This window comes from Meleagris gallopavo, chromosome 14, assembly GCF_905368555.1.
Source record: "Meleagris gallopavo chromosome 14, MGAL_WU_HG_1.1, whole genome shotgun sequence".
Taxonomy (NCBI): Eukaryota; Metazoa; Chordata; class Aves; order Galliformes; family Phasianidae; genus Meleagris; species Meleagris gallopavo.
Genome location: NC_139417.1, coordinates 16,262,526 through 16,327,771, shown reverse-complemented (window position 1 = coordinate 16,327,771; position 65,246 = coordinate 16,262,526). Strand labels below are relative to the sequence as shown.

At 48.3% G+C, this 65,246-nt stretch overlaps 1 protein-coding gene across 1 annotated transcript; it reads left to right on the top strand.

Annotated features, from left to right (window-relative positions):
- The first annotated feature begins 28,093 nt into the window (after positions 1–28,093).
- On the top strand, positions 28,094–62,119 carry RYBP (RING1 and YY1 binding protein). Its single transcript, XM_085235781.1, has 6 exons — positions 28,094–28,112; positions 28,216–28,267; positions 29,109–29,234; positions 54,632–54,808; positions 54,925–55,023; positions 58,215–62,119. The coding sequence occupies exons 2-6, from the start codon at positions 28,236–28,238 to the stop codon at positions 58,465–58,467; spliced, it is 687 nt and encodes a 228-aa protein (XP_085091907.1). The 5' UTR covers positions 28,094–28,112; positions 28,216–28,235; the 3' UTR covers positions 58,468–62,119.
- The last annotated feature ends 3,127 nt before the right edge of the window (positions 62,120–65,246 follow it).

Here is a 65,246-nt window from a genome sequence, read left to right as displayed (position 1 = left end):
TTAAAATGCTTTCTGATTTTTACGCCCTCCACCCTGCCCTAGTTCACCCAAGCTCATTTACAGCGCAGTACTTTTTAAGGCATTTGTTGCTCATCGTTGTAATCAGGCCTAAGGGAGCAGAACTACAGAGTCTGGACAAGACTTTTCCTGCTGAAAGCAAGGTTGGTTATGAGCTAAATCTGAGTGGAAGAACTATGGGATTTTGCTGGAGAAAGGGAGATTGTGTGTATGAAGCACTTTAGGGAGTAGAGAAATGGAGCTGGGAATGTAACTTGTTTCTTTTTTTGTTATTAAGCAGTTAACTTTATTATAGATATAGGCAGAGAGAGGGAGCTCCCCACGTCCAGGAGCTATCTGAAGCAATGAAGATGCTCTTGTGTTAGATGAGATCTTGATACTGCAGTGCTTCAAGAAAAAGGTTACCTTTCTGTGTTAAAGCAGCAAGTGGATATCAGAAATGATCAGGTAACTTTTCTCCTTTTGTGCTTTTCTTCAGTGGAGATAATATCACCCACAGGACATTGCTACCTCTTCATTTCATTTCTGAAAGGAAAAAAAAAAAAAGAGGGCCAAATGGATCTGTTTTCATTCCAGCCAGCTCTCGAAGTTTGTAGAGACTTTCTTCTTTGTCACAAGAGGAAAGCATCGATTAGACCTGGTTTACTACAGTAAGTGATAAATTTGGCATGGAAATGAATTCACAGCATTGGAGTGAACAGGTTGGGCAGCACTCTGCCACTGGCACAGTGCACTATCAGAGCTGAGCTGCTTGTCTCAAGGCTGGAGAAAACAAACAGGGAAACACATGTCAAAGAGATAAATAGCTCTACTGCTCAGAGCTCTCTGTGGAGGCCATTCGTCTCCAAGATAAGGAAGAATGCACTCCAAAGCTGGAAAGATAAGGTGAGAGAACAAAACGAACGTGCAGTTGCTGTGGTCATCCCTGATGGAGATCCAAACATGCATGCTCCTCCTAGGGTTGTGCAGTGACAGTTGTGAACAGCCAATGTGAACTTGCACAATTCTGTTAAATATTTCAGCAGTAGAAGACATTTGTACCTTTACCACATGCAAGCAAATGGAATTCATGTCAGTTGTTTGCACAAGACTTGAATATTTCCTATGTCTGTTGTGGATCTATTTATTTCCTTTTTTGTGGTAAATGGGCTGCAGCCTGTGGTTTTGCAGGCACATTTGGGTGTGATTCCAAAATGGCAAACTTGTAAATTTGAGTTTGTAGTATTGGGAGACCTATACATCATATTTCTGTACTTCCAGGTTTTAGAGAAGTGAGTATACTATTTCCACAAATACTGCATTTGGAGACCTGACTTAGGTCACGTTTTAAATGAGTCCTGTGATGTTGGTTTGCATTTTATTAAATGCTTTCTCGTATTCAAAAGCCACAACATGATTCAGCACTGCCTTTGGAGGACGCTCGAGGACAAGAACCAAGCTGTGCACCTCTGGTGAGAAGCATGAGGTCGATGCAGGGAGCCAGCATGTACCTTAACAAGAGATGCAGGCAGGTGAATGCTGAGCAAGCAGCTTGCTCGGAGGTGGCAGCTCCTCACAGCATGAATTTTGTAGCCTTCAGCTGTGCTGCTCAGTCTGCGGTCAGCAGCGAGGTGAGTGGCAGCAGCCAGCGTCCTGCCTGCTATGGATGTGGGATGGGCTGGGCAGTGCAGCACATAATGAGATGTCATGGCATAAATCAGCTGTTTATCAGGGTGAGAATGAACTGCTGTGCCCCGAACCCTCCAGGCAGCGACCCGGCTGTGGCACCTTCCCACTGGGGCTGTTGCCTCGTTTTGTTTTGTATCTGCGCTTTTTGGCAATTACGCAGAAGCATCTCGTTTCCTACAGCGAATAAATTGGGATTCATGTTTTGCCTGGATGTAACTCCTCCTCCTCCAATACGCTGCATTGTCCATTGATTTGCCTAATTGCGCGTATTGCTGCAGCGTAAGGCGCCGCGTAGCAGCAGGAGGAGATGGCTCCATCTGTTCCACGAACTGGTGAGAGGCTCAGAGCAGAGGGGAGGAATTTCCATCCAGTGCAGGTGCTCTGGAAGGAGAATCCCACAGCCAGGTGCTGACAGCAGCTCTGTGCAGCTCCTCGTGTGCTTAATTACCCTGCAGTGAGGCTTCCCTGTTAAATTAGAGCAGGCAATTGAAGTCTTGAAACAGAGTGGGGAGAGTAACTGCGCTGAATCTATTTCCCTACCGAGATCTGCATTTCTCATTCAGCGAGATTCATGCCCCATTCAGCAGAATTTAAAAGCACTTACCTGGAATTAGATGATTAATTTGAAAATCGGAATGGAGAAGTGTAAAAGCAGACAAGGTCAGAACCTCAAAGTCTGGGAAACCACTCTGGTGATGTTCCACACAACAGATGCAGCGCTGCCCTGCGGATTTAAGAGGATGCTGCCTGAACGCAGGCTGAGCTCTCCTTGCTGTCTGTTTGCTGCTCTGGACATGCAGATTAACACCTCTGTGGCTGCTTTCCCTTCTCACCCTCGGGACCACAGGTGGATCAATGGCAGCAGTAGGATAGTGGCACCTGCTGACTGCTGCCAACAGCTGGAAATTCATTGCATCCTCTGGGTCAGCCTGGCTGGGGGTACTGAGTACCAAGAGACACGTGGTGCACTGAGGAATGATGCTCAGGGAATGACGTGGTGGGAACGATGTGCTTGGAAGGGCATGGCTGCCAAGGGTCAAGTCCTGGTGTGGGTCCTTCCCTGCCTCAATGCTGCTGCACTCAGAGCAGTGCTGTGCAGCTCTGCGTGCTTCATGCAGGCTGCCTTGCATCCACGTGGTGCATTCTAACTTGGCTGTAACAGGGAGATTGCTCTGGAGGATTTAGCCCTGTAATTAATTTAGGAATTAAGTTGTCTGAAATAGTCATGTAACAGAGCACAAGGCAGTGTGGGCTTGGGGCCCATCCTTCTGTCACTGCTGTCCCTTGCCTGGCTGACTGCTCTGCCTGCAGCTGTGGCATAGGAGTGGGCAGAAAGTGATGGAGATCTGTCAGTCACAGCCACTGAGGGTCAGGAGGTGGGCTGAGGGTGAGTGGAACAGTGTTGTCTGGCAGCTGAGTGAAGTCTTTATTTCAGAAGACAGCAGTGCTAATGTGGTTATGCCATAAGGCTATGCTCCTTTGGGATTTGAGTTGTGAATAATTACCCTGATACGTGTTTCTTGAAGTTGTTTTATATTGCCAAAATCAGCTTGTGGAGCCTTAATGCCATGCTCTTAATGACACTAATGAAAAGTCCTGGATTGAGCTTTTCCCACTAACTGTAAAGCTGGTTGGGCACCAGCGGACATATGAACTGTGCAGGTTGCAGAGGGAGCATGCATGAGCGAATCAATTTGTTTTCCAAGCAGCTAAAAACAAAAGGCTGAGGAGCTCCTGCTGCAAGGTGATAACCCTGGGCACTGCTCAGCTCATGGCCACGCTGACTGCTGTGTGCTGCTCACCCCTCACAGGGGAGCACTGTGCTTGGAGCTGAGGTGAGCTGCCATGGCACAACCCAACCCACCTTTAGCAGGGGCTCCTGGCCAGTGAACTCAGCCAGTGGGAGCACTTGGGCAGTTGACTGTTAATAATTGGGGTTGGGTGCATTCTTTCTATTCCCTTTGCCTTGTTAACACTCCAACTTGCACCTTAAATCCAAGGAAGCAGACCAAGTTCCGAACCAGTCCTTTAAATGAGTTGGGATTTCACAGTGTTGAGAGGATACCTTTGCTGATATGGTGAAGCCTGTTTGCATGCCTATGTTGTAAGGATGGGAACACCAGAGGTGCTGCAGTGCAGGTGCAGTAGTGATGCTGTGGGTACCTCTGCTGTCATCACCATGATATAAACGTTTGGATATTTTATAGATCAGGGAGAGCAAGCTGAGTGACTGACAGCCATGGGAAGACAGAAGTACCTGCTGACATTCAATGCTGGAAATGTGGTTTGAGTGCTGAACTGACCGCTGCAATTACAAGCCATGTGGTGAGCAGACGTGAACTCAGGGGAGATGTTACACTGCTGTAATGTGTGAGGCAAGGCAGAAGCAGGTGCACAGAACACAGGGGATGTGTTTAATCCACCCTGAAAACACAACAGGCACGCGCTGTTGTGCTGAGTGGTGGCTGTTGTGTGCTTGGCTCCAGGCCCTGCAGCGCAGAGGATGCTTTTTGGTGCTGTGAGCTGGGGGAGAGCTGCCTGCAGGGATGTGGGCACTGTGCTTGGGGTGGCTGTGTGGGCTGCTGGTATCACAGTTTTGACAGAGCAAGAAACTGAGGACACCGTGAAGGTGGGAGTGGTTCTCCTGTTCACATCATTTGCTGTTGGGGTTGCGTATTGCTTCAGAGAGAACGTAATAAATAAAATACAAAACTGCCTACGTGCAGTGCTCAATGAGGAGCTCATGGAAGCATTTTGCAGCTCACCAGCCTGCTCCTGCACTCCACCCTAATCCCTAGCAGCCCTGGCAGTTTGCTGCCTGTGATGGGTGTGTGGGTGTCCCTGGCTGAAAGGTGAACTGGAAAACAGAGTTTCAGTCTGTTTAAACCTGGTGGTGCTCGCTGCGAGTTCTGGTTCTCTTTTTCTGTTGCGTTTCCCCATTGCTACAACAATTAATTAAGAACGGTTCTGCTGAAGCCTGTTGATTAATTTGGCACTTGGAAGCTTAATGAGGTGTAAACCCTCAGCCTGCTGCTGACGTGGTGATTTATATCAATTGGTGTGATTAGCACTGGTCCTCCATCATCGCTGCGTTCCTCCCTGCGATCCGTCACAGCCCCAATGGGGAACCTCGACGCCGCGTTTCTGTTCTGTGGTGCTGCTGACACGGAAAGTACAACTGGTGGCGTGCCTCGAGAACAGCAACGCCCAAATTGCTCCAGAGATGAGTGAGAGGCGGCCCTGCTGGGTGTGCAGCCACCTGGCTGGGCACTGGGAGGGTTTCTTTCGAGAGACAGCAAGCACCTGGCTGGCTCCCGTTGCTGCAGACTGTTGGCAGCCCGTGATGCGTGGCTGTGAAATCCCTGTGGGTTGCTGTGCTTGCTGTGTTGTGATGGTTCGTTAGCAATGTCTGTTGCTGCAACACCAACCCAGGGGTGCACGAGCTGCCTGTGGTCTCTTCTCCCTTCTATCATAGAATGGTTTGGGTTGGAAGGGACCTTTAAGGTCATCTAGTTCCAGCTCCATGCTATAAGCAGGGATGCCTCCCACTAGATCTGGTTGCTCAGGGCTCTGTCCAGCCTGGCTTTGAATGCTTCCAGGGAGGAGGGGAACATCCTCAGCCTCCCTGGGCAACCTGTTCCTTTGTCTCACTACCTTCACAGTAAAGAATTCCTTCTGACAATCTTGTGCAGGGGTTGAGTGAGGGCAGTGAGTTCTCTGCTCCCTGGTGATGCTGTTGGTGATGCCGGCATCCTGCTATAACTCCATGTTCTAAGAGAAATGATTCAGAGCTTTGGAGCACCTTTGCTGAGGTACTGTGTGAAATAGAGGTGCTCTCACTGGTGTGAAGCATAAACCCACAGCTCCATCTCTGCTGCTCAGATATGGTGGTGTTATTGGATAGATGTTCGTATGCACGATGCTGGTGCACAGCCCCAGTTGTGCCCTGGCTGTAGCTGGAGCAGCACGAGGGTGACAGGCATGCCTGCATCAATCCCATTCATGTGGTTCAAATCAGCTTGAGTTCATACAGCATAGAATGGTACCACTGCATTTTTGGGGGCCTGATTGCTGCGGGAGGGGAAAAAAACAAACCTGAAACCAGAAACATCAGAAATTAACCTATACCAAAGTAAACTGACCTTAAAGTGGAATAAACAGGTCAAATGGATAAACGAATAAATCTAAAAGCCAGGTACAGACCTTTCCTATATTCACAGAACCAGAAGGCAGCTTTGCAGTTGATTCTTACAGCAAAGAACACGTGTGCTATGTTCTCTTATTCAGTGTTACGCTTTTAAGTTGAGCAGTGAGGCATGGACAGCCCCATTTCTGCACCGTGACAGTTGTGTAAACCGATTGTAACAGCCTTTCTACTTCCAGAGCAAAGAGTCCTTCGAGTAAATGAGTGTTTGACCCGTAGCCACTGGGAGCAGCATTCTCTCTGGGGCCCATCAAAGCCCTCTGTGGAGAAATATAATTTATTTTAATGATATTTAAACTAATGAGCTTGGCTAATAGATATTTTTGAAGCCCTTTATGGGGGTTCAGCAATGGGACAACATGCCACTGGGCACAAATGCTCATTTACCCAGCGTGATACCAGAGAGCGGCTGGCCTATTAGTAAAGTATTTGGTTTGAGTTTTGTTTTTTTTTTAAAGAATCCATTTCCATAAATTACCAGTAAGAAATAAATCAAGCAGCTGCATGTGGGGATGCTTGGAGTGCACAAAGCTGGGGTGCCCCCAGACCTGTGCTGCTGCTCTGCCCCCCATCTGGCTGTGTGCTGCACTGCAGAGCTGCTGCCCACATGCTCTGTGTGTCTGTTGGTGCAAGTGCTGGGCAGGGCAGGAGTTTTTGGCACCAGTGCATTCATGGCCAGCTCAAACTGTTCATATTCCCAGTGCTTGCAGGGCCGGGGAGGGGAAACTCTTGTAATAACATCATTGCACTGAGGAACAGGGAAGGAGGCAGAGCTTAGAAAAGCCATTTGCCTGCCCGTAGGCAGGATTATCCACATCAAACATCACCAGCAGCTGCTTGTTTTGCCCATCCTCGTGTGCTGCCACTGCTGCAGATCCCACAGCATCTCATTGCCATGAGTTTCATTATTGCATGGACGTGTCAACACACACTTGGCAGCAAGTATGGCCAGATCTCTTCTCCCCTTCAGCAGCAGTGAGGTGAGGCTCCTTTACACTGCAGCACACGGGGCTGCTCTGCGGGCACAGCCTGCTGGTACCAGCAGCCCAGCTGCACAGTGAGCAGATGAAGGATTATGGTGATCAATTTGGTGAGAAAGGAGATTTTTCTCTGTCTGTCCACCCTCAAGGCTCTATTTCCTCATAAACCATTCCCAGAGACATCAAGAAAATTGAAGCTGTTCAGAAATGGAAAAGATAGTTAGCCCAAAATGAATGAATATCCAATACACCAGCTGACTTTCATGAAACATAATGGGAGCAGCCAGCTGAACCGATGGCTTTCCTGCAGCATGCTGATTTTTTTTTTAAAGCAGAGAAATGCTTTTGTAGCATGGTGCTTGTAGCAGCGATGCTCAGCCCCACACTGCACTGCCCAGTGAAGGTCCAGATGATGTGCTGGATGTGGGCTGGCATCCAGCACTGAGCCTTGGCCCTGCTGCGTGTCCTGGCCCTGCTGTTTGTGCTCGTTAGCAGAGCCTGCGGGTGGAGGACTGGTGCTGGCCAGCCTTGGCTGCTGCAATTGCCTAATGCAGCATCCAGGCTCCCAAGCCCTGGGGCTTTCAGTTCATTTAGTAACCTAATGTAATGCATTTTGATTTTATTTTTTTTTTTTAATTTAAGGGAACAGCAAAAGATGAAGAGAAGACATTTTAAAGGGTGTCTCTGAAGCTGTCACACCCCATGTTCACATGTCCTTGGGTCCATCAGTACTGCAGCTGGACTTCTGTTGGAGCTGCAGGGCAGCCCTCAGCTCTTCCTCACCCAGTGCAGCCAGGGATGCTCCAGAGCCCTGGGATAAAGGGCTGAATTTGTTTTGGTTTTGCCTAAAGGTGCCTTTCTACCAGAAGAGCTTCCCCTGACCTGTGTCCACTGGAGTCCAGGCTGTGATGGGGAGGACAGAAAGCTGCACCCCAAACTAATTGGAGTCCTCACAGGTAGAGCCTGGCCCAGGCACACTGCAGTTTGAGCCCAGCACTCCTCCTGCCAGCTGTCCTAGAAGGTACCACTTAGTGTCACACAGGTCTCAGAACTTCTTGCTGTTGTTGTTTCCTCTAGTTTGATTCAAGAATGTTGCTGGGTGTGAGAAAACAGGAAGCAGTGCCAATAGCAGCATTTTTTTCCTTTGAACTCCCTTTATTCTGCCTCTCCTCCTGTTACATTTACACATCCTATAAAGAACCTCCTGATGTTTCCAAATGCTTTTGCTAAAAAAAAAAAAAAGTGTTTTCTTATTTTTTCAAGTCCAGTCTAATTTTCTTCATTATCCTGTAGACAGCCTTCAGAATAATGATTAGGTTTCAACCAGCATCACTGCATGCGCTAATCAACCAGGAGAGCAGAGCACAAAGCCAGCAGGAGCTGGGAGGGTGATGACCACTGCCCTGCATCCCCCCCATCAGACTAAGGATGCTGGATCTGAGGTTGTGGCTTAAAGAACTGCTTGGAAAAAGTTTGACTCCAGGGGACACAGCAAAACCACTGAAAAACCACCCAGCGAGTGCCATTAGCACAGCACTTAATGATGGCAGATGAGGCTTTCTGGAAGCTTAATGAACCAGGAGGTGAGACCACTCCCACCAGCCTTGCAGCCTAACGAAGGATTTATCTCTGCCTCTTCTTATCTCACTGAATGATGAAAGCTGTGTTCACCGCCATCTATCTTCAGCTTTCTGTAGCCAGGCACTGACTGCAGCCCCAGCAGGGGAGGGGGGGTCGGGGCTGGGGTTGTCTTTCTGGATGTCACTGCTGCAGCTTCTGCTGAGGTGTGGTGCCAACCTGTCCACTGGCACCAGTGTGCCTGATACTCTGCTTTGGCAACGCACCTGATTTTTAGTGGAAGTTGGAGGTTTGGTGCTAGGATATTCCTTACCAAACATCTGAGCTGCTTGCCACCTCTGCTCACCCACCTTGGCACAGGTGTAAGACATCGGTTTCTGGATATAGCTAAAGATTTTGGGGAAAGTGACACCAACTAAACCCCCTGCTTCTGGGATAGCTATAAATACATTGTTGTGTTATTGGGGATGGTGCATTTTGCAGGAGCTGAGCAAAGGAGGAATTTTGAACCAGCCTGGTGGCAGCTTGGCAGGTCATTTTCTATTCTACGTGTGTGAGCCATGAAGGGCATTAGCTAAATAAGAGATGATTTAGTGGTGATGGCACTATTGGGCCACAGATCCCACAGCTGCTAAATTTCAATATAAACTCCATAACTCTGGATGCAGAAAGAACTGAACGCGCACAAGAGACTGTTTCTGAATATATTTTCCCCCTCTCTCTCCAATAAAAGGCACAAATAATAGCGTATTTTTCAAAGTGCAAAGCATTTTACATTGCAAATAGTTACATTAAATTTACATTTCACGGGTGAGTGGCTGTAGCTGCTGCTTGCCACATCCTCACCAGTGATGTGGCAGCAGTTGCAGATGATCTCCCACCCCACTGGGCTCAGTGTGCCTGGGTTTCCTGGGCCAGAGGCTGATAGCAGAGTCCTGCCACACCAGCAATCCTCCAGGATCTGGGTGCTTCCTCCATAAAGATTAATGCACTCGCTGTGCCTGTTTTCTCCAGAGATAATCAATGTGATGCAAACACTCTGTTGACAGTTATGGCCACTATGGAGAACTCATTTTCAGCCTTTCGGATTGGGTCGGTAGAACCATTCTAATAAACTCCATTGGGAGCTCGCAGGTTGGAGTCGTTCTGGCAACCTGATGGTCTTCCCCTCTGGTGTCAGAAAGTGCTGATGAAGGCAGAAGGGCTGTAGGGGCAGGGAGCAGCTGGCATGTCACAGGACAGGTGGTGCTGGGAGCTCAGTGCCCCTTTGCTGCCTCTCACTGTGATAAGAGCATTTTTTTCCTTTCTCTTATCTGCAACAAGCTTGATGACATTTCTGGTCAGTCCCTATCGTGACCTTTCCACTCAGCACATTGGTTTATGCCTTGTCTCAAGGTTCATTGTTTGCTATGTGTATCTGTGTTGGTTTTGGCACCTGCCAGCACAGGGAATGCATGTGAGTCACTCTTTACCTGGTGGGGGTGATTCCTCATTAGTCATCGTGCTGCCATTTTCCCTTCTGGCAGCCTTGAAGTCCTGCCCTGTGTGGGGCTGGACTGAGCCAGAGTGGGCATCTCCTCCGTAGGACGCTGAGGTGACACAAGTGGCAGTGCTGGGGCTCTATCTCTGGATGTGCAGCTGTGCCCACACCTCTGTTGCATTCCTAAGCCTGGGATAAGCATTATTCCTTGTAAGATTCATCCTGCTATGGCTTCATGGCTTGAAAAGCCATGAAGGTTTGCCAGGCCATGCAGCAGCAGTGACTTTGCAAGTGCAAAGATGTAGCTGCAGCCCCGTGCACGGCTGCCTTTTGCTTTTTGCCCTTTGGCGTTTACTGGCAGGCTGCCCCATCCCCGTGAGCAGCAGCGCAGTGACACGGAGCCATGCGCATGGCATGCAGCCACGCACTGCAACACAGAGCTGTGCACCGTGTGTGCTGCAGGGCTGTGTGTCACGGCATGGATCTGTGCATCGCAGCACGGGGCTGTGCCACATCGCAGGGCCTGACTCCTGCCCTCAGGATGTTACTTTCCAGAATGGTGCCTCTCTGAGAGTCTCAAGTAGCTCCTTAATAAACTAGTCCAACACATAAAGCGTTGCACTGTGGGCAATTTCCTGGCAAGCCAGCAGGTCCCCTAATAAATGCCCCAGCGTTGCTTAGGCTGCCCTGTGCGTACATCAGTGGGCAGAGAGCCCCAGGCAGGGCTGGGAGCCCCGGGCCCCCACTGCTGTGCCTGCAGGCTGCCTGCTTCCAGCTGCACTCCTCACAGAACCTCTTTGTACCCGTGGAGCCTTTTGCCTACAGGGCTGCTGCTGGTTCCCAGCCTGAGATCCGAGCTGGGCTGGGTCTTGGACAGAGATGGAGAAAGCCTCCTGCTGCTGCAGCCCAGCGCTACGGCCACCTCCACCCGCTCAGCTCCCCGGGGAAGAGTACAGGGCTGGGGGCAGAACAGGGCCCTGCAGCCCGCACACCCCCACATCGGAGCTGGCCCCTTCATTGCACTGCTCCCACAAGAGGAGCAAAGGCCACAGTCCACGCAGGGCCTGGGGCAAAGTCTGCTGCAGCCTCAAGCTCTCTGCTGAGTCAGTGCACTTTGCACCCACAACCATCAGGGAGGATCCGTGCCCCACATTGGACACTTTTCCATCCACAGCTGTTTTTTAAAATGGGCACTTTGGGTAGGGCTGATGCCAACGCATGGGATCGCTATTTGTGTTTCTAAAGGAGATCTGCTCACAGGACCTTATTTGTGAAGCAGGCTGGCGCTGCCCAAGAAGCTTGAGCTTGGCATGGTTTTGGTGTAGTTGCATTGCCTGAGCCAAGTGAGAGCATCGTGCTCTCTCAGCAGCCTGAGCACGGCTGTGAGGATTTCCTTCCCCTGCAGCTCTTGTTAATGAAGATTGGCTTAGCAGGGGGCGGCTCTTCGGGATTTGGCACTTCCTATGCTACATGCACAAGGAGGTACAATCTGCTGGCCGACCTTCCCCCAGAAACGCCCTCAAGCCACAGCTTAATTCATCCCAGCTGGGCACTGCATGCACATCTCAGCCTCGTCGTTTCTCAGCCAGGTCGTGCCTCAGCTCCATCGTGTCTCAGCTCCATCATGTCTCAGCCTTGCTGTGTCTCAGCCCCTCCATGCTGGCAGGACTGGCTCCTGGGCTCTGCTCTCTGCACAGAAGGAGCACAGTACCCGCTCCACCCCTCCACCAAATCCTATCTTTCAGCATGAGCTGTGGATGTGACACCAGCCAGGCTTTTAGTCAGTATTCTGGCAAGACCTGTACGCAGATCTGTTGCTTTAAATGTCTATTTTCCCTTTCCAGACCCAAAAATCAGTTTCTTTGCTCTGCCCATCCCAGAGCTGCTCACTAGAAACAGCTTCTCACACTGAAGGCTTTGTTGGGTGCTCCACCTCAGGCAGAAATCAACTGCTTTTCTGTCTGGAGACAGAAGGCAGCCAGTTAGCCGCACTTCCTTATTTTTGTTTAAGTGGCCATCACATCCTAATTACAGTTTCTCTTTTTTTAACTACTGCAGTCAATTTACAGCCTAATTACCCTTACCTTGTTTGTTTAATGAAGCTGATATAATGATTCCTGTGATCTTCATGAGACGTTACGCTGGGATTTTATTTTTCACTTTATAAACTGTGATTTTACATTAATGTTTCATAACCTCAGGTTTCTAATCATAAAGTCATAAGGAGTTTAATTGATTTGAAACTAGCCATGCCCTGAAGTGTGTACATGTCAGATTGATTCAAATTGATCCAATGTGCTTAAATAAAGCTCGTGCCAACAGCGTGCAGCACCTTATGCTACCACATACTTGCCCAAAGGCCTCTGGAAGCTTAATTATGCTGCCATCTCGGTACCATCAATTATTGACTAGGAGATATTTTCTGGTGTGTTTGTTGTAGGTTGCAAGTTTGTTGTGCCCTGGGACTGCAGTGCAGGTGCAGCACAGAGCATCAGCACCAGCAGAGCCATTTGGCGCCACTAACAGAGGCAGAAGTCCCTGCATGCAGGCAGCCCTCTGCTCTCACAGTGTGGATCGCCGCCCTCCACACAGCCTTACCAGTAAGATATGAAGCTCTGTGAGCAGCGTGCATCGCTCTCAGGAGAATATTTTTTATCAATTGGCCCATAAAAGTTCACCAAGGAGTTATGCCAGCACCGATGTATCTCCAACATCCCTCCACCGATTATGGCAACTCTTTGGTGTCAATGAAACTGAATTTTAATTTGTTTGCTCTCACACACAGTTTTGTTTTCTGGGTGTATGTATGGAGCTTACAGAGGACACTGTGTGTCCTGGGGTTCTGGTGATGTGCGTCGCTCCGCAGCCGCGTGGTGTGATGGCAGAGCCTGGTGGGGTCAGGCATGAGGACAGGGTGTGGGCAGCAGGATTTATCTGTGTGCTGTGGGGCAGGAGGTCCTTATCTCCGCAGCAAGCTGATGGAGCACAGCTCTTTCAATCTCGATAAGCATGCGGGCAGCGTGCATAATTCTTGCAGGGGTTTCCTTCCAGCCTAAACATAGACTCTGCAATTTTATGCTCTGGGAAGATAAAAGGTAATGAGACTCCGTACATTTCCTGCCCTTGTCTCTTTACCAACCTTTCAATTGCTTCCAAAATGCCCTCTTGTAACCTCTCCATTAGGAAGAGATTGGAGGGCTGCGTGCTGCTCTTATTGCAGGCAGCGCCCATGGAGACAGCCCTGCAGAGCCGCCGTGGGGTCAGCCCTGATCAGCCCTGGGGAGCAGCTCGGGCAGCTCCGGCACCCCAAGCCATGGCAGGAGGCTGTGGCAGCTCTCACATCTGCACCCACGGAGAGGCATTACAGAAACAGGAGTATGTTGGAAGTGCTCGAGTTCCTGAGGTCACACTCTACCATTTTATCATTTAAAGGCAATGTGTGCTGCTTTTTGAAACCTGCTGAAGTCCAGCCACACTGGTGCTCTCCTCAATGCACAGAAAAGAGCAACTTCTGTTCTTCGTTAAATAGAGATGCTGTCGGCTTTTATTTTTGTGCTTCAAAGTTGCTCCCATCCATTTTAATCTTCCTGCTTTGAGCTGCCAGCACTGCATGGCACATCCCATCCACCTTTCATTCTGCTCTAGCTTTGCTCTAGCATGGTGATGCTCACCTCCCAGCACTTATACCACTTCTAGACCAGAATGCTGTAACTCCTATCCCATGTTTCTTTAAAAAAACTAAGTGAAGGTGAAAGAAAGGCCGAGATGCAACCTCTTTTCCATGCCTTGTGTTCCTTCTGCATGCACAGCAATCAGCAGAGGACCATGCCCTCCTCACTGCCGCAGGAGCCAGGCTCTGGGCACAGCTCTGAGTGCATCCACCTCCCTGCCTGCTCTCATGCTGTGGATGCTCGGAGCATTCCCACACCTGGGGATCCCACTGCTGGTGGCTCTGGGCCATGTCAGTGCTCCGTGTCTGCCTCGGGCCAGCCTGCCCCTTTCTGCATCAGCCTGCTCCTCTTAAGGCATTGCAATGCAGTGAGCCCACGTGCCGGCACATCACCAAATGACCATTGATTTCCCAGCAGGGAGTCTGAGCTGCAGGCAGAGCGCTGCTCTTCAGCCCGGCTGCGTGCTGCGAGAAGTCAGTGAGGTATAATCTCAAGACCCGACGTTCCCAGCTGATCTCACAAAGTGCAGCAGCGGGCAGCGGTACGGTGTGTGTTTGATGACAAGAGAGCACCTCAGGCTCTTTGCCAGCACAGCAGCATGCCAGCTTGCTTCTATATGGGTCCGTGCCAGCATCCTCCTGTCCAGCCAGAGCATGGAGCCTGCAGCACATGGCCGTGTTGAGCTGCGGAGGTTGGAGCCCCATGAGCTGCTCAGCACCAGCCCCTGCTCTGCTCCAGTGGCTGCTCTGTGCCTCATTTTGTGACACAAGAGTGGATCTGAGATGGGTAAAGGCTTTGCTTGGCTAATTCAGCTCGCAGCAGGGGGAAGGACATGGGTGTGCTCCCGGAGACCACCTTCAGACCTCACAAACCACACTCCATAGCTGGCATCTCCTCGGGCAGCGAGCAGAGCCCGTGCAAGCAGGGAGGTGTGCGGCTGCGATGCAGGGATGTGTTTGTGAATGCAAAGCAGCCACTCAGCGAGCCACCAGGGCTGGAGGCTAACTGCTGCTAAATGGAGCAGCTGTTGGCTTCTGTTTTCCTCCAGCAGCTTATCAGAGATCATCTCTTCAATCACAGGCACTTAAAAAATCTTTGACAATCAATTCATATTCTACTCTGTGCTGGGGAGAGAAAAAGCGCTAATAAAAGACCTCCTGTGATTGCTTCCCTAATTTCTTCTGTATGAGATAAGTTTAGGCCCCAGTTCATAAAGTACAACTTGCAGGACATTAAGTTGTTGTTTTATTCAGAAAAATGCTGCCAGCCCATAAAGAATTCAATTTTGTGATTCATTAAACCTTTATTCCGCGTCTCTATATCGCACCCTTTGAATGCATAATCCCAGACAGTCGATTGGTAGAAAGATAATCCTATTTTTAGCTTGGAAAAACATCCATCCAGCAGCAGAGTGAGGCAGCGATACGAGAGCCAGAGCTCAGTGTTGCTTCAGGAGAGACTGTGCTGTGAAACAGGTGAGATAGGGACTGCTGATTCACCCCAGCGCTGCACTGACCCCAGCACACCCAGCATCTCTGTGTGCCCCCCTCTGCCTGCTGTCTGCTGGCACAGAGCTGCTGTGCCTCCTGATGGATGGTGGGCATAAAACCCTCCTGCTGAGCCAGGCAGGTTTTATGGCTCTGTAACTCATCCCCAGGGCCCTGCGGCCCCACGGCAGTGATGGATGGCTCCAAGGCCACCATGTGTCCCCAGAGGGACGGAAGAGCCCGAGGAATCTTCTGGGTGTAAGGAGTGCAAATTCCATGCTCCAGTTTCTTCTTTGGAGTGTGAAGAGTGCTTTTGGGGGATACTTTGGCTTCAGATATGCAACTCCCCAGGAGAAGCCTTGAAGTACTGCAGTCCGGCTACAGCCCGACCCCCAGCTTTGGGGGTGTAGGGATTTCTGGCACAGAGCTGGAGACCTCTCCTTTCCCAGCTTCTGAGTCGATGTGAGGAAAGCCCTCTCTTTGCTAACACTCCTGTTCTGTCACTTTTACTGTTTTAATCACAATACTAACGATCCAACCCTTACATTTCCCAGCCCATCTGGAGACAGTGAGCAGAAGGATACCCCTTTCCTGGCCATGTGTTCCATCTCTCCAGTGGGTCTCTAAGAGGAATTGGGCTCAGGGTTGTGCCTCTCCCCAGCACCCATCAGAGCCGGGGCTGCACCAGCTGGAACAGGGGACACATGAGGAGCACATGGGCACCCACTGCCGTCTCAGATCCCGCTCAGGTCCTGCAGCCATCACTGCACTGCCTGACCTTTCTCTGCCTGGGGACAGAGAGCGATAACTCAGAGCTGCGTTGCCACCAGCGCCTTCGTTGGTCTCATCTCATGAACGAAGATAAAGGTCGATTCAGAGCTGAGTTCAACCAATATGTTCTCCATATGGACAAGAAATGTTGCCTTTGTGTTACCCATGTGCTTTTTTTTTTTTTTCTTTTTTTCTTTTTTTTTTGCCATGGGGTTTTAAACTTCAATGTAGCCAAGCACCAGTCATTAAAAAATAGCTCCGGCTACGAGAAGAAGTTGTGGTATTTATAGGCAGTTAAAAGAAATCACTGCTTCCCATTTAATGCTCCGTCTCAGCAAATCACTTCAGTACACAGCTAAATTGCAGCACATGATGGATCCTCCCCATGCTCGGCAGCATGTGCGCTCCCTTTGATATCAGTGGGACCTGAGCATGTTCTGAAGATGGGCAGAGCCGTATTTATTGGCTTCAAATGGGTGCTCAGTGCTGGGCTGCATCAAGGCCATTTTATTAGCGCAAAATTCGGAGATCTTACATCAAAGCCGATACTATTTATACAGAGTCACATGCTGCTTCTGATGATGAGACAACTGTGGGAAGCGATCAAAGGTTTGAGGGTGAGGTCCCAGCACTACAGGCAGATGGAGAGGCCCGGAGCTGTGTCCTGCACCCAGCCCTGCTTATCGCTTATCAGCTGCCAATATTGACACGAGTCCCAGACACCCGGCTCGAGGGCACCCTTGTTTAAACAGTGGTGTTAAAAAGGTGCTCAGGTGTCTGCTGTCCTTCCAGCGCCAGATGCCAAAAATAAATAAATAAAAGGAAAGAAGAAGTAGCCAGATCCCATGATGTTTTGATTTTTGCAGGGCTGGTTTTGCTCCACCAGCCTGCTGTCTCAGATCTTGCAGTCGTTTGTGTTTGATGTGGTGAGGGCTGGGGGCTGTCTGAGTGGGCAGAGTGCAGGCAAATCCCACAGAACCCCACCTGGGGTTCTGCTATGAGACCCTCATTTTTCTCTGCCCAAGGACATGGGCACTGCAGCCAGGGCTGGGAACATCCTTTGGTCTCTCTGGAAGGGACCCTTCACTCAGCCCTTTGCTAGGGCTGTGAGTGAAGTCCCCTGGAAATGCGTTGTCCACAGCCGTGCTGCCTGCAGCAGGAGCAGGGTTTCTCTTTTCACCTGGGCTCTGAGCAGGGACCGCAGCCTGGGGAGCACAAGGCTTTGGTGTGTGGGCTTCCAACAGCTTTCAGATCTGCTTTAGCTTTACCTGTGTTGAACCAGGAAATAAATAATGTACATGGGAAGCACAGAAATGTGTTGTGGTACCAAAACCCTGGAGATGGCTGAATAATAAATAAAAGCCTCTCCTTTTGTCATGGCCATGTCCTTGCTCCAGACCCTGTAGCCGCATTCCTAACACTTGGGCTGTGCAGATAAACGTGTTCACTGCTTGACATGAACTGCCCTGAGCAGCAGTGCTGGGCCTCCGTTGGGCATAGCGGTGTCAAGATGGAGACGTGGGGATGGTAGCACTGTCCTGCACAGCATGACCGGTTGGTGTCCATAAGAACAGCCAAAATCCACGTCCCCACTGTTGGCAGAGAGAATCGATGGGCCGGGTTTTCTGCGGGGGGCAGAGGGCATCGATCCTGTCTCTCTGAGTGCTGCCAGGTGCCTGAGGCTGCTCCAGCTACACAGGTGTCAGGCTGAGTGGCACCACCAGGGTCACTGAGTGCTGCTGGAAGTGCACGGTGAGCTCATGGCTAGGACGGACCAGAAGTTGTGCTGCACACTTGTGAAACCTGGCATGGCGTGCTGAGAAGCCCAGCCTGCAGCACGGTGCACTCAGTGGGTGCACACAGTGCACTCACCTCCATGAGCAGCAGTGGTGCAGGAGGAGCACGATGCATTCCTCTGACACGGCCGGCAGTGCCCCTGAGACACGCTGCGGGGGAGGTTTAATGCCTCTACTGAGATACAGCAGAGCCTCCCCATAGGAAGTGAGGAGCATTTATCAGGCACCTGAAGCGCAAGCCTCGGCAGGGCTGATGGGAACCAGCTGCACATGTTTGTGCTCGTGCTTTTGCCCAAGGAGCGGGGTCTGGTTTCCTCTGCAGCTATGAGTGCTGTGCAGGCTGTGGAGGAACGCGCCTGGATGGGGCTGTGGGGCTCTGGGCTGTGTCACCAGTGCTTGCAATGAGCAGTGCCAGAGTGTCAATAAATGGGTGAAGAGAGCTCAGCGCTGGCTGGTCCTGAGCCACCACAAGCAGGGAGCATCCATCAGTCTGGGCAGGAAGGGAAATCCCAAAACAGCAGGGAATGTTCACTGCAGCAGCCAGGATGCTTGTGTTCACTGTGCCTTGCTTGCCCCCTCTCATGCACAAAAAGCCCTAATTCTATGTCATGCAGCACTGGGGAGCCTATGGTGTCCCTGTGCATTAGGAAGCATCGCTACATGATGCCCACATCCCATCGTGCAGCATGGCCTGCAGGTATCGTGCAGCGGTGTGGCAGTGAGCAGGGATGCACAGCCTCAGGGAGAAGCCCCTTACAGCTGCAGCTGGCTGCGTGCCTTTAAAACATAGAGAGACACAGTCGAGCTCGAGATGCCGTTTAAAATCCCGTGCACACGCTATTGCCATTCACCAAAAGGTATTTTGACAGGGCTCTGTGATGCACTAATTAGAAACAGTCACTTAAAATCCACATCTGAAACACATTGCGGGATTGAGGTTCAAGGAGTGCAGGTTTGCTACAGACACCAGATTCCTAAAGAACAATTTCCCACACCTAAATAATGATGTTTTCCATCATGTTACATCCATTAGCTGAAGCTTGGCAGTTGCATCCATCATAATATGCTATTTCAGGGAAATAAATGAGTGTATTTTTCTCTCTGAGAACCAAGGCACAAATATCCAGCTGCTGAAATATTGAGCAGGTTTATAGAGACAGACCCAGCACAGCTTCTGGCTCTGGTGCCTTCGCTCAGACACGGACAGATGGAACAGACCAGTTTGCTCTCTTTACCCCAGGTAAGGATTTCCGAGGATGTACCACAGGATATCTGGAGATCCCAACTATCCACATGGCAAATCCAAAGGAAGGTTTGAACGTCAGCTATGGAGCAATCTCTGCTGAGAGCAGCGCATTGCTGAGCCCCAGGGCCGCAGGGTGGGATGGGAGCAGCGTGGGGCTGATGTGGGGCGGCTGCAGGGGAATGATGCTCCAGGCAGCACTGCTCCCATTGATTGCCAAAGCAATAAAATGGGCCTTTAGCGAAGCATTGCAAAGTTGCATAAAGCACATTTGATGGATTACACCTATCACAACTTTTAGTGCGAGAAACAGGTACAATTAGCAGGCTGCGTGCAGGATCTTCTCTGCAATTTTTTCCTTGACATCATCAGTAATTACCTGCAATAAACACGCCGCTGCTGAGGGCAGCTTGTCAATCACATGGCAGCGCACACCCGGAGTACCATAAATCCTCCACCATAAACTGCTGCCAGAGAGAGCGCTGCCAGAAGGTGCCCTCTGCCCCTGGGGCACCGCAGGGCTGTGTGCTGAGCACCCGTCCCGCTGCCACCCCTCAGTGCCTCCTGCCAGCCTGGCAGCGCTCCGCCGGAGCGATCCGGGGTTATTAAGCAAATGTGATTAATGAATTAAAGGACCTCTGGCACGCTGGAGTGAGGCTCACCGGGCGCCGGGAGGATTCACCGCCAGCACTGCAGGAGCCGTGCTGGGTTTCTGCGGTAATGTGATTAACGCTGAGCCCATTCCCGAGCATCTCTGAGTTCGGCCCCTGCCTGGATGAAGCCCTGTGCCCATCGCTTCTCTTGGGAGGGATGCAGAAAAGGACGTGCTGTCGCAGATGTGTGCTGAGCCCAGGCTGCAGCCGCTGCCTCCTGACAGATTGCAATCAGCTGCGGGCAGATGGCGAGAGATGGGGATCTGCTGGGGCTGCAAACTGCTCCACTCCGGGAGCGGCTGTGCTGCCTGCAGGCAGGGAACCTTCCTTGCCCACGGGGTACAGAGATGGAAGCACAGGAATTCAAGCTGCTTCAGGTTGTTGCTAGGCTGGTTACCCCATTCTGGGTAACTTCTGTGGCAATATGCTGTTGTAGTAATTCCCTGCAAGTAACTTTGTTCTGCAGGCTGGGATAGTTCCGTGCTCAGTGTGCTCCCCTACAGTCTGGTTTTGGCTCTTCATCGCTGAGTGATGGTGAGGAGCTGAGCTGTGCCGAGGGGCTCCCGGGGAAGGGATTCATCTCAGCCAGACCTTTAAAATCGTGTTGCCACACCAATTCCCCACACTTAGAGAACCTGACTGCAGTGTGAAAATTGATATTTATGCTAAGGAGTGTGAATGTGCCGCTCCCCAGCTCAATGTTCTCTGGCCCAAACTCCAAGGTGGCAGTGAGAAGCACTGCTGGATTTCCAGTTATTTGGTGGTGTAAGCAAGTGTCCAATGTTTTGCTGTCCAAATTAAGCTTAAGGAAGGAGGCTGGATGATGAGGGAGGATGCTGGAGAGGACTTCCCAAAACCCCATGCAAGTCTGCCCAGCATGCAGGAGTTCTGAGCACAGAAGGATGCAGCAGCTGGATCTTCTTACAGCAATCTGAGCACCCACCCCAGGGAGCAGAGCCAGAGCGGTGACACACAAGGGCAGAGCGTCAGTCAGAAGGGACAAATGGAATGCAAAAAACCAACAGAAACTCCCAAAGTGGGTCAAGTTCCTCAATGCATCCAACAATAGCCGTGGGACAGGACGGGCAGGGTTGGTGACTGTGTGCTGCAGCCCGGGCCGAGCTCCAGCTCTGTGAGGGCGATGCTTGGACCTGAACCATGACCTCTCCAGCCCGGCTTCACGCCTGAGCAAGGAGGGCTCGGCTATTAAACTGCAGCCATGCCTTGTGCTCGCCTTTGGGTATTTCGGGCTGCTGGGTCTCTGGGGCAGGATGCTCTAATGCTGCTTTTATACCACGTCTACCGCAACAAGGGCTCCTTAATTGGCTTGTGGTTCCCACCAGCACTGCAGGCACCGAGCGAGCAGTGGAGCAAAACGCGGCAGGAACACACACAGCTGCTGTGTGCTCCCCTGAACCACAAACTGGGCAGAACCCAGGAGAACCCAGCCCCAGGACATAGGGTCCCACACAGCCCTGCACTGCCGCAGCACAGGGGCATAAAATTGCAGTGACGTTTTGTTCTTTTTGCTCTCTTTACAAGAAGTACTCCCTCCGCCCCCCTCCTGCTTTAATCACCTTTAAACAATCCTGGAGGAACAAGATGAGGGTAAATAGATGTGGGAACCAAGGGAACGGTTAAAGAAATCAATACAAATCACAGCATAACTTTGCCCTGGTATCTTCCTTATCACCTCTGAGGCTCTACCTGCCTTTGTCTAACAACAATCCTGGTTAATTACATAATTAATCTAATGATCTAATTAGGTGGAATAGCTAATAGCAGTTCCCCTGGCGAGGCCGCACCTTGCAGTGTGGCTGTAGCCCTACCCAGCCCTCTGCCAGCTGCCCACAACCCGGGTTGCTTTAACCACGCTCCCAGTCGGTTTCCCTCAGATGTGAGCAAGGCGGTCACTTGGAAGCAGAAAGGGAAACTCTCAGTGAAAGATTTCTGTACAATCCAAAAGAAAGGAGCAGCTGTCTGCTAAGCCAGCAGGCAGACACGGCCCTGAGAGCACTGCTGTGCACCCAAAGCTCTGCGTGTCCCACCTTGTGCACGAGGGCAAGGAAAGCCATTGGCACCTGAGCACCGCAGGAGCTCTGCCAGCCCAGGGATGTTTCTGGGCAGTGCCATTGCCACCAGCTGGGGTTTTGTTTGTTTGTTTTTGTCTTTATGTTTGTGTGTGTATATACACATACATATGTATGAAAAACACAAAATATCTCCTCAGGTAGTTTGATTTTTAGTTTTATACATATATATATATATACACACACACACGTTCTTTTAATTGGTTGGAACAAAGTTGTCTCAGCATTCTCATCTGGAAACCCCCATCCTGAGCTGTTTATTACAACATTGTGAAAACTTACATTTAGTTGAAACTTGGCAAATGCTTTTTGGCTCGAAGCAAGTTTTCTTTTGAAAGAGTTTGCCATGAAGTGTTCAAGGTTTTTTTTTTCCCTCCTTTCTGTTTTCCTTTTTGGAGAGCAGCTCCTCTCAGACCCGGGTGCAGGAGCTGCTCTGCTCAGTGTGTGAGCCATGAGTCGGTCACACGGCTGCAGCTCCTCATGCTTCTTTTCTGGCATGTGTGGAGGAGATGGGAGGAAGAGGTTCAGCTGTACTCGAGAAGAAAAGAGAGTCTTGTTTTGTTCTTCAGTGAGCCCTGCGGAGCTGTGCTCACACCAGATGCTTGTATCTTTATGCCAGCTGCATGAGTGCAGCACCATGAGTTTCCCTTTGCAGAGCCAAGGCTGAGTTACTGTACCTGTAAGGAAATGGAGCAGGAGATGGGCCTGGTGCTGCTCTGTCACCCGGCTGTGTGCTCAGTAATGACGTCCCTGGCAGGGTCTGGTGTTGTGTTGTGGCTCCATGCAGTAAATGCGGTTACCGTGCTGTGATGTGTGCTGTGGCCTCAGAACAGATGGCACGGTCTGTGCTTTGCTTTATACCCTTGTGTTTTTCTTATTTCTCAGGTGGGAAGGACCCAATGTTTCCATGAGGACATGCAGACGGATGACTATGTTCTATGCTAACCCAGACACACAAGGCTCGTATGAGCTCACTGACCGCAGGAGGAAGGCTGGGACGTGGTTCTGCTGGAGAAGATGCCTCCTGCACAAAGATTCCTTTTTGGCAAAAGATCTGCAGTGCCTGAGGGCCGGGCAGGACTCAGTGCGGGCTGTGCAGAATGGGTCCTGCCTCCCAAAATGCCTGAGCTCTGCTGTGGGAGCCAGCAGGGTGCAGTCCCACAGCGAGCTGCAGAGCCAGGAGCTCCCAGACACTGAAGGGTGCAGCCAGGGCTGGAAGGATCCAGATTTCCCATGTGAGCATGCATCTCCCAGCTTAGTCCTGAGAGCTGAGGACATTTCCTGATAACCACCTTGCCCATGGTTCTTTGCCAGCCTTGCCTCCATCCAAGGGGTTCCCAGTGCCCAGCGTGGGATGGCTGGCAACCACTGACTGTCACAAAAATTAGAAAAAATGGCATCAGAGCTTTTGATTCCATTTTTGCAGCAGGTTTTCTATTTTTTGCACTCCCATGGAGTTTCCACAACAGAACTGTACCTGCCTGTGAAGATACCCATCTATTATCACCATTCTGTATCACAGATCTGACAATCTCACTGCAATATTTAAGATAGCCTTGTTGTTGGACAAATAAGGATTTGGATCTGTCTATAGTGGGGTTTTTCAGCCTCTTCCACGATGCAGAAGTTATTTAAGTTACTGATTTCCAAAGTTGACTTGTTATTTTCTCCCATTCTTTCCTGTTTTATCATTTATTTATTTATCATTTTATTAAATGTGATTTTTTGGACACTATGCTTGCAGGTATCATTGCTATACAGATGCTGCACAGACGTATTCCCTGTTTCCCACTGCCTGCGTCCCAGCAGCGCAGTGTCCTCCCCTGCCTCAAGCCTCAGTGCTCTGCATGCTGCGTGGGGCTGGAATATCAAGGTGCTTTTTCTTGGCTGCCAGCATCTAGCACAAAGGGGGGAGGCAGATTTGGCGATGATGCTTGTTTCTATGGATAATAATCAATAAGACCCATTAGGCAGACAACTACATACATCACTAAACTTTGACCTCTGCTCTCCAGAGCAGTCCCAAGATGCCTATTCATATGCTGGTGACATCCAGATTGTGCTGTTGCAAAAGCCTCTTTGCTTGGGAAGGGATTACAGATTTAAATTGCGCAGCCTTCGCTATCAGTGGAGTGCAGTGTGCAGGATGCTGAGCTGTGCCTCTGCTTTTTGTTGCCTTTCTTTTCTCTCGGCAGAGTTTTGTGTTTAACGCTGTTGCACACTCAGCTTTGTGTGCCTCTCTACCTTTCTGGGCTGCTTTCTGCTCCTGCCTTCTGGCATTTCAAGGGTTTGCAGTCTGGGGGATTCTTGGCACTGACTTGTGCTTGCACATTGCTCCTCATCTTTCAGATCCTTTTTCTCCTGAGTCGCTCTTCTGCAGGCTGTTTCTGATAGAAAGTTTTTGGCTTGCTGTTTGAAGTCCCTGATAGTCAGCATTTGATCACTTGCTAATTCAGTTCTAAAACTATTTCCCAAAGAACCCATGAAAGACCATCTATAAATAGATTATATATATTAAAGGAGAACTTTTAAAAGACCCTTACTTTGCTGAACAGAGGAAGTTTTAAGTTTTCTGGGATGGCAAAGAACACACACCAAATTTAGAAGCAAGTCAGAAATCCCTGGGTATTTGAGAAATCCACTTCTAGAGTTCTCCTCCCCTTTATCCTCCCCTTCCAGGGGAGATCTGCTAGGAAGCAGCCAGAGGAGCTCAGATGGTGCTGGGGGTGAGCAGGGAGATGTGTGTGTTCTGTGGGATGCTGACCTTAGGGCTGAGCCCAGGGGGGCACAGGGCAGGGGGAACCATGGTGGCCACTCCACTGTGCAACTCCCTCTGCAGGCTCTCGAGGTCCATCCTGACACCTCCTGCTTCGCTCCTCCCATCGTAAGGCTGTTCCCTCTGAAGGTTAGAAGCAGATGTCGGATTTCCAGACCACATGGCCAGCATAGCTCGGCTGTGCTCTTCCTTCTTGTCTGTTAGCTCTTTTATTGCTCTGACATGCCGTATCCTTCTCCCATTCCCTGGTGCGCTTTCAGAGCACAGCCATACCCCTGTCAGCCTTTGTTTCCCCAGGCTGTGCAAGTCATTCTCACAGAGACTTCTGTTAAATAGGCTTTCTGCCCCTGTGATCCTAGAAGATCTCCTTTGTGCGTATTCCAGCCCAAATGCATTCTGTCTTCAACTGGAGAATTGTCTGGAGAACATGGAGAATGGCAGTTCCAATAAGATCTTGCCTATGCCTTGTGCAATGCCACTTGCCGATTCTCTGTCTCTGCTGGAATTTTGGACCCCTCTGCTTGACATTTGTCTTTCCAGAAGCTAGATCACACTCAGGGCAGATGAATCATAGAATTATCAAGGTTGGAAGAGACCTCTAAGATCCCTGAGTCCAACCCCAAGCCATTCCCACAGTGCTCACTGACCATGCCCCTCAGTGCCACATCTCCTCAGCTCTGGAACACAGTGACACCACCACCTCCCTGGGCAGCTGTGCTGCTGCCTGACTGCTCCTACTGAGAATTAATTTCTCCCAATATCCTACCCGAACCTCTTGTGGTGCAACATGAGGTAATTGCCTCCCATCCATGAATAGCTGAGATAAGTCTTTGCCTCCTGTGTGCCAAACCAAGGAGAAGTCAGAAAGTTTTATTATCGGCACCCAACTGCCTACATTGGCTAATGCTGCATTTCACCTCATTTCACTTTATCTCAAAGTTATTCTTTGCTTCAGATGCGACATCTGCTTCACATCTTTGAGTTGTTATACAACCCCTCATTTTCCTAATAGGGTCACTACTGAAAAGATAAGTCATGCTCATCCCAAGGCAGTTTTTTTGGAGGAGCTCTGCCAAGGACCTTCCTCCAGCCTGGCTGAGCTCCTCACTTCATCCCCTGCCTGTGCTCTCAGCTCAGCTAAAAATACACCGACTGACAGCTATCAGTGTCCTTACTAAAGTCTGGAAAATGCATACTGCACAGGAACTCTTCCTTATCTCTTGTTTCTCCCTCACAATTATCAGCAAAGTCTCTCTGTGTCTCTTTATTAACCCAACAAACTTGTTAGCTCGGTACGCTGTGCAGCAGCGTGCATAAATCTCAGCGCTGCACCAGGGCTATCCATTAGCGAGTTCTGTGTTTACACAATTCCTCACACAACGCTTTCCCCAAAAGCTTATGGACTCAGCCCGGGCCACATTTTTAAGGATCCTGTCAAGCGCTAAGTGAGATTTCCAAGAGCAGTTTCCTCCTGCCTGCTTGCTGGCAGCAGCAACTGAGAGCCGGTGGCAGCTGAACCTTGCTGGAAGCAGCACGGGGTGCGGCCAGTTGGCCACCGTGCTTCTGGCCACTGCCTGCTCTCTGCTTGGCTGTTCTGGCTGTTTGTGGCGAAGACTTCCAGCGTACAGAGCCTGCTTCCTTTGCCAAGGATGCTCTTGTGGCAAACCTTGCCCTGCTTTGTGTGAAGTCCATCGGCTCTCCCATAGCCTTTTTCTTCTACCCCTCAATGTCTTCTCAGCTTAGAAACCAATGCTTCACTCCTCAGCAGGATGTGTTAGATGCTGCAAAGTGAATGGCTGCCACTAATAGGCTCTGTGCAGATGGCTCCCAGTGTCTACCCTCAATTGCTAACTTCTCTTTCCACCCACTTCCACTAAAAGGTGCTAATCATGTGGTGAGACGCAGCCTTCCTGCCCTGGAAAGCAGCAGCGTCGCTTCTGGTGCTCCCAGCGCTCAGAAACTCATAGAAACCCCTATGTACCGAGCCCCATTCCTGGGGAACACATTCCCCATTAAATCCACAGAGAAGTCATTTACAAGTGGTTAGAGTTTGGGCTGCTGAGAAGAGCAGTCACTTCCGAGAAGTTACGCAGCTCTGATGCAAAATTACAAAAATGCATCTTTACTACAGCAGCTAACGGGGCCTAAGAGCTTGAGTTAATATTTATATTTGGCATTGAACCCTACACACAAATACTGACTTTGGCCGTGCGCGTAGCGTCCCGCTTTCTTTTTTCATATCCATTTCTACCAGTGGTCCAGGTGCGTGGAAATACCCCCGTGCTCTCAGCACAAGGTTCAGGAGATGGTGCCAGGCTGCGGGGCTGCCAGAGGGTGCACCTCTGCTCAGGGGGAGGTGTGTGCAGCAGTTAGGACCAGCCCTGTTTCCTGAGCTGCAGCAGGAAGCGGGAGTAGAGACGGTCCTCCAGCACTTGTGATGGCTTTCAGAAAAGCGGCTGAGCGCTGTCGGTACCACAGAGAAAGTGCCATTTTGTTGTGCCACTTTGTCTAACACAGAGGGATGGCAAATGGCTGTGGCTGCAAACAGAGTTGGGCTGCTCCCAAGTCAAAGTTTCAGCACTTTCTGCCTACGTGTGCTCTCCTTTGCTGATGCTGTCCCCAAACATGTTGCTGTTGTCCGTAACAGCGCCGTGGTGGAAGTCTTGGCAGCGATCACACAAAGGCCGCCGTGCCCCACACACACCACCGGCGCCTGTTCCCACACACGTCCCCGCAGCAAACATTGATGCTATCGTCTAAAAGAGCAAAGATGTTTGGAAAACAGCAGATGCAACGGGAAAATGACACTTCCTACTTGTGATAATTACACAACCTTAGCTCTGCCCTCGGAGAATGTCTGCTTCTTGCTGTACTGCTCAAGAACTGGCAGGGAGACATGCAGCCCTTATGTAAGGAGGGGGACTCCGTGGGCACTGGGGTGGGATGAAACCTGCTGCTCGTGGAGGAGTGCGGGCCGACCACCACAGCAGGCCGGGGGCTCGGAGCTGCTTCGGGCAGCGCCGCTCATTGACACCACAGGAGTTTTGCTTCAGCTGGAGCGCGTGTATGGGTCGGTACCGGATCCATGAGGATGTCACTGACGGATTACGGACGCGCTGTCAGAAGACTTTAACTCAGAGCCGTCTCTGCGCAGAGCTGTCGGCTCGACCCGAGGAGAAAAGCCAACTCGCGAGGGCACTTCGTGAAGCGCTCGCGAAGCAGCGGGGCTCCCCCCGCGCTCGGAGCGGGCACCGCAGCTCCTCCGCCCGACCGCCGCCGCCGCCCCCCGCAGCTCCGCGAGGCGAGCAGGGCCTCCGGGGCCGCCCCTCCCGCAGGAGCCCCGCGAGGGGGAAGGGAAGGGGTCGCCTCCGCCCGCAAGAAACCCATCCCTCCTCCCGCGAAGCGCTTCGACGGGGCGGCGGACGGAGAGCGCCGGGGGGCTCCGGCGGGCCAGGGCCGGGCCGCGGGGCCGGGAGGGCGGGGGGAACCCGTCGGGGCGGCCGCGGCGCGGGGGGCGCTCCCCGCTCAGGGCCGGCGGCGGGGCCGCCACCATTGGCCGCGGCGCGGCGGAGAGCTCCGCCCGCCGGAGCGGCGCGGGGAGGAGGAGGAGGCGGAGGAGGAGGGAGGGCGCCGGGCTGCGCTGCGCTGCTAGTCTGGAGCGGAGCCTGGCAGCGGCAGGAGCGGCGGCGGCGCGGGGGTGAGCGGCAGCCGGAGCCCGCCGGCCGGAGGCAGCCCCGTCCCCCTCTCTTCCCCCCTCCCCTCCGCCTGCCCTCCTCCCTCGCGGCTTTCTTTGTGCGCAGGGCAGGGGCGGCCCCGATCCATGGTCATGGGCGACAAGAAGAGCCCGACCAGGTGAGCTGGGGGGCGCGGGGGCGGGCGGGGAGCGGCGCCTAAGATGGAGGGAGCGCGGGGAGGGAGGAAGGGAGGGAGCCCAGCCCGGCGCCGCCGTGTGCGGGGATGGCGGCTGTAGGCCCCGCGCTGCGGGCGCGTGGGGCGGGGGGAGCGGCGGCGGAGGGGCGCCCTAAGATGGAGGGAGGGAGTGCGGGAGGGGCGGCCCGGCCTCGCCTCGGCGCCAGGTGCGGGACTCGGGCGGGAGGCGGCTAAGATGGAGGGAGCGCGGAGCGGGGGGAGGAGGAGGAGGAGAAGAAGGAGGAGAAGAAGTGTGTGCGGCTCTCCCCGCCGGTGCCGGGCTGATCTGGTGTGAGAGCAGCAGCCATGGCGGCTCGGCTCGCACACGCACTCCCGCCCCGCACACTCACTTCTCCCAGACAAAGGGAGATTTAACAAGGTGGAGGCGGCGGGCGGGCGCCGAACACGCCTCCCGGCCTTCCAACTCTCCGCCACGCCGCCCCTCCGAAAAAGGAGGGCGAGGGGGAGACGGCCCCCGCTCGCCGCTGCCCCCGCCCCGGGGCTCGGGGCGGCCCTCCCGGCGGGGCCGGGGCAGCGCGGGGCGGCCATCCCGGGGAGCGGAGCGGAGCCGCGGCTCCGGGTTCGGGCCGCGCTGGGGAGCGGCGGGGCGAGCGGAGAAAGCGCTGGGTTTTCAGGGCTCTGTAATATGGTTTCTAATGTGTGTGTTTTCTTTCTCTCCTCCTCCTCTCTCTCTCTCCTCCTCCCGCTGCTTTTCTCCTCCTCCCCAAACGCACGCATACACACACGCACACACACACACAACGCTTCTCCCTCCCTCCTCCAGGCCGAAGAGGCAAGCCAAACCTGCGGCCGATGAAGGCTTTTGGGATTGTAGCGTGTGCACCTTCAGGAACAGCGCTGAAGCCTTCAAATGCAGCATCTGCGATGTCCGGAAAGGCACCTCGACCAGGTATGCCGCACCTCTCCGGATGTGTTTCATCGCACGGAGCAGTTGGTTTTGCTGTTCCCTGATCCCGTTTGTGTGCAATCCCCCCACCATGTGCTCCAGCTGTCCCCATTTGAAATAGTGTGGTTTTTAAAAATTCTCTTTCAAGCACTTAATTAGCCCCAGGAAGCATGTTCCGTGGCTGTGGCAGCGACCTGAATCTTTTTGTTCTCTGCTTTTCTGTTGCTGTTTTGAGAAAGAGCTCTTAAAACTCTGCAGACAGCCATGAGCGCTCAGATGGTGTTACAGAGCAGATGGCTTTTGGGGAAGATGTACCTGTGCATTGTGTTGGAGTGACAGTAACCAGGAGTTGAGGAGGGCAGCAGCTGGGACTGGAGATGTCACCACCAGAGCACAGCTCCCATCCTGAGGTGTTGATCTCTGCCTGTTGTCGCCTGGAAGGGATTGGCTCTTGTGGGGATGGAGTTTGTTTCGGAGCGCATGAGCTGTCAGCTCTCTGACTGCCTTCTGCTCAGTAACTTTGTGCGGTTGTGAAGCTGACATGGAGTGGTTAATTTAATTCCCAAACCCCCCAGATTGTACTCTTCCAGTTAGTGGTTCAGAAAGTTTGTTCCAGAAGGACCAGTTGGTGCTAAAACAGCCACGTGGTGCTCTTCTTCTGCTTTGTTATACAGCGTTGTCTCCTGATTTCCTGAATGTGCATGTTCCATATTTGGTTCACGTTACTGCTCTCTGTATCAAGGCAGTGGTCTGTTAGATGTGCCCTGTGGGAAGCATCGTCCCTTTCCTTCTTAGGATGAAGCAGTGTGGTGTGGTGCTACCACAGGCAGGCTGTTCTTGTGAGTTGGGTGTCTTGATGGGATCAACAAAGAAACTCACGGTGTTGTTGGTTGTTGTTTGCCTGTGCTTTAAGCAGTGGGAGGTGCCAGTGTTTTTAACAGGGAGCGTGCTTTTGGGCCATTGAAGCTCTCTAAGTTACAGTCATAGGATGTGGTATTCACTGTGCACTGATTGCAGGTAGCCCTACTTTTTACAAAAATACGCTGAGATGCCGAACTTAAAAGTTGCTTCATGTCGTTGAACGCAGTCCAGCTCTCGGGACAGCAGCACTCTGTACGTGCATAGATCTGATTCTTCTCTAGCTTTGTTCAATCTTGTTTTGTCATGCAGCTGAACCTTCAAAGCATGCTTGAGTGCTGTGGGTTTCTCTTCTCTTGGCTTTACCTTGATGCAGGTAAAACACGTTGGTTCTGCAGCTTCTGGTACAAACTGTGCTGCTCCAGCACAGCGCCGAGCCCTGCAGTCACCGAGAGCACTCACAGCATAACGTGGAGCATGTGCAGAGTGTTTGTAGGAGGGGAGTCCTAATGAGATGTAGGAGCCCACATGGAGCGTGGCTGGTATCATACCGGACCGTTTTCATTTGGCCACCATACTGACGCTCGTTTGGAGAGCAGAAGCTTTATTTTTTTTCTCCTTTTTAAATGAGAAATTTCAAAAGGTTTGTTGAGATAGTAAGAAGGTTTTGTCTTCTAAAGGGCTCTTCAGAGGGAAAGCAATTCATGGTTCACGTTAACAACTACAGCCTTGCTTGCAGATGTGATCCACGGGTCTGCAATGCTGTGTCTGTTTAGCTTTTTTTATAGACACTTATGAATGGCTTCTAATTTTAATTCATTTAATTCATCAGCTTTCTATTCATTTTTGCCACTTTCTAAATTGCTTTTGTTTGTAGAATTTGAGAAAGTCTTTTAAATACTCAATGGACCATCATGCCTTTTTGCATATTTATGTCATTTATGAATAAATACTAAGTTCACTCACAACATTCAGTTGTATGGTGGAAAGAGTGGGGGTCAGAGCACTTTGTTGTGGTTCTGCTCTGACTGTTACTGTGTGTGATGAACAAGTCGATGGCTGGGAAATTCATCAGGATGTTTTAAATGAATGACTGATGTAAGGAAACCTTGTGAGTTGTGATTGATAATTTATTACCTGAAACATGATGAGCTTGACTTCTGAGTTGTAATTTGACAAGTTGGTGACACTTATCCCCATCTGAAACTGCCTTGCATCATGAAGGCTCACTTTGATAACATTTATCAGAAACTTACCAAATGCACTTTCTAAAAAACTCAAGTGAAAGAAGAGCATCATAAATGTGATGAGGCAACTTGTTTTCATCAGATCTTAGTGGGAAATTACAGGATGCCCAGCATTCTATGAAGATCTGATATGACCTGTTCCTCCTCCATAGAATCAGTTCTTTGCTGTAGAATTTTGGCTGACAAATATTCTCCTACCTGAGAACTAGCTAGGCTGTTAGCTAATTCTTACTGTGTCTGTGTTCTCAGGCTTGATCTGATTGCTGTGGTGTCTGTGAGAGAGGGGCTGGCAGCCTTGACGAGTTGGACCTTCTCAGCTCCAGCTATCTCCTTTCCATAGGATCTCAGAAAAGGAGCTTTAATTACAGTAAGAAAATGCAGAGCAGTTGTGCAAACATTATACTAAACTGGCAGTATTTACTTGAGTATTGGATTTTGATATAGGTTGTCACTGACTCACTTTATCCAACTCTGTTCTTGCTTTTTATATTAAACTTCACTCTGGCAAGTATGTTGAGTGTGGAGCACACTTGAGTTTTTCTGAAGCGTTCCTTCTGTGAGGACAGCAGCAAAGATGCAAGCTGTGTTCAGCACCACAGCATCCAGTTCAGTGAGGTGACAATTTAATTGGCTGGCTTGGGAATGAGTAATGGCAATGTGCTTGCTGGGCTCTGCAATCATTTTCTTTCCTGGAGGTTTCTGCATTGGTGCAGTGGCTCAGGAGCTGCGGCTGCCACCTCTCCACGTGTGCTGTGCTGCTCGGGTGGTTGCTCTGCTGGAAGCTGTCTGCTCCTGAATGCAGAGGGATGGAATTAAACTGCTGCTGGGAGCTCTGCTCCACTAACACACATTCCCTTCCAATACCCATTCCCTCTTCAACATGGAAAGAAAGCTTACTTTGGATTTCCTGAGAAAGTTAGGCTGTGTTTGGCCTTGTATTCCCTGTTAAGGGGAGCTGTATGTCCCTGTGTGAGGCATCACAACATTCTCACTCCCCCATTCTTTCTCTCTAGTTCAGGTACATCGTGTTCCTATGCACTTCTTGGAGCTGCCTCTTCTCCAGGTGTGACTTTAAGGCTTTGCTGCAGAATAGGATGTCCCTGTATTTCACAGAGAAACTTACTGTTTTCTGAAGTTTTCCTTTTGGTAAACATAGCAGCAGCGGAGGTGAAAGCTTCTCTGATATTCCTATTTGTCTAATTTCAAGATAGCAAAAGTGGTTATCTGAACTTTGTGTCCTTTATTGTAAATGTGCCTTGATTATAGAGAAATGCTCTGAAAGTCATCACCTGAAGATGTGCAAGCAGTAATTAGATGTCTGACTTCCAATTAAAAAAAAAAAAAAAAAAAAGACTTTTTAATAGAAAGACAAGTTGCAGTGTCTATGTCCTCTGGAAGGTATGCATTTACTAGTAAGTGTTCCTGTGTGTTTGTTGCTAGTATCTGTGTATACCTAAAGCACATGGTTTGGGGAAAACGTACATTTCATTGTGGAGCACCCAAGGACTTTACATCATTCAGGGTTTTCATTCTTCAGCCATCCCTGTTTTTGGGAGGCCAAGTTGAACCTGTTCAATACAACTTTAAAATGAATTTTGTCCTCTGTGGAACAAGAGCCTGGATGCTGGCCTTCATTCCCCATCACTTCTCTAGGAGCTTGCTTTGTGTGCCTGCAGTAGCTGTGCTCACAGCTTGCAGGACATGAGCCACTGCTGTGCCCCACTGCTGAGTGCTCTCCTGCTCTGTACCCAGGCTGGGCTGACCAGAATAGACATCAGATAGCCCTGCTATTCCTGGAATGAGGAATTGCTTCTGATCCCAACCTCTGCAGGACTGATACGTGCCCTGCTTATTTGCCACCTATTAGCAGGGCTGCTCTTTTAAAAATGCTTGCTGGTGTGTAGCTGTGGTGTAGGTTAGAAACAAAGTGGTTTTCATTCAGTCCTTTAATGTTAAATATCTTTCACCCACATTGGGGTGGGCTTTATTTTGTCATTGTGTCTGGCCTTTTAAGTGGGTTATTCTCTGTGAGTATCTGCTTCTTCTGGAAAAAAGCTGTTGGGGAGGGGAACTCAGTGCTTTTGCTCTAGAATATTAACTTTGCTAACTGGCTGTTTAGTACTGTAGTGAAATCATCTCTGCTTGTCCAGCTGGTGGCTGAAGTTCAGTAGAAGCCATTGGGGTCTGTGTGAACCCAGAGCCCTGGGGATGTCCCTGCACCTTGTGGGCCTGGGGACGTGTCCCCTCAGGAGCTGACTGCTGGTAGGGGGTGAGAACAGCATAGCTCTGCCTCGATCACTTCAGTTGCTGGAATTCACAATATGTGTGTGGTAAATGTTTGTCCACATGCAAGGAGTTCTTCAGACCCCAGTTTTCTCGTATGTTATTTACCAGCACTGTCTGAAACTGATTGGCTGTTACTTTCTGAATGTGTAGTTGAAGAGCACTTTTACTAGGTTTGGCAAACCCTCTGTGGTGTGGGAGCTAAAAATAGGAGGAGCCTTCTGCGAATCTAGCATTTTACAAGCAGAAAATGCTGATTGTTCACAGCAAGACCTGAGTTCTCAGGCTGTGGTTTGGTGATACACCGCTTGACTTTGTGACTTACGTTGTTGCACTTCAAGTGCATCAGTCAGCATCAGTTATAAACTGTTACTGGTACAGATTCAGCTGCTGTTTTAACCAGCCTAGAGTTGGTCTGTTAGACTCTGTCTGAGCGGATGAAGCTCTTCAGCTGCAGATCATCTATTATCTGTCATCCTGGTGCAAGCACAAAACTGGCACAGGATCAGGCTCCTGTGCTTTGGCAGCTGGGAAGGAGTGAGAGCCATGTCCTGATTTGCTCTTTGCTGGTGTTTGAGTCTGGCATTAATGATCTGGTTACCCCAATCCCAGATTTTTTCTCCTGGGCTTCAGCACCTCTGGTTTCATTCCACGCAGGGAGGATCCTCTATTAATGTGTAGCATCTTGGGATAGCACTGAGCTATAGTCTTCAAATTTGGGTACCTGAAGTGTGGTAGGTGACAAATGCTATAGGCTCTGTCTTAGCTGCTGGGGCTCACTTTTCTTCTATCTCTTTTGCTCCTCAAGATCCTAGTGAGGAATTTTAACTATATCTGTTGTGATGCTTTTGTATTAGGGAAGGAAAAAGCAAAGTGTTTAACGTGGATAAAAGTGTATTATAGCTTTCATGCAGAATACCTGTTTGGGTTAAATGATCGCACATTGGAGGGTTTAAAGATCTACCCCTGATTTCTGCTGGTGATGGCGTAAAGGTCTGATTGATAAACTGCAGCACTGAGCATGTTAATCTGTCACTGATAACACCCAGTGTGGGTATTATTTATTTTCTCCTTCCTCTATAGGCTGCTTTTTTTGGAGACAGGAATCCAAGTCAAAGCATGCATGTGCATGTAGGAGGAGAGAGCACGCAGCTCTGTTGCTGCTGGGCTCCCTGGGACACTGGGCTCCTTCTCTGTAGGTCCGCATCGATGGTTTGTAGGCAGAAGAATGCAGGGTGACTGCCTGCATGCCTGCCTTATATTGAGAGGATTGTTTCACACTCCTGTCAGCTGCCCGTGGAAGGCTGTGCATCTGCAAGGTCGGTGTTGTGCCCTGGTATGGCTTCATCAAGTGCACGGAGCCTTGTCTGAACTGGAAATAGAAAAGCTTTTGTACAGGGTTGCTCTGAGGAAGTGGTGGATACAGAGAGCAGTTCTCTGTGGACACCTTTGACTCATGCAAGATCTTGACGTACTGTCCTGTGCTGTGTGTTAATGTTCCCAGCAACCCTTGGAGCTGTGGAGCTCTATTGGGGCTGAATTATTAGATCTGTGCAAACAATGCATGTGACCCACCGCCCCTGAGGGATGAAAGGTGTCAGGCAATGTACTGAGGACTAGATGAGTTATTTTGGTTGGCTCACTCCAGCTTTTGTGCTTGGATGCCTCTGCCATAACTCCAGGCTAGTTGGCTGCAGGCTATGAATCAGGTGTCCACTCCCCTTTAGGAATGGGAATTGCACAGCTTTGCTGTTGGTGTTCTCTTGCTGCAGTGCTGCTCCCCTTCTCCCTGCTTCCAGATTTGGAAGGCCAGGCAGTGGCTTCCATTGGTAAGAATCAAAGTTGTTGTTGCCTGCACACAAATACGGCAGCATGGTGAGAAGTAGACTTGGCAGTGTGCTCCTGTGTTAGCTGGGCAGAGGACGTGTCTGTGTTCTCCATTACATGCAGGCCTTTGTGTCTGTGTGAACCTTCCTACCAGGAAACCCACTGACCTATTTTGTGGGCTTTCAGGTGGTTCTGTAGGTTAGTGGGTTTCAGTTCCACAATGTAGGTCACTTGCAAGGTGCGCCGGAGTTTCGTAACACAGCTCTGACCTGAAATCAGATTCACACGCACTATAGATGTGGCTGCATCCTGCGGCTGTGCTTTTCATCTCTTTGCACTGCCCTCCTCCCAAGGCAGAAGGAGAAATCTGGGCATTTCCAGAGGGAGGTGATCTTGCAGGAGGGCTTAGAAGCATTTACACAGCGTGCATATTTCAGACAGGTGGGGGCACATTGCTGTCATTTGCTGCCTCGTCTTAACTGAAGACACTGTTAAAAAAAAAAAAAAAAAAACAGATTACAAATATTGAAAATTGCATTCATGCTGTAAGCAGATGTCAGGATTACAGAAGTAAGGTGACAATGCCCATGCTGTGTGTGTGCAAGATCCTCTTGGAGGTTCCGTGTGCTAGATACTTTGATTTCCTTCCTGTCAGCCACGAATCCATTTAAACTCCTAGTTACATCTGGAGGTACGGCCAAACCCTTGGTGTCTTTTTTCCCGTAAGCCAGCTGCTAATTAGGAGCGTGTTCTTTGTAGCAGAGCACTAATTGGGATGGCTAACAAATCACTGGCAGCTTAGCATTGGAAGTGGTGTGATGTTGAGTGGCTCGGCCATAAGGCATTGCTGCTCACAGCAGAGGGGTACGTGTGGGACCCAGCTTATTTTGTAGCATTAGGCCCTGCTGTGGAAGAGCACGGGAAGGAGGGTATGGACTTGAAGCGAAGATCCTGAAAGTAGGTGTGTGGCTGTGAGAAGAGCATTGCCTGGCTCAAGGGGCTGCCCTGGGGTTGTGGAGCAGCCCATGCTGCGGGGCTCAGACAGAAACACGTGTGGCTGTGTGCTGCAGAAGCCTTCTGATTTTTAAATTGATTTTAGCTTTCTGACGGCTGTACGTCCCGAAGCCCACACTTTGCAGCAATTTGCTGAGAGCTGAGATGTGCCATATTTAAGCAAGCGCAGCGTATGCTTTATGTCACTTGCTATGTGGAGGTGCAAACTACCAAAAAAAAACCTATCTGCAGCTTAATGTCTAAGCGTGTCCGGAAGCTGCAGAAACTCCAGCTTTTGGATCTTGTCTGGTTGGTTGTCTTTAAATCCAGTGGCAGAAAAACAAGCTGGTTTTGGGTTCTGTTTAGGGATAAACAAGGAATAAATGTTTGGACGTGTTTCCCGAAGCAGAGTGCTCTTTGGGATCTCTGAGTGATGATGGATTGCCTGTAACACACAGAGGTGCTAAGTGAGACAAAATATCTCGCTGAGATAAAGCTGCCTACTTCAGATTTATATTGTCGAGTAGACAAACGTGAGACTGATTATAATCTTGAAATACTTTTCCTGAGCTAAATTATTTTTGTGCGGGTGGAACGACGTCTGGGTAATTCATGTGCAATTTAACACAGCCAAATCACAGAGGTGGAGGGAGGATGCAGAAGTGCTGTGTGAGGAAGATGGCCAGAGCGCTGCAGGGTTTGTGGGGAAGCTGTTAATTGAAGAGGATTCCTCCTTTTTTATTTTTATTTTTTCCATGTTATTCTGGATGCGGTGGAGAAATACACAAAAGGATGTGTGTCATCTCTCACTTCACCCAGGTGGTGGAGGCACCGTTCCTGGGGGTGTCCAGAGAACGTGCACTGAGGGACATCATTATGAGCACGGTGATGGTGGGCTTTGCCAACTTTAATGGTTCTACAATTCCGTTTGCAGGTGTCAGTGGGGATGTGGCATTGGGGCAATCTGAATCTATGTGAAAGAAGCCGAGAGTCACCTTTAAGTGACAAACTCGCTGAATGTCCTCAAACTCCATTCTTTAGTCTGCTTGGTTGTATTTACTGTCTGCTGGAGCTTGCCCAGGGAATTTATGCCTGTGCTAGGTGCTCCATCCACACTTGCTAAGGAGCTGCTGGAATAGCATTCTGCTGTTGTTGGGGAAGTGAAGTACTGAAAGAGCAAGGACATCTAGAAGTGTCTCATTGCCTCATTGTAACAAGGAAATAAAGTGGGGCTTATTTACCTAGCTTACATCTGCAGCGAGACTGCTGTTGTCAGTGAGGAAGGTATGTTATGATTCAATCAAATACTGTGTGTTCTGCTGCACGTGGAGTTACAGTGTGAAATTGTCAGCACCCCTAGCATGGACCAGCTGAGTGCCCATGGAGCTGTGTGACACCAGGGAGAAATGGGCAGTGTGTTCAGGTGGCTGCAATGGGAATGGGCATAGAGCTTTGGGGGACAGAGCTGCATTCCTAAAAGCTGCTCTCCCGTTATTTATTGATTCTTATTATGGTATATGGCTCAAATTGTTGGCAGTTTTTCCAGTGGTTGTTTTTGGTCTTCAGAAATGCCAGAATGTCTCTGGGAAAAATCCTTGGGTGAGATTCTCCCATTCTCAGCAGAGAAATTCATCCCTAAAGCATCATGAGGAATGAATTCTGCTGTGGGAAGGATACGCCCTTATCTATTTCTTCCTCTATATGTAGCTTTGTGTTCCTATGGCATGCCAGGCTGCAAGGAGTCCCTGCCTGTATCTGCACCCTGTAGCAGGGAGTGAGCTGGGCTTTCCTGGGGCTCTGGTGACAGTGTCACCGTGTCTGGCAGTGGTATTGAGAAGCATTGCTCAGAGGGACAGTATGTACAGCTTGTGGGGGGCTAAGTGAATTTTTGGAGAATTCAGGTGGTATGGCACAGCTGTGTTACTGAAGCCATAGGGTTGTTAGAACTGCACATGGTTTCACATGTGGAGCAGCAGTGAGGAACACTGGGTGTGGGAACGTAGTACTCTGGGAGCAATTAAGAATCATTAATTGGAAGCACTTGTTGCCGGATGTGACTCAAGTTGGTTGCAAGTTGCTTCACTCACAAAGTCAGGAGAATCCCTGCATTCAGATGGGTGTCCTGGTGTCCCCGAGGTTGGGAGTTCTGTGTGGGGATAGGTGGCAATGCCAGAGCACCAGGTGGGTCATCTGCAGGTTAATTAGCTCATTTATATATAATTACAGCTTGAAAGGCCTCTGTGAGATGGGACTGCATTTACATGCAGAAGTTCAGACCTAGGAGTGCCTCTTCTCGATTCCTCGGTTGTATCTCCGGGTTGAAACACACTGGGAATTTACACGGCTGTGCTGAGTCTGCTATTACTCATCCAGCATTCAAAGTGATAGTGAAACTGCATCACAAACAACAGCTTCCTGACCTGTGTGAAGAGGGTGACGTTTTTTTCCAGTTACGCATTAACCAGCAGATACAAAGTCAGCAGTGCAGAGTAGTAGAACATCCAAGTGCGTGCCAGGTGCCCAGTGCACAATAAGGGACCTGCTGTGTTTCTGTACCAGTTCTTTTTTTTTCCTAAGGGGTAGCATGTAGCACTTGCTCATTTCTAAAAGCCTGCCACAGGCATGAGCAGTGTGGTTTCCTTGTTGTGTTTTGTTACACGAAGGCACACAGCATAAGGAAATGCCTTTTTAGGCAAGGATGTGGGGATGTGGAATGATGCTGTAAGAAATTAGTTTAATAGCAGTTGGTGACTGTATTTCTGAATGCGAGAGCATTGAAATGTCATGGTGGTTCAACAGGTAGGTGACACATGGAAACGGTGACCTTCTGTTGTTTGCATCATGCTCCTCTGAATTATGTCCAGGGGCTGCAGGGCAGCACTTTGCTGGCAATTGCAAGAGCAGGTTCAGACCTCTGACGCTGATTCCTATGAAGATAGGGAGTAAGCTGACATTAAAGTGAAGGTATCTTCTGTGGTCTTGCTTTGTTCCAGGAGCATTTTTTTTTCTTTCTTTTTTTTTTTTTTTAATCTATTTAAAAGAAATGAATTGTGTTGTATGAAGCCCTAAATGAAGCTGCAGGGACAAATTCTGTTAAGGAGAAACCTCTTTGGATTTCTCATTGCCTTGGTCATCCTTCTATCCTATGAAGTTTGAACAGTGCTGAGACTGGTGAAACTTGGCATTTTTTCATTTAAGCATTTATATACGCGTCAGAGATGGTAATCAAACCAAGACCAAGCCACTTCTTGTTACTCTGTGGGAGGAAACAAAATGCTCAGTCCAATATATTCATGAAATATTGCAGGGCCATGATTCTTAATGAGTCTCATCTGTTCAAAGTGTATTCTTTCTGCTGCCAACTGAGAGAAGTTCTTGGTTTTGGTGTTAGTGTACAAATACAGTTGTCCTCTTCCTCCTGTTCCTCATGTGGACCAAAAAGATGACATTCCTTCTGCTGAGCTGTGTCTGTGCCTTTGCTCATTGAGCTGGCAGGTGAGTTTTAGCTTCAGCAGCTCCAAGCAAGGCTCCTCTTAAAATAATTTCTTGCTCAAGGCAGAAGTTGTTGAAATCCCATTCATCTCTTCACAAAACTTTTACAAGTACCGCTTGAATCATGTATAGCCTGAAGAATATCCTGGGGATAAAGAGGCTTAAATAATCTTTACTTGGGCTACTCTGGAGTGTAGCTTATATTGTGTTGAGTATATGGAAAGCACTGAAGAAAATCAGTTCTTTACTGTAAGAATTCTCCCAGACTGAAACTGAGCATTTATCTTAGTGAAATTTAGTGTACTAAATTAAGTGAGATGTACAAACGTGTTTTGGCTTAAAGTTTTCATTGGTGAGTACAAATGTGGTGCTGAACTCCAATGAAATCCTCTTGTAAGGGAAAAGTTTTCTGATTAATAGCTGTATGATTTATAACTTTGCTTGACTAGATTTCTGAAAAAACATCCCATGTCTTCTGCGGTGGTTAGAAGGGAGAGCAAAAATGGGAGCAATATACTGACATTGCTTTTGCTAAAAAGACATTGGTATTCTCCTAAAAAATTCAGTACTGATTTTCAGCTCACAAGTGTACAGGTGAGTGTAAAACTGAACTTCTTATTCTGCAGAATGTAAGTTCTTGCACTCAAATCATGCAGCAAAAGCAATCCCATGAAAATCAATTAGAATAATAGAGTACAGCCATTGCAAAATAGCATTACAATAGTTAAGTAATTATCCCACTGCATGACTTAGCAAGAGGGATAAATAATGCATGCAGAATTGTGTTGGAGCTTGTGAGGGAGGTTGGTGCTGGGAGTGAGGGGGGAAAGGGCACAGATGGAGCTCCTGCCAGGGGAGGTCTGACGGGCTGAAGCCTTGTTGAGCCTTGAGAAGGGGCAAAATAGACCATTTTCTATTTCTTTCATGCTCATTTGGAGATAACTTTCAGGAGGAAATCTTTGCTGCGTTAGCGGATGAACTCATAGCGACGTTGTTTTTTCCTCCTTGGTGTGGCACATTGGAGATAAAACGCACACACTTAAGAAAGGTGTGTGAGGCTTTACGTGGGACTGCTCCAGGATGTGCTGGGGTTGGTCTGGTGGCTGCTCTGGCCCCAGAGGGAGGGATGGAGTGGTGCCCACTGGGTTTGGGTGTACATGGGAATGGCGATGAGCTTCTTCATGGGTGGGAGGTGGTCTCACCTGTGTGATGCTCAGCACTGCCAGCTGCAGAAAGAGGCAGTGAGTGAGGCCACTGCACTGCTGTGTGAAGGGACAGGGACTCAGTGGCACACAGAGGCATTGCAGTGACTGGACAGAAGGCTGAGCTGCTTGGACAGGATATGGCTGCTGGCTGGTGCCATCCCATGCCATGGGGCAGCTCCTCTTGGTGCCCTTCCCATTCTCCTCCCTGGTGCCCTTCTCATCAGCACAAGACCAAACTGAGGATCCTGCTCGGCTTGGATCTGTTGTTTGCCTTTATGTTGCAGAAGTTTTCCTTTATTGTGTAAGGATGGGTACTACATGAAACAGCTCTTCAGCTGAGGCTGGGCGTTTGTGTAGTTGCTCTTTTGAATAGAAATTTCAGGGAAATTGTGCAACGCCTTTGTGTTATACATTGCTAGTTAAGCTCTGACAGCCTCTCACCACTTGTGTTTTGGGAAACTGAAATGGTCTTTGAGATTTCCCCAGTAGCTGCTGTTCTGTGACAAGCTCAAATGTGAATGTCCTGAGGATGCAGTGATCAGAATGCTGAGCTGCTGCTATAATGCTGAAGGAGTCTGATAAAAGGTTGGTGTAATTGTGCCATTTGCTTACTGTAGTTGGTCTAAAGCCTCGTACTGTACTCCAAATATTAGTTAGTTAAAAAAGAAAGTAATTATCCTGGTGCGCAACTTGATACAGGTTTCTAAAATTGGCCCCTTAACAAATGTATTGATTGATTATTTAGAAAGTAATTCCCATGTCTTAAAAGAGCCACTTAGTATTGAGATGCAGCATTGCTGCCCTCCAGTTCTGGGTCTGCGTGGGTTCCCTGTGTCAGTTTGTTCAATGTTCACTGCCACTGACCTTGGATAATTAAGAAGTCTGCTGTTTGGAGGAGATAAATGCTGCTTGTGTTTGGCACATGACTGATTAGCTCAGCTGTGGAAGCGTAGTTTCTGTGCTGCTGGCAGGATGGATGCTGCCCTGCACAGCTCCGCGTCCCTCTGTGCTCCAGAGCTGAAGCTTTGTGTGGAGGTCTCCCCAGGCTCCAGCACCTGAACCACTTTGCGTGGGCCTCCTATCTCACTCAGGATAGTGTGCTACACTTGTCCTGGCAGTAGTTCTCAGAAGCGAAGATGGCTAGTAAGTTGCTTTTCTGTTTTGTCTTTTTTTTCTTTCTGGTCTCCCTTTACTGATATAATAAAACCATCTTAGCAGTAGTAGTAAATCAAACCAAAGAATAGCTTTAAAAATACAGCTGCATCCATGCCAGAGTATTTTAGCTGGTGTCAACTTCCTTTGTGTTCTTGAGAGACAGAACAGTGGTGGCAAGTAGTGTTCTACTGGGCTGCTTTGTTTGTACCCAGTGGGGCACTGTCCCTGATGGGATCTCTGGGTGTGGGCACCCAGGAGGATTGGGGATGACTTGTGCTTCTTACAGACTCCGCTTGTGAAGCCAAATCTGTAGCCTTGAAAATCTGGAGGACTTTGTAATCTTCCCCCCTGCAAGGATATTATTTATTTGGGAAATTGCATAATGCCTGTTATGCAAGCAGTCTCTTTTCAGCAACTGTGTAAAGTGTATTTTAGAAAAAAAAAAAAAAGTGAGTTTTTGTATGTTAAAGTCAGGCTTCAAGTGGCACAAAATAGATCCCACAACTGAAACGTTTTAATGAAGAGAGGCTTTAATGAAGGTTGCATTCTATTTATAACAGGAGCGAGGCAGAGCCGAGCGCAGCTCTCACAAACACTCACACCTGTTTCCACAAAGAAGTTCGATTCCCACCATGCATCCAGTTCTGAGAAATAGTGATTAAGTGCACGGACTGTGTTGCAGATGAAATCAGCACAGACCTATTAAACTGATCTATGTTGTTTTTTGTTTTTTTTTTCCTGGAATATCTTTAGTAAACAAAATCTTAGGTGAAATATACGCATTCCTCACTTTACAGCATCTCTCTTAAGGATTTACTGCTTACCCTGAGTTCTGAGTCCTTTTTCCACCCGTCTGTACACATCCGGAAATAAGTCACTTTGTAGGCAAGACACTACACTTGAATATGCGTCTCTCCTTTCCTTTGCTAGCTGGTGCAGTTTGAGAGTTTCCCAGACAATCTGAATTAAAAGCAGCAGCAGTTGATGAATGGCTGTTGCTGGGGCTGTAGGAGGGCACTGCAGCCGTTGTGCCCTGAACTTGCCCGTGCACTCCCAGCGGTGCTGGGCTCTGGCTGCAGAGCTGTGTGTGTGAGGAGTGGCCATGATGAACACGAAGGTTGGTGCAGCCAGCTCTCTGGTAGAAGGAGGTGCTGGATAAGAGCTCTGTGTTAAATGCTGCACAGCTACTTTCTTTGCAGACTTCATGTTTGGACTAGGTTCTCATGCAGTCTATCTGTGTAGCTCTGAGTGCTTTCTTTAATGGGATATGTCTGAGAAGAAGACTGACTTGAACGCAAGAGGCATAAGATGAAGCTGTTGTCACAGCCACTGCCTTTTTCCTGTGCATTGCTGTCTACTGACAGCTTTTCAAACTTGCCTCCAGGACAGAAGACCTGTTCTGCTCAATTCTGTCATTGGAGCCTGTCTTATTAAAACAACAGATGAGTGTGTTTGTAAAACCACTCTGGTGGTTTTGTTTGTTTATATAGCAGTAAAAAAAAAAGTAATTTGTGGAAGCATGGGTCCTGCATCTCCAGTGGGCTCTGTGCACAAGCATGCTCTGCTGCTTCCTGACAGGCCAGCTTAATGAGACTTGGCTGTGTAATGCTCTCTTCTGAGATTTATTTTCAGGTATTCTAGCTTGCTACAGGAGAATGGCAAGGTGTGGGTGCCTGCCATGCTTGTCTGCAGGGCTGCGGTGTGCTGGGGCACTGCTGCAGCAGGTGGGATGGAGAAGTGGTGAACTTATGTTGTGGAACAGCCTTTCCTTAAACATCTCATGCTGGCTTGCAGTGTATGAGAGTTGCAGGATATGAAGAAGCCAACTTGCTGGTGTTTATGTGCATTGTGAAGGGGTTTGGTGACTGTTGGTTGCGTGTGGGAGATGGAAAGCTGTTGCTAAGGTTGCAGGTGTACAAACAGTGCAGGGTGCAGCCGTGGTGCAGAGCTGCTGTTGGCGATGATGAGGACAGGAGTGCCAGATGGGAGCGTTTGAGATCAGGACCGTAAAGCTGGATTTACACCTTCATGCAAGCATGGAGGTCCCAGAGGAAATAAAGCAGATCTGTGCTGTGTCAGAAAGCTGCCTTGCAGTGGAAATCCCCACGGAAGAGCTCTACCAGTGCTGCAAAATGAGCACGCTTGTTTACAAAGGGCGTTTGTGGCCAGGCTTCCTACTGCAAACACACATGCCTGGAGGTTCGGCCCCAGCCCTGCAGGACCTCCGCGCTGTGCTGGGCAGGAGGAGCCAGCTGGCAGGGATGGGCTGAGGGCTGAGCCTCAGCTGGGATGGACCATCTGAAACACCAGGCCGTGTTTGTCATATCCACAGCAACCTCGGGCATCCGGAGGCTTGGGGATGGCTCCATTTAAATGTATGTTTTAAGTAGCTTCTGAAATGATCTCACTTTATGGGGTCTTTCCCCAGGCTGGGAGGAGCAGCTCCCAGCAGCAGGAGCCAGCCAGCCGCAGGGCGCATGTAGCTGTTGGCCGGAGCTGCTCACCCCGCACTGAGCAGCACACAGCCAGCTCTCTTGGGCTGCTGCTGCAGAGGAAAGGAGCTACGTAAACAGGGAAGCTGCAAAGTAAACAGGCACCAACCCAAAGCCGGCCCCTGTGCATCCCAGGCAGTGAGGCAGCGGGTTCCGAGTTAATGCTGTCTGCTGTTGAAATGAACACGTGCAGGAGAGCTCTCTGCTTTGTGCTTGTGCCATAGCGATCATTTCCATTCATCTTTTTGTGATACTCGTGAGGTTGTTTGTTTTGAGGAAATTTGTCTGAAAAGCTTGTGGTTCTTTAAGTTGTTTTTGCAGTATTTACTGTAAGTGGCTGCTTCTGCCTTTTTGACTTGGTGTGCCTCCAGCGTTCCTAGTACAGGTAATGATTTTCAAGCAGCAAACTTAAACCTATGCCGCTTTCTAAGTTTCCACTGAATCTTTGAAGACTTCTGGGCACTGGATCCACATGTCAGGGTGCTGCTGTCCCTCTCCCAGCACAAAAGCCTTCTGTTGATGGGATCCTGCAGCTTGCTGCTGCTGGGAGCCACTCTGGCGATTGAGATTAGGGGGGAATATTTTCTCTTTTTCTTCTCTATGGTTTGTTGCACCACTGGGCTAACCTGGGAGGCTCTGGCTCTATTTTTCTCCCTGGCTTTGGTGCGGTGTGGGGATCTGCACTCCTAGGAGTTGGCTGCTTAAGGCAGTGCATGCTGTTTTGTGCATTGTATTTGAGTAAGAACATGGTTCTGTTTTTAGCTTGCTTTTACTTGGAATAAACAATTAGCCACACAAATCCAGGAAGAAATTAGAAGAGGAAGCAGTGTGAGATGGTAGTATCTCACTGACTCATTTCTGCAAATCTGTAGCAACGAGTAATTTCTGTAATCTGGTAGATGTGCATCTCTGATGTGGTGTGATCTTGAGGATCGGAAGACCTCTATGTATTTTCTTCTGCTGTAGTCATCCTGGGGTAAGTCACTGCCACAGCTTCCCCACTGTTAGATGGAGATGAACCAAATTGGTAAATACAGGTGGTACTGAGGTGCCTGGGTGGTGTGGTGTGGGAATACACCTGAAGCACCAAACCTGCCCCTCTCTGACTGCTCAGTGATGGTTGTCAGGACTTTCATTTAGTAGTTCTGGTGTTGTGTTTGGTATTATAAAATAAGGAGCATGTGTTTATCAGCAGCAAAATACTCTGTAACACTGTGCGTAAAAATTCCTGTATTTAGCTGTGGAGTTAGGAATCTTTTATAATTTTCTGAGTACTCATAGAAATCTGTAATGTGACATCAGATATAAGCATAGAAGATCTTGGTGTGTGGTACAGCATGCGGGGTATGAGGGGCTGGGAGGATGCAGCGTGTGCTGTGATTGGGCTTTCTGGTGTGTGTTGCTGTATGGGGGAAGTGAAACTTCACAGATACTTTGTGTGTTCTTCCATTTCCAGGAAAGCTCTTCCTGGCACTTCATTTGTCTACAAACCAGTTTTGCTTTCATTGCCTTTCTTCGTTAGGAACAACGTTAAATGTGTGCCTATCTGCTAATTGCACATGGTCAGCTGCTTCCTTCTAAATAAAGTTAACCCCCAAATCTTCACTTGCAGGACCAGCCTGGAGCTCCAGCAGCACGCTGAGTGCTCTCACTGCTCTTGCTGTGTGTGCTTACCTTTGAGTGGGCAACCACAGCATTTGTGCATGCATCTCCTCCTCCTGCGGCTCTGTGCAGCTGCTGGCAGTGCCCTGGGTTCCGTGTGTCCACACTCAGCTGCTGCCTTGCATCAGGCTGCCAGTCCTCAGCGTGCTGTGGGTCGGGCACGCAGCCAAGGGCTGCTCTGTGCCGGCAGGGAGAAAGCATCAGGAATCCCAATAATGCACGCAGCAGTCCCTGTGCTGCTCGGTCAGTGGAGACGGAGCGAGTGAGCTGTGGAGAGATTGTGGGTATTAAGTGGGATGGGTAATGAAAGGCTGCTCGGGCACTGATGGGAGGCTCTTTAAATGGAAAATGACTTTAAGTGATGGTGCTGGGCTGGTCGTGGTGATTTGCAGCTGGCGCGGGTTCCTGGCTGAGCTGGTAGCTTTCAGCAGTGATAACCACTGCTGTGTGATGGAGCACCAGGATTGTTTTGGAGAATTCAAAGAAAGAACTTCTAACGGAGCTTGCTCTCTTTCACTCCTTGGAGTCCAGAAGGAGGGCAGCTGATTGTATTTCTGTATGTTTATGTAGGTCTGTTTTGTACAAATAAACGTTAGGTGAGGAAGAGCTGAACTGAAATCAGTTCCTCCAGCCCAGGAGTGATAATTCTGAAAGCCAGAGTGGTGCTCCTGGGGCTGCAGTGCTGATTTCCCTGATGCAGGTGTGGGAACAGTGGCAGAGCTGCAGCTGGGGGCTTCCTGGGCTTCCCTAGCAGAGTGCTGTGCTCAGGCACAGTGGGTTTCACTCGCCTGTCTGTGCTCTGTTCTCGTTGTGTATCATGACAAGAAACAAGGCTCTAGGGCACACGGTTGCCTTATAAAAAGGCATGCCTGCCTGCATCCTTGTCTCAGAGCATCTGGTATTCCATGCAGTGCTAGGAAAGCACGCTGCTCCACTGGGCAGGGAGCTTTCCTCTCGGACCACAGACAGCAACCGTTTCTGTGCAGTGTGCTGTGGCAGAGCTCGGCGTCTCTCATGAGATAAAGCCTTCCTGACGTAGCTGAATTAAAATCACCACCTTGCTCACTTGGCTCCTTTTCATGGCATCCCTGGAGATTTAGGGCCTACAGAGACTGCTCAGCATCTGCTGTAGAACAGGTAGCGTCTCATCGTGCTGCTGTGTGAATTGAGCCTGGCTGGTAAATGATAGAGAAGTCTTTTTTTCCCCAAGCATACGGAGTGCTGCTGTGCCATGAGCACAGCACGATCTCACACCAGTGAACTGGCACATCCCTGCACTGCAGGTAGCTCTGCAACACGAGGACTCCAGAGGAATGGCTCAGCTGTTATAAGCACAGAGCTGTCAGCCTTTGTGCTGCCTGTGCACCTTGCTGCAGGATAGCAAGTTGGGGGACTGTTTGCTTTCCACAGGATTACACACAGCTCAATAACGAGTCCAAAAGGAAGGAGCATTCAAGGAATTGTTTTGTTGTAAATCTGAGTATTTTATTACACGCATTGTGGTTGCTGCCAGCTTTATGAACTGTTTTCCAATTTTTGCTAGTGAGAGCAGCTTATTTCTGACACGCGAGTGAAATCGCTTTGGTTTTATCATCCTTTGGGTGATAGCAGGCGAGTAAATTTTGTGCTGAGATCAGTGAATTTTCCCTGACAATTTTAGAAGTTGTAAATCAGGGATCATATGGTAGTTCTGCAGTGAGGTGTGTCTGGATGGAGGTGCCAGAAGCAACAATGCTGCAGCTTTTGCAGTTTTGGTGACCAAAGAACATAGCCTAAGGAAAAAGAGTCAGTGATCTCAGGGCCATCATCTCAAGTTCAGACTTGGTCGCGTTTTTACGTTTATGGCTGCATCTGGTTTTGTATGAACTCAGTTGTGGGTTTTGTGTATGACAGCACAGTTTTCCCACTGCTGTAGAACTTCTTCCCTGCAAAAACAATTTTAAGTTGTTGCAAAAGGGGGGGTTTTACTCTCAAAGTGCAGTTTTGCAGAGGACCTTGCGAGGATGGTTCTTCACTCCTGAGTGCAGCAGGAGCTCTCTTTGCTGCTCTTTGTGCTCGGGGGTTTGGAGCTCTGTCCCTTGGTGGCAAGCAGGTGGACTTCAGGGAGAGCTGTAAGGGTGCTTCTGCAGTGACAAATACTCCAGCCATTCCTCAGACATCCCCGCTCTCTGGCTTTATCCTCACAGTGTAATTTGTATGCCGATACTCCTGCTGCTGAGCTCCTTCTCCAGCTGGTGAGCATCATGATTTGTAAATATGCCCAAATAGTAAGGAAAAAGCCAATGCTGAGGCTCCTGATAAGACTTAAGAGTTGCACGTTCCTGCAGGCATCACTGAAAGAGCCTCTGACACCACAGAGTGACGGATGGGCAGCAAGCAGGCAGCTTCCAGTAAATGCTTTCTCCAGTAGTGCTTGCGTTTAATTTAATAACCTTTTAATTCTTAATCTAAGGACAAAAAAAAAAAAAGAAGAAGAAAAGGGAGGGGTTGCCTTAACAGTCCTGGCTGTGCTGTATCTGCACATCGCTGCCCTTTGCTGCAGAGCACACAGGAGGCAGCAGGTGGGCGCTTGGCAGTCGCTGAGGGTGTGCTGGAAACTCGCCGTAGGTGGCCATGCGTTTTTAAATGGACTTTGTGTACTCTGTGGTGAGCAGTGGTTTTTGTGTGTGTGAAGTCATTATTTTCTTGCACTTTTTTCCTTCTAAAATGTTCAGACCTAACGCTGGAAGTCGTACATAATGCTTTGCTGTGTTCTTGTGTATCCAGCTCGCAGCAAAGCCTGTCCTCCCCGTTAGGCACAACTGTGTCTTGCTCATGAAAACCCCAAACCTGCAACCCAAAATTAGATCTTCCTTGGGTTAACTTACTTATTTTTAAACATCTACTTCAAACAGTCAGTGCAGAAGGAAAACTCCCTTCTTTCAACAGAGTACTGCTCAGTCATATGTTTCTTGCTGTTTGAGCTTTCGTTCTTGGTACTGCTGCTGTCCTGTGGTCTTGTATTACACGGGGAACCTCAGGTGTCTGTACACAGCTCCTCTAATGCTGTGTAGTTGTACACTAGGGGCAATTTGTCCATTCATCTCTTTTCTTGCTGCTGAAAAAGGCTGTGTGGTCACCACAACTGAGCTGGAATACACACATGCATGGAGTGCTCATCCTGTTGTTTTTATGGCTTACTTTCTCTAAAGTTTAGGTTCTTCCAGGTGTAACATTCCTTAAAGGAGGCAATTTTATTCTTTTCTGTTGGATATGTCCATGGGTTGGTTCCTAACCTCTCTTGCAGAATTTCTCTCAAGTGGGATTACTGTACCATTGTTCTGGCACTAATGGTTTCATAAACACATCAATACTTTTAGTCCCGTTTTTCCTTTGAGCAGAGAGACACTCATGTTGCTGGGATTATTAAAATAATCATGTACTTCAACTTTACACTGCGCTGCATATGAAACAGATTTCCTCAAAAGAAGCAGAGAGCCTCTCAGAGGTCTGCTGTATCACCACTTGCATCAAAGCTCGAACAGCATGAAATTACCCAAATCCTCAGTACTTCATGTTACATGAGGCTTTTGACTCTGAAATCCCACTTGATGCTACTTTCATTCTTCTGATAACAGAGTTGTAGGAAAGTAAGAGCAATTATAATTAGATCCACATTGCTGGGATTGCCGGAGTCCCCGTGTGTGCTGCTGTGGCTGTAAAGCAGGCTGCGGTTTCCACGCTGTGCCTTCAGGAGATGGGTGGTTTGTGATGTGTTGAGAAAGCAGGATCAGAGAAATCCCAAACAGATACAGAAATTAGGGTCACATGAAAAATACGGTGAGACTTATCCTCCTTTATCCCCCTGCAAATCCAGCTCCGAGTAAATAGCACATGTTGAACGCGTGGTGTGATCTGTGTGCAGTGCTTGTGCTCTATTTTCAGCCCTGAAACGACTTTCCAAAGGCGAGCCTGAAGATATGGAAGGAAGTGCACTGGGAGATGCTTGGCAGAACCTTAGGAGTACAGTGCTTTCTTGTTCTGGGAGCACAGCAATCTGTGGGAGCCCTTGGTGGAAGGACTCATGCTTTGGGTGCTTCCTGTTGGTCTCACGCAGTGTCACTTAATGGGACAGTCCCAGGGTACAGCCCAGCTCTGTTACAGGAGGGGTAGGATGGTTCTCTCTGCAGTCAAGAGTGTGACTCAGTGCTCCTTGTGGGGCCCTTACAACTTGAGATGTTCTGTGGTAGCTGGGAGTATTTGTGTGCAGCACGAAGTGAAGACCTGGGTGCCCGAATCATACTCTAAATAGCCAAATCTGTTCAGCTTTCTCATGAATCACAATTTCTTGGCTGCAAATACTTTCTCCTGTGGTCAGCTGCAGTTGAACACTATAATTAATGTGAAGCAATTGGTTCAATGCACCTTTGAAAGCATAGTTTAATTGTGCTTAGTTTTAGGGTGGGAGAGGCCAATTCTTGTCACTGGATTCTGAAAACTCGGGCAGTGTTCATTTATGTCACATCAAGATTGCAACTTCACAGTTGGTTCTTTACCCAGACTGTCACCTTAAGTAGGGGGAAATTGGCCAAGCAAAGCGTAACTTAATGCCAGGTAAAGGGAAACCATCTTGTCCTGGACACTTGCATCGACAAGTTGTTCTTATGCTCAGCTGTTGGCATCACTACAGTAATTCTGCCCTTTTTGTTGCTGGCCTGGAACTTGGATGTGTTTGAGACCACTATGCAGTGTTGCATCTCTTCAGAGACATTTACTGTGGAGACTGGGATTTGTTAGCTGTGTTGTGTGCGTGATGACATTGGACTAAATGATGAGATAGATATTGGTGCTCTGTTTAGAAGAGGCTGAGATGAGGTTTAATTTTTGTTGCCTGATGTTCATGGTTTGTATGATTTGTTTTCATGTTACGGACAGCAAGATGGTGAGCAGATTTGGGATTAAAATGGTTAATGCTCATTTCTGAGGCTCTCTGTCATACAGAAAATTTGGAAGGGGCTTTAAGTTTCTGTTCAGGTTATTCTGCTTGAGTGATAACTTACATTTAGATAATAATGGTGTATTAGAGTTGAAGCATTCTCTTTGGAGGGTGCCAAAAAAAAAAAAAGTGCCAGATGGAAACAGAATTAGGGTGAGGGACACTCAGCCACATTGTAATGTTCAGAAAAGAAAGGAAAAAAGAAATTTGAAGGAAAAAAAAAAAAAAAAACAAGCAGCAAAAAGGGTTCCTTCTGTTTTTATGAGTTCATGTTCTGGAAGGGATGCAAAGTTGTTGTAGCCCTCATGGGAAGAGACGTAGTTCTTCCCACTGGCTTTATGTCATTGCTTGCACTCAGGAAGGCAAGGTGAGTGGTGCCCAGTGTGGGCTGTCACCCAGCAGTGCTGCTGCTGCTCCTGGAAGGCTGAGCAGCCGGCGTGCTGCAGGACAGGGCTGTGCTTGGAGTGAGGCTGGGGTACTGCATACACATCCTTTGGTTGTGGTTACTATGGTTATGGCTTGCTGTGCTGGAAACATGCTGTTGTGCTTGCTTTGTTTGGCTTCTTGTGAAGGGCCTCTAACCAGCAGGTCCTGGCTGGGGCAGCACTGCGGGCCTGACTGCAAGGCATTGGTCACTGCTATTGCTATTACTGCTATTATGCCAGTTGCTGAACTGGTGTTCTGACTTGTGTTCTTTTATCAACTAAGACCACTCATTAAAAAGAAGTAATTTCCCCTTTAACATTCAAATCTTTATTCAAGCAACGTGAATTACACCTCAGTAGCTGTTAAGGTTGAGAATTACATCACAAACAGCAACAGAATTAAAAACAGAGAGATGTGGAAAGTGGTGCTCTCAGGTTCCTGAGCTGGGACTTCCCACACAGAGCCCGAGGTTCTGATTTACCTGCCTGGGTAAACAGCAGATTGCTGTGAGCGTGGCACGGGAGGCAGCTCCACGCTGTGGGGTTAATCATGCAGGGAGATGGTGTTTGCCTTTTCTTTCAAGGTTCCTTGATGCTTGAGACTTTTCACGTTACTTTTTAAGTTATAGGAAGTGAAAATCAGGAAACAATGCATGAACATCCTTTTTTATTATTGTTATTATTTAATTGAATTAGCTGCTGGCAAGGAAAAATGTCATAATTTTCTGTTCCTGGAAGAGTGATGGGTCAGCAGGTTGCTTCAGACAAGCTGCTGCTGCCAGCTGCATGTGGCTGCATCTGAGTAACTTCTCTGAATAACAGAAGGCTTTGTTGCATGCTTATTCACAGTCAGCAGACAGAAATTGCTGTATACCAGGATTCTAGGTGCCAGGGTGCTGAACACCTCTGCTGTTCTATAAACTGTTGCATAGAACAGGGAACTGCTTGGTCTGATCTGCAGAGCTAATTATTGGTACACCATACTTACTGAAGGCTGAAATCCAGATTCTTTGTTCTCTAGAAAATGTGCAGATTGTAGCACAAAATGCATAATAGTTTCTGTACTGCATGAAAAATGCAAATGGTGATGGTAGATTGCCATAGATTACCCCAATTCCAGCCTGTAGACGTGCAAAAACTTGTGAAATCAAGTGTTAGGGTAGATGTGGCTCAACATACATTTGTAGGAAGAATAGCCACACCAGAGATGGCTCTGGAGGTTGGTGGTGCCTGTTGCTGGAGCAGGCTGACCAGGCTGCCCTGTTTGTAGGGCAGCAGCCACGAGTTCCTCCTGGGTGCTTGTAGTGCCTTGGGTTTGTGCCCTGTAATGCTGAGCAGGACCAAAGAGCAGGGAGCAGGTAATCAGCAGGGCGGCATTAATGATGTAGGTGATGATCAGGCTAATAGGGTTTGTGTCAGGGTTCCAGCAGCAGTCAGTGGTGTAACTGCAGTGCAGGCAGGTTCAAAACAACCTGGGAGCTGTGTGGGGTTCGTGGCTCCCCGTAGTTCCCACTGTCCCCGTGTTGGTGCAGGTGTCAGCTGTGTGCTGCCTTGAGAGTCTTTCCTTAACCTGCATAAAGCTTGAGCTGTGCTTGTAACCAGTGTAACAACGTGGACAAGCATCAACAACTGTTGCAATTAGAGTTCAACTCCTAATAGAGTTGACAGCTCTGTTTCCTTCCCCTCCAAAGCCACAGGGAGGGTGTAGGTCTTTGTGGGGTAATGGTACTGCTCTGTACTGGACCAGTTTGGTTGAGGAATGCAGAAGAAACCAAGGTATGAATTACTTGGGACTGTGGGAGCATCAGGTTCTTGCATGCCTTGGTGGTTTTTATTTTTATTTTTATTTTTTTTATAAATCATAATTTGAAATTGTCTTTGCAAGACATTTTGCTTACCTTTGTTGTGTTCCCTTTTTCTTCCTGCCTCCAGCCTGTGAATTGTGTTGCTGTGCATTGCTTGACCTGTGCATTGCTTGGTGTCCTTGCTCAGACTCGAGTTCTTGTGGCAGTCATGGCATAAGCTGGTGCCTTGCCCTGGATTGCCACATGCTGTGATGGTGAGCAGCCATTCCTCCTGCCCTGTGCTGAGGACCTCACTGTGATTTGGAGGAGTTGACTCTTTTGCTTCTCTTTCAACCCAAGGGTACACTGTATATATCCCAGAGCTCCACTCAGGGCTTTCAGACAATGGTGTGAGGACAACGTGCTGGGGGCTGGCACAGCCTTTCTCCCTACAGGGTGCTGAATGCCTGTTTGTTTTCTGTGAATTTCAATCCTGGCACTTGGGACAAAGCCATCTCAGTTACCTTCTCTTGTTCTTTGTTACATGTACTGCTTGCTGCATCAGTGCACCAGAAACTCATTTGAAAAAATACAGCTGGAGCCTGATAGTTATCAGGGAACTGACTTTTGTCTTTACCTCTGTTCCTTCTGTTGAGGAGTAGCCCATGCAGTGTGGTTGGCAACTTCTTGGAAGCTGCTTTTCACTGTTGTCTAAGTTTGGGCTGTGTTTTCATGAAATGGGTGGGAGAGAGGGAGCATTATACTTAAGAGCATTAGATGAGGCTGAAAATGGTGGAACAGCGGTTGGGAGCATTTCTTAATTTGAACACTTGTCTTGTTTGGTAGCAACAGTAGTATTCAACATGAAATGAGGGCATCCATGTGCTATTTCTTAAGTGAGGTATTCTTCCCCAGTTGCTGAAATAAATCTTTGCAGTGCTTTCTGTAAAGTAATTGTTGCTTTATAAAGTCTGACTACAGATCTCTCTATTATCATTGTAGAAAACCTAGGATAAACTCTCAGTTGGTGGCACAGCAAGTTGCCCAGCAGTATGCAACCCCACCACCACCCAAGAAGGAGAAGAAGGAGAAAGTGGAAAAACAAGATAAAGAAAAACCTGACAAGGAGAAGGAAATCAGTCCCAGCGTCACAAAGAAGAACACTAACAAGAAGACTAAGTAAGTTTCAAGGATGCAGTGTTAAATGTGGCGTGACTTAAGCAGTGCTGTGCATTGATTGATTGATTTGAATGTTAATCTAACACAATCTCCCCTCTTCCTTCCCATTCTTACAGACCAAAGTCAGATATTGTGAAAGATCCTCCTAGTGAAGCAAACAGCATACAGTCTGGGAACACTACAACAAAGACAAGCGACTCAAATCACACTTCAAGGTAACTTTATGGAAAGCATTAAGCTACTAATATCTGAGAATTGTATTACATAGCAGACACTGCTCTTTTGGTGGGCTGACAGGACTGTCTAAAGGACAGGATCTGGTACAGTCAGTATGACACGACCTTCCTTGGCTGTGCATGTGTAAGCTCTCTAACGCTCTTCTGGTGAGGACAGATTCAAGCATTGGAAATACTTGTTCTATTAGCCACTCAGTTCTCATTTCATTGCTTAAATCATATGTCACTTGGGCAGTAATGTGTCTTGGCTGGACTGTATTCATCAGTCATCGTACTGATCTTGGTCAAATTCTTGCCACTGTTTGATACCAGTAACGAAGGCTTACATTTTTTTATTTCCTTACCTGTAATTAAGTCATGGTAATTGTCAGGGTAATTCTCTGAGTGTGCTGGAGTTAAGACTGTGTGAGCAGATTTTTTGGAATCTTGCTATCAGCAAAAAGCATGAATGGTTGGTTTTGTTTACCTATCTGAATTGAGCAGCTGTTTATGGAGAGAGGTTTGATCCTAGTCTTGCCTACACTGATACTCCGTGCTTGTTTTCCTTAAGTAGTGTCTTGTGCTCTGCTTCATAAATCAAAAATTGGGAATCAAAGTATAGGTTTTATGTTCTTGTATTCTTGGGCTGGTTGTAGAAGTACAGCTTTATTGCAGTGATTTTTTTTTTTTCTTGTTCTTTTTGAAACAGTACTTCCTTCCAAGCTTAGGATGCAGGAGTCTCAGTGCATTTGACTAATGAGATAATGTTATGTTGATAGATTGCATCAAATAATTGTTTTCACTCCTTAAAGGAGTCATTCTGTCTACTGCAGAGTTATCTAGTTCATGTTTTGTGACAAGACTTTGTCATTCCTAATTAATCCTTAGTAGTATCAGGTCTACCTGGACTATTTTTAGGGAATACATAATGTCCTTTGAATATTAAACTCTGTTTTGAAGTGCTTAGTTTAGTGGAACTGAACTTACAGCTCAGTGCCCTCAAGAGCATTGTCAGTCGTCTCTTCAAGGCCCTGATTTTTACAGAGTTCCAGGTTACCTGTTTTATTGGTTTTCATGCCCAAGTTTCTTAGCATTTTTTGGTAACTCTTTGAAGGAGTCCTGTTTGAACTCCTGGTTCCATGCTTATTTCTGACAGAACCTTTGTTTATTTCTGCATTGTCCTGCACTCTTTGTTTTGAATTGCATTTCTTACTTGGCCAGAAACTTTTTCAGCTATAAAAGAGGATGTGAAGCATCAGTGCATTTGGTCAGTGGTGGCTTTGGAGAAGCTATAGCAGGAGCGCATGTTTGGTGCTGTCAGGAGGTGGAGGCGGCAAGGTCTGTTTATCTGGGCCAGCATTTCTTGGGCTGAGTAAGAGAGAAAACAACTGCCCCAGCCCAATTACAGGAAGAGCTGGGTTTCCTAGAGGAACTCAGGGTTTGAGGAGGAAAATACGTACGTGTACTACGCTTCCGGGAACGCTTACCACTGCATTCAGTGCTGATGCTTTGGGGCAGTGCTCATCTGAGATGTTATCAAAAGCTGACGGAAACCCCAGAAGTTGCTGAGCTGGCTGCCCTTCCTTGTCACCCACAAATGAGGTGACATCATCTCATCTGGTCTGTGGTTATGTTACACTTGCTCACTAAGTAAGTGCGTATGTGCAACGCGTGCACGTGGGCGTGTGTCTCACTGCTGCTGGGTTGAGAAGACTGGGAAGTATTACCTGTGGGTATTCCTATGTGGTTAGCATTCTGGTTGTGTTCTAAAGCTATTAGAATTGTTGCTCCTGCTGTACTTGTTAGAAATATACAACTTGTTGTATGAAACACCTTCTAGGTTTGATATGAAAATACTGCTTGTGCTGTAGCAGCTTCATTTTTGTTAAGGAAGTCTGCAGCAGTGCAGTTGTCTATCCCTGAAGCTGTACATTCATCCTTAATGCTTCTTTCTATTCTGTCTAGTTCTGGAATACCACATGGATTAACTTTTTAAGGACTTCCTTCTTGTTAACTTAGCACTGTGAGCCAACGAGTATACATGGCAAATACAAAATCAGCTTAATTTTCTTCTTTGTTTAGGCTGCATTAGCCTAATATGCTGTAGACAAAGAGAAAATTGGTTTAAAAGCTGCAGTTATCCTTCCCTCCATCTCTTGGAATAAGGCAGTTCTCAGCAAGCTACTTTTCACTGAAGTATAAAGACTCTCCTTTTTAATTTCCCTACTGAGAATATTCCACTGCTTAAGTCTGACCTTTAATTAGGAGGAAAAGCAGTAAATTGCAGCAGTTGCTGAAGCTGACTTGGAATTGGTTGGCAGCTGGAGGAGTGTCCGAGATTTGTTGTATCAGGGCTTTGGACCAGCCCCTGAAGCACACGTGGATGTCAGCTTCCTAGAGTCTAGACCCTTATTAGCTGCATTACTAATTGAATGATAGCACAGCATGCAAATTACTGAGATAATCCTAAGCTATAAATATCAGTTTCTTTTCTGTTATTTTTTTTTTTTCTCTGGCCCAAAGAGCTAGCTGCAAGAAATATTGTGTGTTCTGGATGTTATTTCCAAGGGAATGTTCTGAGCGATTTCACACACAGGCTGATTGGGCATCTGATTTGTTGAAGCTTGAAGCGGTTGGAAGAGGAGCCAAGTTGTCCCAGTGCCCGTGTTGTTTGCAGCTGCAAAGCTCCAATATGGGAATGAAAGAGCAGTGTTCAAATGCTTTAATGTGGCTTTGTACTGTGGAGTCACAGCCTTGTCTCATAACATCAGGGCACATGGGGAGATGGAGAATTTAGATAACAGAATCCTTTCATCCTCCCTTTAGGGAGGAGATCCCTAGGTCTCCTTGGCTCCTGTCTGCTTGGCTCTGGTTTAGTGTCCTGCTTTCTAGCAGAGATGGTTGAAGATAACTGTCAGCAGCATGGCACTGTTTGCTCTACATGACAGGTCTTCCCCTGGGATGGAACACCCTGCTGCAGGGAGCAGGAGGTCAGACCTGTGTCCTCTACTGTGCAGCATTTGCTGCTGCCTGGGTTCTCTTCCCAATTATTACAGTTTGTGCAGGCAAGTGGAAGGAAGACCACCAAACTTTTTGAATGCTGTTTGGTTTTGTTTTTTTTTTTCCCTAATAAACTCTTCCTTTCTCATTTGTTTTCATTTTGTTTATAAACGTTTTCTCATTTATTCTAGACCCAGACTGAAAAATGTGGACAGAAGTACTGCACAACAGCTGGCAGTCACAGTGGGAAATGTCACGGTAATTATCACAGACTTTAAGGAAAAGACTCGCTCCTCTTCCACGTCATCTTCTACAGTGACCTCCAGTGCAGGCTCAGAACAACAGAATCAGAGCAGCTCGGGCTCTGAGAGCACAGACAAGGGCTCGTCCCGCTCCTCCACGCCAAAGGGGGACATGTCAGCAGTCAATGATGAATCTTTCTGAAAGTTGCACATGGAGTTGTGGAAACTATGAATCAGGGTATGAAATTCAAACACTCCACCTGCCCACGCTGCTCACGTCCTGGAGAGCCTCTTCTGTGCTTGAACACACTTCCTTGGACATCGACCTCTTACTGATGCAACCAGGATAATTTCTGCTTGCCGTGGGCATCTGGCCACCAAGGAATTTCTCACCCTAATGATTACTCTTGACACTTTTATGTATTCCATTGTTTTATATGATTTTCCTAACAATCATTTATAATTGGATGTGCTCCTGAATCTACTTTTTATAATATCTGCTGTGCACAATTTTCCATGAACGTTACGACTTTTGTTTTGGGATAGGGAGCAGGTGGGGAGGGAAGGGGGCTTTATTTATTGCATTCACAAACTCCATCCTTTCTCAACATATCCTTTTTAAGTTCAGTTCTTCTTCCAGTTATACTGTGTACTATCAGTTTTGATATAAATTATATATAAATATATATATAAATAAATATATATAAAGGGTTATTTGAAACCAATACATGGAAACGCTGGTGCTTGAAACACTGTGAAGTGAAAACAAAATATTGAGCAGTTAGAGATCTGAGACAGTCCCCTTCTGTGAAAGTGCTGAAACTGAAATGGAACTGGTCGTAGGCGAGGAGTGTTCCTGGAGGTTCGAACCTAGACAGGACCCGTTTTCTTGACTTGTTCCTTCCCCATTTCTTCCCTAAGCAATGGCTAAAGTGTACTGAACACAGTTTGGATTTTTATACCTTGGGATGTGAAATCAGAGGATCGCTCTAGGGCAACTCATGTTTGCACTGGAGTGACTCGGCTCGGCACTTTGCAGGTTTGTGTCCAACTGGAGCATGAGTGCTCAGAGCCAGGCTGGTGTCAGCACACCCCGATCCACATGCTTTGGTAACGCGAGCATCGCTGTAGCATGCATAGCCAATCCCACAGAAGTTCAGCATTCTTAGGTTTAATGAATTCTGGCTGTTTTTCAAACCTGCATCAATAACTGACGTAGCTCTAGAACTGGAGTTGTGCTTGGGATTTCAGGCAGCAGTGCTGTGGGGTTGTTTCTCGCTGCAGCACGTACTTGGGTGCCATCAGCTCCATGTCCTGTGCTGCATGATTGCTGTTCAGCACAATTCCAGCTGTGCTCCAGAGCAGCTGACCAGCACCCAGCAGGGATGTTAGGCATGTGGCAGCAGATGCTCCTGGTATCCTGCTGCAGAAGCAGTGAAAAACTTTGGTGCTGGGCACTGCTTGTGACCAGCACCTCCTTCCTTTGTGCTCTGATGTATTTAGGCTGCCATTCCTTTTCCTGGCCTGTTAGTGTTGCTTTACAGTTTACCTTCCATGCATTATCCTGCTAAAACACTAGTCTGAAGAGGTAGAAAAAAACCTCTTTTGCTTTTTTTTTTTCCCCTTTGTTTAGTGGCCCCAGTGCTTTGCAGTAATTTCAGGCACAGAGGCGGTGGCTTTGGTCAACACTGATGCGTAACGCTGGGGTATGTTGAAAGAGGGCCACTTTTATTTTCTGACAACTCCGTGCCCGCTGTTACATTGTGAATTATTTGCTCAGCAAGAGGCGTTTCTCTTTGTGGAGGCAACTGGTGTAACCTTTCCTTTAAAATCAGCGTGGTTTTGAGTAGCAGATGTAGGTTCCTTTCACACAGTGACAGAAAGCCGTGCGGTGCCACCAATCCTTCCCAGCCTCTGCCTGAGGGTGCACGCGGTGGCAGTGCCGTGGTGGTGGTGGTGGTGTTCCCAGTGTGTTCCTATGGGCACCCCAGTGTAATTCTGCTGATATCCGCGGTGTAGGCCGTCTTTACCTTTTTAAGCATTTTTAAAGTATTTATTAAAGAACCAAAGGAAACCGGATGCTTCCTATGAGCATCAAGACAATTTATTATACGTAGTTTTAAATACTATGAATTTCTCAATCCACATTTTAACATTAGTGGGATATTGCAAAGACATTCCTTTTCCAGTTTTTACTATTCCTTTAAGGGTCTCAGGGAGGGTAAACTGGTCAGCCATATTTATTTATTTTACTGAAATGTATTGGAATAATTTTTTAAGAGAGATTTTTTGAAGATGCCCCCGAACTTGTATATTTTGCACTGCTTTATAAATGATCCATTATCAATTAGGCTTGCGCGCATGGTGCCCATGATCCAGCGGCGCGTGCGAGCGCACGGCACGTCCCTCCAGTGGGGCTCTTCCTGGTGCTTCAAGTCAGCCATGTGCTCCCACTCGTCGTTGAATCTGGGAATTTGTGCAAAAAAAGCATTGTGTGTACCGGGAAATGGCTTCTTTCTCAGATGGATGGACCTGTAGATGAGCTTTAATGCGGTACCCGGCTACTCATCGGCTACTGGTTCAGTAAGCAAAATCTGGTTTTGGGCGTGCCTCCTTGATGAAGCAGCTTACTGTAAATAAGTGGGAAAATGTCTTTGGGACAAGTGACCTGTAATTCTGCATTTGGTAGGAACTGCTAGCAAAGCATCCAGCTCAGCCGGCCTCGTTGTGCCGTGGGTTTGAAGGACAGCATTCACTTCTGCACTTGGTTTCTGAGCTCAGCACCCCAAGGCACGTGTCCAGAAATGGGATTCTGTTCACACTGCATCCGTAGGTTTCCTGCTGTTGTTGGGGAGCGTGGCTAACAAGCAAGCCAACAAAACACTAGTCTAGAGGAAGGACCAGGCTCTGGGCGCTCAGTGGCACAGAAGCAGGTAAGTAAAGCACAGTGTTACGTTCGCTAAGTTTCAATTTGGCACAGACACACACATACCGACACAACTTGCCCGACTCACTCAGTTTAACGTAGTTATGCAAAGGAAGAATCCAAAAGCATTTTAAGCAAACAGATATTTATTTTAATTGGAATACTTTGCTGGTCTCAAATTGGACAGATCTAAAACGTGGCGGTAGCTTCCATGAGTTTATTTCCACTGAGATTTTTCACCTGCCTTACCAAGATCATTCTCAGTCTACTTTTTTAAGCTCTACCATAAACTTAAATTATTGAAAACTTATTAATTGCTGACTATATAATAACCTTTGCTTGTATGTAACCGAATGGTTTTAAGAGCCAACATTTAGAGTATGACAATGGAGCTGAACAGTTTTTAATGCGCAAGCAGTTCTGTTCTTGTGTATGACTTGTAACCTTAATTTACTGTGTAAAGATGGTTACATTATTTCCTTAGCTTTGTTTGTTGGAGACAAATATAGAATGCTTGTTTAAGTATGTCAAAACATAATCTTATCTTGTGGATTTTTATGTTAATGTATTATACGAGCTATATTTTTCATTTGCCCAGAAAGACAGCTTGTATAACGCTTCTGAAAGTTTTTCCGCTCTGTAAAGTCTTTAGAGCTGACAGTCCTGTTAGGTTTGTTTTAATCTTCATGCTAAAGTGTCAATGGTGGTTTTGTGAACTGGTCAGAAATTCACAGGTCTTAAATGTTTTCGAGAAATTTATATTGGACACTGCTCTTTGTCTAGCAAATAAAAGATGTTAATATATTCCTGTTACTGGCATGTGCACGACTGTTATTAGAAGCCACTTTATCATTTTCCTGCTTTAAATAGAAATGTCTATTTATGAATTCTGCTTGTAGTTTTTTCACAAATAAAATAGTAAAATTTACTTCCATCTGAAAGCTCTCTTTTTTGGGAGATGCCACTGTTCGGTAACAGGGAAGCACTTTGTCTTCCCTTCCAGCTGTCACTGGAGCACCCCAGTTCTGCAGAGCCACGACTGTGAATCCGCCGTGCTGCTGAGGGTATGGTTTGGGGTTTGTGGTGGTGGCTGCAGCACTGGGGTCCTCTTCCTGTGACACCTTCCCTGTGCTGTGGCCATGAAGCGGTGCAGCTCCGTGCAGGTCTTGGTGAGAGCCCTTGGGAGCTCCTCCGATTGCCGTGCGCTAACGAATTCCCACGAGTGGGATTAATGGAACTTAAACTAATTGAGGGTCTGACTGTATTTTTGGTGCTTAAAAGTGCTGTTATTTTGCAAGCAGTAGTTTGATCCTCCGCTAGGAAACAGGCTGATGTTCCCTGGGTGGAGGCGTTTTGTGACCATTCAAATCCAAATACAAAGTTGAAATATGGGAACCAAGTGATTGGTAAAATGCAAAGAAAGAAATCTTATCCAGAGTTCTTTTTTCCTTTTGCTGGGGAATATGAGACAGTTACTAACCTAAGAGCAATTTGAGTATTTTTGTGTGTGCAGGGGGAAGTGTGTGTTACAACCAGAGGTCGCATTAAAAAAACACTGTGCAAACAGACTCCTAAATGCTTTAACCTCAGCTGGAAGCGAGTCAGAGCGGCGGGTGCCAAGAATAAGAAGCGGCAGGAAAGGCGCTGTGCGGCGCGGCTGTGAGCAGCTGGTGATGGTGGGACAGGCAGTGCTGGTACGGCTCGAGCAGCGCGGGTGGCACCGACCACTGCCTGAGCAGCAGAGCAGCGAGGATGTGAGCTGAGGATGCTGTGGGCAGCGATGGGGAACGCTTGGGCTCACCGTGTCTACGTGTCCAAGACTCATCCGTTGTGCCATTTTGCTGCTGGGTGGTGCAGTGAGACTCCTCTGTTGGCTTTGGGTTTGATGGAAGGAAGTTTTTCACACACAGGGTGGTGATGTGCTGGAACAGGTTGCCCAAGGAGGTTGTGGATGCCTGGAGGCATTCAAGGCCAGGCTGGATGTGGCTCTGGGCAGCCTGGTCTGGTGGTTGGCGACCCTGCACACAGCAGGGGGTTGAAACAAGATGATCATTGTGGTCCTTTTCAACCCAGGCCATTCTATGATTCTATTATACGATTCTACAGATGAGTGCTTGGTGCTGCAAGGGGCCCTTTTCTAGGCAGGGTTGAGGCCAACGCTGATCCTGCCTACACCTGTCTCATAGAAATGTGCTGGAAGTGCCTGCTGTGCTTTCTCATTGCTTGTTTGCGTCTCTGCGAAGAACAAAGTGTGCACTGAAATCATCAGTAGCACCAAATGGCTGTCATAGAAATCCTGAATCCAGAGCGTTACAAGCCATACCTGCGTAATGATCCTGCTTATGGAATAAGATGGAAACTCATGATGGCACAGAGCAATCTATATATAACAGTGGTCTTCACATACTATGAAGCTAGAAAATAATGGTGTTATTCCTGTACTGCATGTCTCTATCTAGATACCAAGAGGAAGCTCCCACCATGATTATTGGTTATTTCCACTACCTTGAAAATGTCATGATTTTCTATCACCCGTAGCCATATTCTTTCCTCAACTTCTTCTTTAGCATTTGGAGCGCTGTAAATACTCTTCCAACCTGCAGAAGAGGATGCTCCATAGCACAGATCACCTCTTCCTTACATCTCCACGTTACATACCAGAAATCTGCAGAGCAGAGGTCTGCCCTGCTCTGCTCTCCTGGCTCAGCCCCATGTCAGTGCCAGCAGGTGAGTCAGCACCATGCGAGCCGTGTAATGCCAACGGAGTTCGCCTCAACACTGTGAAATTCCCAGCGTAGCACACACTGATAAGAGCACGTCAGGAGCTTTTAGGAAGCATTAATCGGTCACAGCTCCCAGAGCTGGCTGGGGCTGGAGGAGGGCTGCCGTGCCTCAGAGCTCTGTGCAAATGGCAGAAGAAACATCTTCCAAACTTGAGAAGCGTGGAAGTCGCGTTGCCATATGGGATGCACGTGGCAAAGGCTGCTTACCTGGGGCTGCTGCTCGTGCTTCAGCCCAGGGTGAGGGTCGGGGAGCCCCAAAGAATGTCCCATTTGTCGCAGCAGGAGGCAGAGCTCAGCCCGGCAGCTCTGCTGTGTGTGACCCAGCCATTAAATGGATTTAAAAAAAATAATACAATAAACAGTGGTGCTCTTACCTCAGGCAATCCATTAGGAGTGTGATTTAGTGCAGGGAGGGCTATAAAGGCAGTTGGTAAATTCTTTGTGCAGCACAAATAACATTCCTACCAGGGAAAGGGGCCCTCATAATGGGGCAGGGAGGGGCCCCTGGTTTAATGAGGCCATCCAGGAGGAGGTGATATAAAATAACAGAGCTGGAGAATGCGGATCTTCTAAATCTCAGGAAGGACTCCATCCCCTGAAGTCATGAGACTGAGACCTCATTCAGTGCTGCTTTAAAGGCAACCAACTGGTGGTGTGTGCGCTGTGACCTGGAGCTCAGAATCTGGCTCTGTATGATTACAGCTCCTTCTGAGGAGGTCTCTTGCACTGACTGCTGCTATTTTTATCCTCCTTCATCCTATGGGGCATTTCCAAAGGGGAAGCAGCACTGGAAACAGCAGTGCAGGGAACAACAGTTCCTAACTCTGCTCCCTGCAATGATCCCTGTGATGAGAAGGGAATGAGGCACATCCCTGTGCCAGGCAGAAGCAGCCGGCATCACTCCAATGCAGACCATAAATCAGAGCTGCAGTGAGTTATGGTGCCACAGTGCTGCTCGGGCGAGGGGGAGTCTTTAAATCAATCAGACCCCAAATAAATAAATAACTGTGCAGCACACACTGGATTGCACGTCTGGTTCCCACTGCAGGCGGTCATTTAACTCTGACACGTGGAGTTTCTCTGCATTACCTGAGCAGCTGAAGTCACGGGAGGGAGAAAGCAAAATTTTTCTGTGCTTTGGTTGTTGTTGCTAAAGAAACCGTTTCATTTGGTTGCCATGTGTGTAGCAAAGCTGGTTCTGTCTGTCTGGATGGCAAAAACTGAAGGCAAAAGCTTTGGGAAAGCATCATGCAGAGTGCTCTGCTGCTGCCC

What these genes read in the sequence shown, in the direction of transcription:
- RYBP (XM_085235781.1), top strand. Translation starts at nt 28,236, where the DNA reads ATGGTCATGGGCGACAAGAAGAGCCCGACCAG. An exon ending in GACAAGAAGAGCCCGACCAG is followed by an intron (nt 28,268 to 29,108) that starts GTGAGCTGGGGG and finishes TCCCTCCTCCAG; the next exon opens with GCCGAAGAGGCAAGCCAAAC. An exon ending in CGGAAAGGCACCTCGACCAG is followed by an intron (nt 29,235 to 54,631) that starts GTATGCCGCACC and finishes TTATCATTGTAG; the next exon opens with AAAACCTAGGATAAACTCTC.